Here is a 72,089-nt window from a genome sequence, read left to right as displayed (position 1 = left end):
TACAGAGCTTATAAAATGTTAAATGATACAATAAAACATCTGTGCTTGTTCATTGTAGGATAAGTAAACCAAGATTAAAGCAGCTGCATAAAATCTTGACAGTTTAAAGGCATAATGAAAAGTTTTTCAGTCTAAACAAAAGACATAATGAGCATATGTGGAAAATAGAGGTGGTGGTACAAATAAAGGAAAACCTTTTTGAATTAATTCATGGATTTCCTATCTTTCAAAATCAGGTGTTCAATCTATATATGGCATTGTTTTAGTAATCCTTGGTTATTCATTAGATAAATTAGTGTGGTTTTTTTTTTCAAATTTCTTTTTGAAAGATTTTTAAATTATTGTTTGTGGTGTTTAATATTCCATAGTAGTTAAAGCAGTAACATGAAAAAGAATTTAACTCTTTCAATGACCTGGGCTTATATGTTTGAGGAAAAATCATATCTACTGTGGCACAGATCATATTTTGTATCTAATTTTCCAATCATTTCAACTTCCAATCATTCCAACTTCTATAAACCTCATGCTATGTAAAATACCGCCTATTTCAAAATAGCTATTTCGAAAAAAGGTGTGTGTAGACACTCCACTGCTGCTATTGCGAAATAACCTCTGACCAGGGCCATTCTGAGGGTATGTCTACACTACCCCGCTAGTTCGAACTAGCGGGGTAGTGTAGACATACCCTGAGTTATTCCACCTGGGGCTCTCAATTGAGATAGCACATCTATATTAGGGAAGCCTGCCTTGGACTAATTTTGAGGCTTCCCTGCAGTGTAGACACACTATTTCGAAATAAACTATTTTGGAATAACTGATCTGGATTAGCTTATTCTGAAATAACTGTGCAGTGTAGAGGTAGCCTAGGAGAGTAGTAAAAAGGAAATATATTAACCCCAGATTCCTATTCCGAGGGTAAACTAACAAGAGCTAATTCAGAATCAGCAATCAAGCCAATTAAAGCACCTGGAGCCAGGTAGGTTTCCAAAGTCAAGTTAGTCAGACTAATGAAAACACCTGGAGCCAATTAAGAGCCAGCAGAGACTAGTTAAAAGGGGCTCCTGTTCTGTTAGCTCAATAGGTGCAAGGAGCTGGGAAGGAAAGAGCTGTGGAGGATCTAGGAGGAGTAAATGCAAAAAGGTACGCAGCAGAAGAGCCTGTGGTAAGGAATGTGCTGAGGAAAGCTATGTGTTAGTGGCCCAGGGGATCATTGCTGTCATGCAGCTGTTGCTGGAGATATTTGCAGGAAGCTGCTTTTCCAGGATCCCTGAGCTGGAACCAGGTATAGAGGGTGAGCCTAGGTTTCCTCCACCACCCACTCATCATTTCAGCATTGGGAAAGTACTGACTTTGGGGGAAGGGTTTGTCCATCCTTATGCCACTTGGGCTATGTTTAGACTGCAAGCCTCTTTCGAAAGAGAGCGTCTAGACTGCACGCGGAATTTCGAAAAAGCAAGCCGCTTTTTCGAAAGAAAACACCCAGTGAGTCTGGATGCTCTCTTTCTAAAAAGCCTGTTTGCTTTCAAGAACGCCTTCTTTCGAAAGAGCACTTTTGAAAGAAGGCGTTCTTCCTCGTGGAATTAGGTTTACCACTGTCGAAAGAAAAGCCGCATTCTTTCGATTTAATTTCGAAAGAACGCGGCTGCAGTCTAGACGCAGGTGAAGTTTTTTCGAAAAAAGGCTACTTTTTTCGAAAAAACCCCTGAGTCTGGACACAGCCTTGGAGAGGCCACAGACTATGGAGTTTGGTTTCCCCTCTTTTCCCCATGCTACCCAATGGTGAGAGTAGCTCAACAAACAGAAAGCTCGTGCACTAGAGTAAATGCTTAAACTGAGGGCTGCTGTGAGCCTTTGAGGCAAATGTGGGACCCACCCAGGTTGAACAGGAACTTTGTCACACTATTAAATTTACATCTGTTTCTATGCAAGAGGACAAATTCTGCTCTCAGAAGCAAGCTGATGGCTTCTGATGATTTATTTGGGAGAGACAAGGTGGCTGACACAATATCCTTTACTGGGCCTACTTCTGTTGATGACAGATACACACTTACAAACTGCATACGGCTCTTCAAGTCTGCCAATATGGGAATCATACTCACACATCTGAGATCAGAATCTGATACTGGGAAAATTGTTTGACTGTGGATCCTAGGACAATACTGGAAAGATTTTCTCACTGGCTACGTCTAGACTGGCATGATTTTCCAGAAATGCTTTTAACGGAAAACTTTTCCGTTAAAAGCATTTTCATAACACAGCATCTAGATTGGCATGGACGCTTTTCCGCAAATGCACTTTTTGTGGAAAAGCGTCTGTGGCCAATCTAGACGTGCTTTTGTGCAAAAAAGCCCCGATCGCCATTTTCGTGATTGGGGCATTTTTGCAGAAAACAAATCTCAGCTGTCTACACTGGCCCTTTTGCGCAAAAGTTTTGCGCAAAAGGGACTTGCCTGAATGGGAGCAGCATAGTATTTTCGCAAAAAGCACTGATTTCTTACAGTAGGAAGTCAGTGCTTTTGTGGAAATTCAAGTGGCCAGTGTAGACAACTGGCAAGTTTTTCCGGAAAAGCGGCTGGTTTTTCCGGAAAAACTGGCCAGTCTAGACACAGCCACTGTGTCTTCTAAACAGAACCAATAGGTGAGGATCTCTGAACAAAAGGATTTGTCCTTAGTCCTGGTGGTAAATATGTTAGCAATTATTTCTCCAGCTAAACAGAGATGTGTTTTAAGATGATACCCATCTGAAAAAATCTCCAGGAACAGATGATAAATCTTTGCTTCCTAATGCTATTTTTATCAGGTGTTGCAGCATACATTATTAGTGTTCTATAGTGCTTACTATTTGGTTGTGGCCTTATCTTAAAAAGGACTGGCATCTCACTCTTTCTGTTTGGATGTATGGCTCTCTCATTGCACTTCATTCTAAAGGTTTGTGGTGACACCTTTGATTCTAAGTGGTATGTTCCTCTTGCTGTAATTGTATGCCTCAGATCACGTGCATGCTAAGCCATTCAAGTATGCTAGAATAGATAAAGAGAGTCTAGTACTGGGATGGGCAAATCTGGATCTGGCCCACGTAGGCCCTGCTGCTCCCCCATCCCTAGGCCAATTAGGGAGAGCGTGCAAAGCCTCCTCCTGTCCTGCCAGGAGCACATGGCACTTTGAAGCACCGCGCGCTGCTCGCAGAGCAGGGGGGGAGAACGGAGGAGGCTTTGTGCGCTCCCCAAGCCAATCAGGGCCTGGGGGTGGGGGAGCTTCGTGATGCTTCCTTCATTCTGCCCCGGCCCTGCAAAGAGCCCGCAGTACATCAAAGTGCCACGTGCTTCTCACAGGATGGGATGAGGCTTCCTGTGCTCCCCCAGGCCCTGATTGGCTTAGGGTGGGGGAGCATGCCAAGCCTCTCTAGGGCATGAGTGTCTATAATGGGAAGTGGTGGGAAAGGGGCTCCCCCACTGCCAGACCAATCATGATCTGGGGGTGGGTAGCTCCAACCCTTCCCATTTAGGCCCCTCTCCTTCTGGGGTGGCTTGGGGCTACTTCAAAAAATTTTGAAGTGGCCTCCGGGAAAAAATTATTGCCCACCTCTGGTCTAGTAGACCAAATTTGAGGTGGTCCAAATAGAGAAGCCTTCTGTATTCTAACTATGAAATTAGTGGTTGAGTTGAGGGTTTATTGCCATCACTGCTTCTGTACCTGAATATTTTGTTAGACCCCATTTTCTGTATTCTGACACATCTCAAGAAATTTCAGATCTATCCTCAAACCTCAACTTTCTGCAGTTAAATTTCATGGAGACTGGCTTAAATTACAGATTTATTTGTCTTCCTCTAGCAAGTCTGAAGTCGAGATTATGTGTAATCAGCTCCATGTATATTTTTAATAGTAACTCTGCTGGGACATTAAAAACACCAAACTAAAGTAATATCAATGCCAGAAGAGTAATTATGAATTCAATAAGTATTCTTTGCCTGAGGATCAACAGCTTGTACATTGATGGATCTGAATTATATGGCAGCAGATGTTGGAATTAAGGGGACAAATACAACCCTGAGATGTATGAAAAGACTGATATCTTGAATATATCATTTCTCTGTGTAACAGCATATGTATGATTGATTTGAAAATGGAAAAAACATAATGTACAATTTTATAATTTATATCATTAATTATAAAAAGTGCTCCTATGCTCCAGTGCAGTTAATATACACTTCATGGTATCATTATTATGCAGAAATATTCTGTATATTAATTTTGATATGAATCTTTGAATCCCCATATGTACAACTCTCCTTTTTACTATCCTTTCCATCAGAGCTGTGTGTCCACCTCCAATACGGTCCTTTTCTTCAAATTTCTAGGAGAAAGCATGTTGTTGTCTACCTCCTCTCACTTCACCTTCCTGACTTATTAGGAATGTTCACTGGGTCACCTTTTTCATAAATCTCTCATTTTCTGCAGTATGAGTAGTCACTGTGTTCGGGGAAACAGAATGGGGTTTGTTTTGGTCAAAGGGGAACCGAAGCTTTCCCAACCATTACCTTAACTCTTAAAGATCCTAGAAGACTTGCCTTAAATTGTAAAAAGGAGAAAAATTATAGGGAAGAACTTATATTGTGTCTAAAATACTTCATCTTGAATATCAACGTCAGAAATGGGTGTTGGCAGTCTCAAAGGCTAAGGAGGGAAGATGCAAATAAAGCCCAGGATATTTAAATCCTGGGCTTCATTTGCAACTTCAAATGCCTACATTAGCCTCCCTAGTTCGAACTAGGGGGCTAGTGTAGACATACCCTGGGAGACTTTACAGATGCCCATGAGATTGCTGGATAGCAGATATCTAACTCCCAAAATCTACCACTGGAAAGTGCTCTGATTCCTCAAGGAAGTTTCCTCAAGGAAGTTATCATATAATTGTGCTTAGATCCAAAATACAGAGATGCATACTTCCCATAAACTATCTGTTGGTACATTAACATTGCACATGCTGTACTTCATCTGAGGACACAAGATTTCAGTCTTAGCAATCCTGCATCTTTCACAATCTAATTGACACTTATGTTAAAAGAAATTTTTTAAAAACTTCTGAATTTAAGAAACTTAAATGCTGCTTAGTAATGGACACCTACAACTGAAAGAAATGGTGCTTTCCTATGCAGCTTTAATTTCTGTACAATGTTTCATATATACCAGTGGGAATAACCTGGTCCTCAAACTGCTTAGAGCAGACTCTTAGAAATAATAATTTTTTTCATTGAATTTGATCAGTAACTTTGGATAAAGTTCTCTCTCTTGTAATTTTGAAAGGGATGAGTCATACTTCGACTTTTTGAATGTAGCTGATTTTATAATGAGGGAGAGTAAACAGAAACTGTTATAATTACTTCCAATATTGGATAAAATCAAATGTAATTTTTCAAATATCCAGATCACTTTTAATATTGCATTTATTGTAACAAGAAACTGTCAGTGTGTCAGGGATACTATTCTGCTGCAAGCATTTTTGATCTGTTGCCTGGCTTAACTGAAACTCTTCGTTTTCCAGTATCATAAAATCTATGGAGAAAAAGTAAATGGCTTCTAGAAATAAGGAAGAGTTGGATTCCTGCAGGGTTTTTATTTCTCTTTGTTGGAAGAGAGGTAAGTAGATTCAAATCTAAGAGGATCTGTTACAGTGATCCAAGTTTAGTCACAATTGTCTATATCCCTGACTCTTACACCCTGAGGAGTGCACAGCTGACAAGATGTTTGCAGCCACTGCAACTGACATTTCTTCAGAGTCCAAGGGTGCCTATGAACACCACACATGTCCGTTCAGCTCTTCCCCTGAGAGAGGAGTCACAGCATGAGTTATCTCAATCTTTCCCGTCCAATCCTTTGAGTGCAGGTGAGGCTAGGGAAGCCCTGATCACATGCTAGCAGTGTACTGCAATTTCCTGGCAGAACAGATATTGCCGGTGCTATGGAGCTCAAAGTGAGAGTCTATTAGGCTGCTGTCAGCCAGGAAGTGAGGAAAGGGTCCATTGGGATAAGAAAAACAAAACAAATCCTCCTACCTGTCTCACCAGCATTGCATTCTTTGGGTCGGTTTAGAATAGGTCCAGAACCTTTGTCCCCACACATTCTTCCCTTCAGCTGTGGCAACACTACAGGAACAGGTGTCTCATACAGGGACAAAAGTCGTATTTGAAGCCTGTGTGCAGTTGGACAGCTGCTTGAAAGGCAAAGCCTCATTTACTGCCTTTGTTCCTTCCTTGGTCTCTTCACACACTGTCCCTGCATAGCAGGGACACATACTCTCCATGGCCACCTATGTGCTGTCTAAATTGTACACCCCAATGGATTTATAAATGTATCATTGCTTGGATTGAGGCATGACCATATAGGTAATAGAATCATGGTACCTGTCATCCTGACCAATGCAGCTTGAAAAAAAGATATTAGAAAAGAGAGGAGAGGCTTAAACGAGCACACAGAGGTTACGTCCACACAGAAACATTATTTTGAAATAACTAGCGCTATTTTGAAATAACTTAGTCCATGTCTACACAGCAAACAGTTATTTTGAGATAGTGTTTAAATACTGTCAAGCTGGAGGACTTCTTACTCCAACTCCTGTAACCCTCATTGTAGGAGGAATAAGGGAAGTTGGAGGAAGAGTGCTCTGTATCAAAATGAGTGCTGTGTAAATGCTCCCAATTTCAAAATAAGCTATGCAATTGTTGTAGCTCAATGTGCATAGCTTATTTCAAGTTAAGCCCTGCTGTTTAGATGCACCCAGAGAAATCCATCGTGTTTCTTTCCATGTTTGAACTTTGAAAGAGAAAGTAAAAGCAGACCACAACTCAGACCTTTATCAGGTCCAACCACATAATTGTTCTCCTGGAGCTGGTTGAGGAAATCTTTGCCTCATACTTAAGTCTTCTGTTTCCTGACATTCTAAGGTTGTCAATCACCTGGTCAGGTTTAGTATGGTTCCCATTGCTGGCTTACAAAAGTGATTCTTAGTCTCTGAATTGGGTAAAAGGGATGTTTTCGCTATGGCTGTTCTGAAATATAACAATTAATAATCCTACTTAAATCTGTTATAAACCATTATTTTAGCCAATTAGCAGCAGTCACTATGTCGTTTGAAAGCATCCATTATTCTCTCTATATTTATCGTTATTAATGAGTGATAAATCCTTATTTTTCATACATTTGCCTCTGCATTAAACAGAACTAGACTAAAATGTTTGCACTTTACTTTTCTTGGAATCTTTTGCAGTTTCACAGTCTAAGCAAAAATTGTCCTTTTTTTTTAAAAAAAAAAAAAAAAAAAAAAGCATGTAACATTACCACTCCTACAGTGATTGGAGGAGGCCATGTCATATTGAGCAAGAGATTGGTAAATCCAGGGAAATTTAATCCACAAATCAAACTTAGCAAATGGTAAAGATTAATAAGTATAGGTCTAATGAAACATGAACTTACAGTAAAAAACAAAATAGGAAGGAACAGTGGTGAAAAATGGGATGTAGACATCCTGTGTTGACCTCCATTCTTAAGTTTGGCTCTTACCGTGAGTGGTAAGAGTGGCTGGAATGTTATAACAGCTCAGGTCAGTCCCACTGTCAGCTCAATACAGCTTCCTCAGTAGCATTTCTTCCAACCCCAAATTCACATCTCGGGCGAATACAGTTCCCGAAATCCCTTGGGCACTAACTCCTAGCTTCCCATGTAAGAATTGCACGCAAACTTGAGACTGGTTTCTAATTCAGTACTTCCTCCCTTATATGAGAGGCTGTGCCATTACACCTCTGGAAGGCTGACATTTCCCCCCAGGTGCCCCAACAATCTGCCCTTAATAACAATACGAGAACTCCAAAAGCCTAAGTATCATTGTTTGTGTGAATAACACTCTTGATAAGTGACCACTTTATGCAATTTATATAAAAATGAGTGGACTTATTCAGCATTGCCTGGGTCCTTCAGGGCAGGGAGCTAATTTGGGGGGGGGGAGAGTGCAGGAGTCAGGGCAAAGCCTTGAGTTATGGGGGCCTGTGTAGGAGGCTGGAAGAAGTGAGACTAAGCATCAGGGGTGAGGAGAGGCTCAGGGCAGGGAATTGCATCACAGGCCTTTTCTCTATCCCTCCATCCTGGTGCCACAGGAGCATTTGCTCTCCCACACCGCACCCTCAGTCAGCAAGGACCTCCCCTCCCTCCCCCCCCCCCCCCGGGACTGTGACCAAGGATTGGGAGTGGGGAAAAAAGGTTTGGGGAAAGGGGACTACTTATTCAACATGCTTACAGGCAAGATGGTGGAGCCCCAGCTGTGCTGACCACTCCTCTGGTAGTATAGCTGTGTCCAATCACCACACTACAGGACAGCTCTCCCCTGTGGACTCACTGCCCCAGTGGTCATTCTCAGTATTACAACTATCCAAACTGTAGCCCCTCCCTTTTCATGTTATGGAAAACAGTCCCGTCCCTGGGGCCTCTGGTTGTCCTGACACAACCAAACCCTGACCTTGCTTTAAGTTAGGAGAAAAGGAAGCTGCATACTACATTTTGTAGCCCTAGTGCTACCCTTTAGGAGGTGTTCTTGAACAGACTCATACACAGACACACACAATCTAATATATAGAGAGATGAAAGGTAAAATCCTAAAGATGCAATATTCTAGATAAAAAATGTTAAAGGTGAAGGAAAATGAATTCCAGATTTGAAGTGAGTCCCTCCAAACATGTTTTTTAATGTATACCTTTTGATAATTAATGTAATACAAAAGGAACCGCATAGCATGCCCTGAAACATTTGAGATTTTAGTGTGACAATATAAGGAACTGCATCTTGCCCTTATTATTTTACATATCCAAATATGTTACAATGTGGAATGGCTATTTAACTGACACATGCTTCAGTAAGAGCACAGAAATCATTAGGAATTTGTTTATCCAGTAGAAGGGAATTCTAACTGGGCAAATTTTGGGAATAAAGATTTAATTTCAAGTAATAGTAAATCCCTAAACTAGGTTTGAAAAATTCCATGAGACAATATTTACATAATCATACTATGCCTGGGCTGCAAATTAATCTAGAATGTCAAATTCCTAAACTTTCCACTCAGAGTTTAGCAGAACTGAAATGGAAATAGACTAGGTGATTTGCACTGATTCCTATTACAGAAGTCTGTGAGGACAATACATTTTTCACTTTTAAAACGAGGCTTTTATTTCTGAGAAACAATTTTGTAGCTAGTAAAAATTATGCAGAAGCAGTTATTAATACTTCTTTTAATTGTTTATCAACCTGGATGCAGTGTGAGTGTTAGTGTATATATAATACTAGCACATGTACCCTACATTGCTTAGGTCCTAAAGGAGTGGCTCAGAGGTGTGAGGGGTGCAGAAGCCAGGGTTGAGAGTGAAGTGGGGAACTGGGCAGAGGAGTGTCGGAGTGGAGGAGGGTTCAGTGAGGAGGGCAGGAGGGCCAAAGATTCATACTAGGGCTGCTTGCTCTTCCCCTTTCTTTTCCTGTCAGGGAGTGGGAGCAAAGTGTCTGCCCCTGCTCTCCCCAGAAGAGTGAGGAATACAGCTTTCTGCACCTTCCCCTTGTGACAGCCCCAGCCCCCATGGACATGAATATACATAACTCAAAGGTGCTTTGAGCAAATTATTTCATGTAACCCTTCAATCATCATGTCATGATATGCTGGTTCTGTATATCTTATTCTGATGTGCGTATCATTCTTGTGTGTAAAAGTAGACACATGGAGTAGGGAATACTTTATGGTTTTTAAATGTATGAATGAAAGTCATCAAGGGAGGCCTCAGTGTCTGGGCAGTCATATGGAAATAGCCTTTTGCCCTTAAGGCTTAGCAGTGGTTGGTAGGGAGTCTGCCAGGGACTCCCCATACAATAAGGAAATTTTTTTTAAAAGTTAGGAAGGGAGGAGTTTTGGTCTTTTGGCTGGGCTGCACCTGAAGGAAAGGAGCCAAAGACACCAGGGTTGGGGCAACAGCTCTGGTTTGGAGGGGCAGCTGGAAAAGAGATTTAGGGGGAGTTTGAAAAGTTTGTACTGAGGTTTCAGTATAGAATTAGCCAAGCGGTTTTGTTTCTTTTGATTTGTTGCCTACTTTGCTCTGCCTATTCTCACTTATTACCACTTAAACCCTACTGCTTGTACTTAGAAAATAAAAAGTGATTTTACTATCAAATCCGGTGTAAATAATTACCTGGAGAAGCAATCAGTGAGCACATTTCCCCCTTTCATGGTTAAAGGCGGCTTACCTAATTCTTTGGGGTTTGATCCCATCTGGGGAGTGGTATCCCAGGAAGCTGGGCCCTAACCTGCGCTCTCCTTGGACCTGAAGAGGTTCAGTGTCTGTACTGCTTCAGGGGGGCAGGATCTCAGCATAGGGCTTTTGCTGGGGGAGACCAGGGAGCTGGTCCAGTAGGACCAGGTGGTGAGGAGCCCCAGAGAGCATGAAGGCGAATGGCAGTGGCCATGTCAGCACTCTGGGAGCCACCCCCGAGGGGTCGTCTGTGACTAAACCCTATCACACTCCTTGCTCCCTAACAAGTAAACAGCAGCAATGTCCCCGTTTTGAGCTTCAGCTGCCTCCCCTATAGGGTGCTGGGGGACGGGGAAGGCTCTGGGCTAAAGCAGCTCTGGATAGGGGAGGAGCAGTCCCCCAGCCAGCTCCTTTCACATGCCTAGTTATTCTGTCTCTTTGCCATATTGGAAGCAATCCCATTCCAGGCAAATCCCATTGTCTTGGCACAATCAAAGCCTTACCCCACTTTAAATTAGGACAAGGAGAATCCACACAGGCTAGGGGGCAGCCATGGGTGGTTAAAGTCCCACTCCCAACCCCGCTCTTCCACCCGAGACCCTGTGCCTGGACCCATGCCCCACCCATTGCCAGTCTGGCACTCTCCAGATGTGGAGAGCTGAGGCTGGGACACCAGGGTTAGGGTTTGGCTGCAGTGGGAGGTGGAGAGGGAGAGAAGGAACCCAGGCTGGCACAGAAGAGGAGGAAAGAGAGCACCTTGGCTGGGAGGTGGGGACTGGTTGGAAGGGGGGTTGGGACAGTAAGCACACTGGCTGGCGGGGGGGTGGGACAAGGGGCCTGGGCTGGCAGGAGGGAGGAGAGGAGAGAGGCCTGGGCTGGCACAGCAGGGGATTAATAAGACAGGGTATGTCTACACTACAGCGCTAATTCGAACTAACTTAGTTCAAATTAGTTAATTCGAACTGAGCTAATTCGAATTAGCGCATCCAGACTTAAAAACTAGTTCGAATTAGCATTTTGCTAATTCGAACTAGCATGTCCACACAGAGTGGACCCTGAACTGGGGTAAAGGATGGCCGGAAGCAGTGCCGGCAGGGCATAAGATGAGGATTTAGAGCATGGAGCTGCTGTCTCAGGCTAGCCAAGGGCTGTGCTTAAAGGGTCCCGACCCCCACCCTGGACAGGCAGTTCTCAGGGGGTTCTCTGCTTGCAAAGCAGTCCTGGCTTGGAGTGCCCTGAGTTCCCACACTCGTCACATCACAGCACTCGGACATCAGCCCAGCTGCACTTGCCACAGGCTGCCATCTGGGTAGAGGGGTCAATCGGGGGTCTGCAGGAGAGTTTCCACCCCGAGGAGCCCACAGAGCCACCCCAGTCCTCCCCATTGGGGGCTCGTCCCCATTCCTCCCTCACCTCCTTCCACTTACCCCTTCCTAGCCTCCCTTCCTGATGTACAAAATAAAGGACACATGTGTTCAAAAATAGAAACTCTCTTTATTGAACAAAACTCGGGGAGACTGGGAAAAGGAGGTGGGAGAGGGGAAGAGACAGGGTGGGACAAGGGAGGGCAACTACAATGATGAGGGGTTTGAAACAGGTCCCATATGAAGAGAGGCTAAAGAGACTGGGACTTTTCAGCTTAGAAAAGAGGAGATGGAGGGGGGATATGATAGAGGTCTATAAAAGCATGAGTGGTGTGGAGAGGGTGCATACAGAAAAGTTCTTCATTAGTTCCCATAATAGAAGAACTAGAGGACACCAAAGGAAAGCAATGGGTAGCAGGCTTCAAACGAATAACAGAAAGTTCTTCTTGACAAAGCAAATAGTCAACCTGTGGAACTCCTTGCTGCAGGAGGCTGTGAAGGCTAGAACTAGAACAGAGTTTACAGAGAAGTGAGATGAAAGTCATGGAGGTTGGGTCCCTGGAGTGGTATTAGCCAGGGGGTAGGAATGGTGTCCCTGGCCTCTGTTTGTGGAAGGCTGGAGATGGATGGCACGAGACAAATGGCTTGGTAATTGTCCTCCGTCCATCCCCTCCAGGGTACCTAGTGTTGGCCGCTGTCGGCAGACAGGTTACTGGGCTAGATGGACCTTTGGTCTGACCCAGTACGGTCATTCTAAGCTCAGGGTTCAGGGTTGGGGGTCTCAGTGGACCACCCGGATTTTGATGCAAACCTGCTCCTGGATGGCCAGGCTGGCAACTATCCTGCCCTAGACGGCCACTTTCCTGTGCCTAGTGCGGAAGTCGTGGATATTGGAGGCCTCCTCCCAAACCTGGATGAGGTCCACGATCTCCGCACTAGACCTGGCGGGCGCCTGCCTCTTGCGGCCCTGGGCAGTCTCCTGGGAGCCGCCAGCCTGGTTCCGGGAAGAGGCGGGAGGCTGGGTGGCAGCGTGTGGCTGGCTCGTGGCGTGCCAGATGCAGGGTCCACTGGCTGGGTGCTGGCAGGCTTGCACCTGGCACGGACACCGTAGCCAGACCGTGGCCCTTTAAGGGCTCCGGGGCTGGGAGGGGGGCAGAAGAGTTTCCCTGGTTGTGCCCAGAGTGGCCCCCAGGGAAAGCTGGGGAAGGCTAGCCTCCCACTAGTTTGAATAAAGTGGCTACACAGCCCTTAATTCAAACTACTTAATTCGAACTAGGCGTTAGTCCTTGTAGAATGAGGTTTACCTAATTTGAATTAAGCGCTCTGCTAGTTCGAATTAAGTTCGAACTAGCGGTTTGCAGGTGTAGCACGTATGAAAGTTAATTCGAACTAACAGGTGTTAGTTCGAATTAACTTTGTAGTGTAGACATACCCGAGATGATTAAGGGGACATATGATTGGGGTCTATAAAATCATGGTGTGGAAAAAGTGAATAAAGAAGAGATCTTTACTCCTTCCCATAACACAAAAAGTAAAGGTCACCAAATGAAATTAAAAGGTAGCAGGATTAAAGCAAACAAAGGGAAGTAGTTCTTCTCACAACACACAGTCAACCACAGCATCCTTTGACAAGGAGTTCTATAAAGTCCAAAAATATAACGGAGTTCAAAGAAGAACTAGATAAACTAATGAATGATTGGTCTATCAATGGCTATTAGCCAGGATAAGCGGGGATGGTATTTGTAGGCTGTCAGAAGCTGGGAACGGGCAATGGCAACAGGGGACTGATCACTTGATGATTACTGGTTCTTTTCATTCCCTCTGGGGTACCTGGCATTGGCCGCTGTCTAGGCTCTAGATAGACCTTTGGTCTGATCCATGCTGATCTGACCCAGTATGGCCATTCTTATGTTATTAAAAACTTTTTCTAGTAAGCTCAGCTAGATGCTGTCCTTGTAGGTTGCATCCTAGTTTCTTTTAATATCTTTTCTTCTTGGAGGTGGGAGGCGGGATCTTTCCAAATTGCTAGTAACTGTTTAATTGCGACAAATTTGTTTCCATATCTTTAGAGCTACAGCATGTTTATATTTTATAACTATTTCTATATGTTGAGCACCTTCTGAAACTTAAATGTATAACAGAAGTATTTTTTTTTAATGTGTGGTTTGACTAACTGGCATACTGTTTTATTGTGAATCCTGCAGTTTTTCTGACTGGGGCATACGAGTTGGCCACACATTCATCTCTTTGATAATAAAAGAAAACTAGGTTATTTGTATCTGTGCTAGAGTCAACTGTTCTGGAGTCAGTAATAGCATATTATAGAAGTTTTATATAACCTATTATATATGTATATATAACTTTACATTTTGCTGTCGTATCAGGTGTACTTTTTCAGGTGCTTGGTTATTTCCCATTAAACAATGCTATTAAAGATATTTTCAGGGTTATCTGTGCTTTCAGGACTGGAGAAACCCTGACACTGCCTCAGCACCTTCTCCATTAAAGGAAAATGCAAAGTGGAACAGAAACCCTGTTCTCTGACACACAATTGTGCAGTACAGGGAGTCGCTATACAGATGGCTCTGTAGCGTACAAAAGAGTGTTTACAGTTTACTGGGAACATAAATCCTAGCCACAACAAGCCTCACTTTGCCTTAAAGCCATCGTTTCATCTTCTCAGGCATCTCCTTTTCCTTCTGGTATTTTATTCATTTTTATAGATAATTCCAGACAATGTGGAAGCTTCCTGTTGTTGCTACCATCTCCACTGTCTTTGTGTCTCATCTTTCTTCTCTCCACTCATGCTTTTCTTATCACCTCTGCTGCTCTGAACAGCTCCCTGGCAGGGTGTGGGATGGAAGGGAAATTGTATATATTGGTCCACTAAGGTTTGTTCATGGGTGTTACTGTCCACATTTTAAAAGTCTTTGTTTTCAAATCCTGTGCTTTTTATTTGCTATATGGACTTCATTCAGCATTGTTTATATTTAATTACCTACATGAAAAAATGATTAACTTAACAAACATAACATTTCTGGAATTTGAAAATTATCCAGTCACTGAATTTTCTGTAGCTATAAACTGTCTTTATTTTTTTTAGTATAGCAACTGCTTGTGGTTACAGTGGGGAGCTTGTCTTTGGCTGTGATTCAAAGCCAACTGTTCTAATATAATGTCTTCTTGCATTTTATGAATAATTGTGTGACAGTGTTGAGTTCTGATAGGAAAGTCATCATTCTGGTCACTGTAGCCTCAATTAGTTCTCCCAGTAATGGACAATTGAATAATCAATAAATTTGAAGGAAAGGCTGGGGAGGTAGGAACTAATTCACTCTCAGATGACCAACCTGATAAAACAAATCAGAAAGAAAGTGTTACCTATGGGGAGAACAGGGTAAGCTGACCCTGAAATGAAGGGGGTACTGAGAGAGAGTCCATCTTCCCTCATAGGGCTCTAGTAAAGATGGGTTGAAAGCAGTAGAGGTTACAACTGATGTTGGGCTGTACTGGTTTTAGTAAATAGGTTTAGATTAAACTCTAGCCTACAGACAATAAGAAAAATGTTGAGAAAATGTTGAGGTATCAGAGCACAGGGACTGAGCATGGTTGTGTCACAGATGTTGCCTTCTAATGCCCTATTATCCTTCTGATTAAAATAATACCAGTCATGAGCATGCATCTCATGGTGCCAACTTCTCATGTTCAGCAACTAAAATATATTACAAGATGTTTTCAGAATGAATGGAATATATTTCTGATATACTACTTTTCCATGTAAGCAATATACAGAATTGGCAAAGTGATGTTGGGTGATCACAAACAAAAGAACTTACCCAGGCAATGGAAAGAGGATATCCTATAAGACAATTTTTGTATTGATGTTAAGGCTTTGTCATAATTTTGGGGTCACCTTTGTGGTCTCTTCAAGGCATGTCTCATTAGGTCTCAACCCTCCAGCTATCACCTCAGTGTAGGTAACATTCAGGAATTCTTTCCCTCCAGATCAGGATTTTGGGTCATTGTGCATATACAAGTAGGTCTGAACTTAGTTCAGCACCTACTGTTTTACTTGCTTTCTCAAGGGATATAACAGTGAATACAAGCTAGCCTTCGAAAAGGGAAATATATTTACATTTTACTAAGATCCTGTAGTAAAACTACAGTAAATATGTTCTATTTAGGATATATTGGTACCTTGCAATGGAATAATGAATGATGGTTCTGTCCCAGGTTCAGGGATTGAGTCATGACACAGTCACAGTTTGATTTATGCTTTCCCTTTGTTCCATGTCAGCTTTTTTTTTATTTCTCCTCTGTGCTGACCAGTGTTCCCTCTAAGCTGTGCTGCAGCACAACTTCACAGGTGATTAATCAGCCTCACCTAGTCAGTCCACTGAGCCTCTGACTGGGCTGGCCGGTTAATCACCTGTGAAGCTCTTCTGCCCTATAGTTTAGAGGGAATTTTGGTGCTAACCCAACTGTGGTAGGCCTAAATGACTAAACAGGAAGGATTCCCCATTGGTTAGAAAATTAGCCTACAGCTTGGAAGCACCTGGATTTAGTTCTCTGTATGATAGGGGGCACTTCCTTATGGAGGTGTTAGGAGGCTAAATTCATTAAACACTGTGAAGTGCTTTAATGTCCTACTCACAAGGGTCATGTAAGTACCTCAGTCAATGGACGCAGAGTCAAGCAAAACTGGTCCTTGTGGACGCAGAGTCAAGCAAAACTGACTGCCTTCTGTCAGCCCCCCTACATGGGTGTGAAGCATAGCAGCCCAGCATCAGCTGTTCTGGCTTCCACTTTCTGACCTGTGATATGGGTAGCCCATGCAAAGCAAAAAGGAAATTCTTTATGCCTCTTATTCCTTTGCATTAGAACATATTCAGGGATATTCTCCAGGGACTTACTTCAGCAAATGAATGCTGTTCCATATTTGTAGGCACACAGTGAATATTTTTCAAAATGGGACCTGTAGCGGAGTAGTCACCCCCTCCAAGATAAAAGGTTAAAATCAGTCCTGGGAGAGGAATGTGCTGGGAGCCAATTAGAGGGAGGCTAGCAACAGCCAATCAGAGCCATATAAGTCCTTATAAGAAAGGTCTTCTGGGGAGGAGGAATACACTTATACTCCAGCTTTGGAGGAAGAAGGACCTAGCTGCCTGCTAGTGAGGTACCACAGACAGAGCAGGGCTGGGTAACTCCAACCTAAGTAATCCAAAACTGAGGCCCAGTGACATGGGCCTGAAGATTACTAGGGCTGCAGGGAGGCAGCCAGAATAGATGAAGGCATAATGTTTACACTTCCTTGCCTATGATGAATAGCCATTTCAGACTGCAGTTGTCCCTGCCTCAGGGGTTAGATGACAACTGGCAGTGGGTCACAACTGGCAAGGTGGGTATAAGAGGCTCGGGGTTAACTGAGGGTGAGGGGATACCAGAGTTTGGGGGAACTGTGCAGGACAGAGGGAAGAGCTCTGCCATCTACGATGGATGTGGGTTCTGATACAAGGTCATTTGGAATACACAACAGGTAACAGTGGGTGAGACATCGGTGAGAAAAGGGCACTCTAGCACTGAGATGAGCTAATTCCTAAAGTGATCAGTGGGAGGCATCATGCCAATGGGTCCCGAACTGCTGCAGGACCATAAAGCTAAGCTATGAAGTTTGTACATATAAAGGCACTCTCTGGGCTGTGTTTTCTGTAATGCTACAATGTATGCTATTTGTGGTGTTCATATAGTGTTAGGCTTTCTATATCATCTGTGAGATGAAAATAGCAAATGAGAGAGGGAAAGATTTTTGTGACTCAATTCAGCAACAAAAAATTGTGACTGCTGCACAATTTAAGATTAGAGGGATTGGCTCTTCTACTTCAATAACTCAGACATGAGTTTTCTCTAAGTGTTTGGCAAGATGATAAAGAATTCTTAACTAATTATAAAAGTGACATCTGGTTACTGGACTCATGTGAGGATTCTCTCCTCCCAGTAGCTGAGACTTGAGCTGGCATCATTGTGGACGGTAGCCAGAAGCAATTCCTGATAAGCTAAAAGAAACATCCTCTCTGAGCAAGTCAGTTGACATGAGAAGCATGCCTTAGCAAGAAATTCTTTGTTGCCTGTCTGATGTTTTGAAGTCTCTCTTCTATCATTTCAGACAGCTACTGGAGTACAAAGTCACATTCTATGTTTTGTAATTTTTTTTCTTATCAGGACCTGGTCAATAAGTAATCCTTATCCAATTTACTGATACATTTTACACTTTTTCCTGACTTGTTTCTCTGTTTTATCTTTTTAAAAGACAGTGCTTGGGGGAGCCCCAATCAAGGGAAAGCTCATATTGCTATGCCATTATTTAGTTATTCCTTTGTTCATGATCTCTTAAAATAACAGATCAGATGACAGGCAAATTCTCCAAGTGCAGCACTTGTGGATAATCACCCATTCTACATTGGTAGTGTATGCCTCCATAATACTTTCTGACACAGCAAGTTACATTATTTGAAAGCTGGACACTTCTTCCCTCTCTGCTTTTAATATCCCCCCCCCCTTTTTTTTTAGTTCTGGATTTAAAAACTCAATCATGCCAGCATTAAAATTGCTTCTTAGATGGCAAGTTGGGACATGAAGCAACTAATTCCCTCCTCCTTGGAGATTGGTTTGCTTTTCCACTCACTGAAAATCATGACTTCCACCATTTGTTAAAGGAAGCCAAGCTACCAGACTTACACCCACATCTTGTGATCGGTAAATGTAGGAAAAGATACTTTTCTGTTTTAGTTTAGCACATTTTTAAACAAATCATGAAATGAGACTAGCATAGAATTATACAATGGGGCTGTGTCTAGACTGGTCAGTTTTTCCGGAAAATCAGCCACTTTTCCAGGAAAAACTTGCCAGCTGTCTACACTGGCCGCTTGAATTTCCGCAAAAGCACTGACGATCTCATGTAAGATTGTCAGTGTTCTTGCGGAAATACTATGCTGCTCCTGTTCGGGCAAAAGTCCTTTTGCGCAAAAGGGCCAGTGTAGACAGCCCAGATTTGTTTTCCGCAAAAAAGCCCCGATTGCAAAAATGGCGATCGGGGCTTTTTTGCGGAAAAGCGCGTCTAGATTGGCACAGAGCTTTTCCGCAAAAAGTGCTTTTGTGGAAAAGCGTCCATGCCAATCTAGACACTGTGTTCCGAAAATGCTTTTAACAGAGAACTTTTCCGTTAAAAGCATTTCTGGAAAATCATGCCAGTCTAGATGTAGCCTGGCAGTAATGTTATATATTTTTCTTAATTCCCTAAACATGTTAGCTGCTCAACTGGCAACTTCGAATGGGTTGAAAAATGCCTGTTGAAGTTATAATAAAATTTAACACACACTGATTATTGGAATTCTGTTCTAAACTGAGTTCAGCAGAAGTTTTGTGGCTATTGGCTCAACATAGGATATGCTTACACAGCCCCTGACACCATGATTTCTAGTTTGTCTGTATGTCTGTCTGTCTAGACAGACAGACAGACAGACAGACACACACACACACACACACACACACACACACACACACACACACACACATCACAAACTTGGGTGACTAACAAATGTCAGGTGAACTTCAATGTTGCTCAAGGAAAATAATGCTTTCTGGAAAACATCTCAGCAATATATGGGGGTCTAAATTAGTTATCACTCAAGGAAGAGATCTTGGAGTCTGTCATAGCTCCTTCCCCACTCTGGCATGATAAATGCAGAAGTGGGGGCCAGCAAAAGTACCCCAAAACCTTATCTACCAGGCTTTGGTAAAAAAACTTTCCCCCTAAAATCCTAACCTAGATTTTGGGAATAAAATCCTTCGCTGCCACCACCCAAGTAATAAAGAAATCAGAGAGAAGTCACTTGGGAAATCTCACCCCTGAAGTAAAAACCAGGACACACAATTAACCAATACCAGATTAATAAAAAAGAAAAGAGAGCTTTTATTATTACCACAATCTTCCTGTTGCAAGCATAATGACTAGATTGAAAAGTAACAACATATACACTCATTGAAAGACTCCATAGCCTAGAACTTAGTTACAAAGAAAAGCCAAAACATTGTTTAAAAGTGTACAGACGACAGATCCCATACCCAACCCATAAAATAATCAAACCTAACAGATTTATCTAAACTTTATCCTACTTCAGAAAGTGGAGAATGGTTTATTGGAGGGAGAGAGACATGACTGTCTCCCTCAGAAGCTGGAGGGAACTCTCTGAGGGTATGTCTACACTACAAAGTTAATTCGAACGTACGGCTGTTAGTTCGAATTAACTTTGATAGGAGCTACACTATCGATCCGCTAGTTCGAACTTAATTTGAACTAGCAGAGCACTTAATTCGAACTAGGTAAACCTCATTCCACGAGGACTAACGCCTAGTTCGAATTAACTAGTTCGAATTAAGGGCTGTGTAGCCCCTTAATTCAAAGTAGTGGGAGGCTAGCCCTCCCCAGCTTGCCCTGGTGGCCACTCTGGACAAAACCAGGGAAACTCTTCTGCCCCCCTCCCAGCCCTGGAGCCCTTAAAGGGCCACGGGCTGGCTACAGTGTTTGTGCCAGATGCAAGCCTGCTAGCACCCAGCCAGAAGACCCTGCACCTGCCACAACATGAGCCAGCCACCTGATGCCACCCAGCCCTCCCCCTCTTCCCGGGACCAGGCTGGCGGCTCCCAGGAACCTGCCCGGGGCCGCAAGAGGCGGGCGCCCGCTTGGTCAGGTGCGGAGATCGTGGACCTCATCCAGGTTTGGGGGGAAGCCTCCAATGTCCACGATCTCTGCACTAGCCACAGGAACGTGGCTGTGTACAGCCACATGGCTGCCAGGCTGCCCGCCAGAGGCCACCAGTGGAGCCGGGAGCAGGTCCGCTGTAAAATCAAGGATCTGCGGCAGTCCTACTCCCAGGCCTGCCAGCCAGGGGCCGACCCGGAGGCCTGCCCCCACTTTCAGGCCCTGGACCGCATCCTGGGGGCTCATGCCATCCATGCCTCCTGGGTGGTCATCGACCCCGGGGCAGAGGGACTCCTCCCTGACACGGAGGAGGAGCCAGAGGACGCCAAGAGCCAGGAGCCTGCCAGGAGCCTGCTCAGGACCCAGGACCCCCAAGGAACCCCACAGACCACATCACCTGTGTCGTCCAAGGCCGGGGAGAGTTCCACATGTGAGCACCATCATGCTCCCCTTATGTGTACGGGGAGGGTGGGAGGGAGAGGGAGCCCAGGGACCATTCGCCTGGGCCTTCCCCGCCATGGAGCAGCAGCTGGGTGTCATTAAGGGGCCCTGGCATTGCAGAAGGGGGCTGGGTTTCACCCACCTTGTCCCCAGGGAGAACTGACCGCTGCTCTTGTTTCACCACAGCCGCAGCACCTGGGACTGCAGGGTGCACCACCCCGCCTGCAACAGCCACCCGCGCCCGGGCCAGCAGGCGTGCCAGGAACCAGGAGGACTACCAGCGGCGGCACCTCCAGTTCATGGAGCAGCTGCTCCGCAACCAGGAGCACTGGGTCCGGGAGGACCTTCGGCTGCGCCAGCGGAGTTTGGAGGCGCTGGAGGAGCAGGGCCGTGCCCTCAGAGGCCACCTCCAGACCCTGGTGGACCGGTTCCTGCCTCCTCCTGCTCCGGCTCGTGCAGCTGCCGCAGCTCTCGCTCCTCCTCCCACCCTTGCTGCCCCTGCTGCCCCTGCTCCCTCTCCCGCTTCTTCCGCACCCCCCCCATCCCTCCTGCCCCATCCTCCACACTCATTATCCCCCGACGCCCCCACACCCGCAGTGCTGCGAGATGGGAGAGCCATCCCGACCCCCAAGCCTGAGCTTTCCCTTCCCTTCCTCCCCTTCCACCCCCATTCCTCCCTCTCCCCACCCCAGTTATGTAAAATAAAAAGAGATTTTTTTTGCTAAAACAGGTGTCTTTATTTGACATTAAGAAGTGGGGTTAGGGAGGGGGAGGGTGGAAGAAGGCCCCAGTGGGGCATGCAGGCAGAGTTCAGTCCTCCTCCTCCACATGGAAGCTCTCCCGCAGGGCTTCCCGGACGGCGGCGGTGCAGGGCTGAACGTAGTGGCCAGCCATGTGGTCAGCCTCAGCCATCCAGGCTGGCAGGAAAACCTCCCCCTTTCGCTCGCACAAATTGTGCAGCACACAACATGCTGCCACCACGGGAGGGATGTTGTGCTCGGCGAGGTCGAGACGGGTGAGGAGGCATCTAAATCGGGCTTTCAGTCACCCAAAGGCCCCCTCAATGATGATGCGGGCCCTGGTCAGCCTTGCATTGAAGGCCTGGCGGGAGGGGTTGAGGTGCCCCATGTAGGGCTTCATGAGCCAGGGCTGTAGGGGATAGGCCACATCCCCCAGCAGGCACACGGACATGTCCACGTCCCCGACCCTGATGTGGCGGTCGGGGAAGAAAGTCCCGGCCTGCAGCCTCTGGCACATGGAGGAGTTCCGGTACACCCATGTGTTGTGTGCCTTGCCGGACCAGCCCACATTAATGTCCGTGAACTGTCCCCGGTGGTCACACACGGCCTGCAGGAGGACGGAGAAGTACACCTTGTGGTTCATGTCCTGGGAGGCCTGGTGTTCCGGGGCACAGATGGGGATGTGTGTCCCGTCGATGGCCCCCCCGCAGTTGGGGAAGCCGAGGGCGCCGAAGTCCCGGGTGACGGCGTCCGGGTCGGCGAGGTGGACCACCCTGCGGAGCAGCACCCGGTTGATGGCCTTGACCACCTGCAGAGAGACACAGCAAAGAGCGAATCACTGGGGCCCTGGTGACCAGGAGTGTTCGTGTCCTGGCAGTGCCCCACGCCCCACTCCCGGTAGCAACCCCCCCCGGGCGGCATGTAGTACGGCCAGGAGAGACCAGCCCCTCCGGTGCGGAGCACTTTCGCCTCCTTTCCCCCCATTCTCCCATTTTCCCTGGGGCGGCCCATCCCCTCCTTGAAGCCCCCTCGCCCCCGGCCCACTGGCCGGCGAGTGCCGTACCCGCATGAGCACTGCTCCGACGGTGGATCTCCCCATGCCGAACTGGTTCCCAATGGATCAGTAGCTGTCCGGCGTGGAGAGCTTCCAGAGGGCGATGGCCACACGCTTCTGGAGGGGGATGGCAGGCCTCATGCGAGTGTCCCTTCTGCGCAGAGCAGGGGCGAGCCATTCGCAGAGCTCCAGGAAGGTGTCCCTCTTCATCCTGAAGTTCTGGGTCCACTGTCTGTCTCCCCAGCGCTCCAGGACGATGCGGTCCCACCAGTCGCTGCTGGTGTCCATACGCCTGATGCGGCAGGGCACGCTGGCACCCGGGCACCTCCGCAGCTGCTCCATGGCCCCCAGGGTGGCCATGAGGAGAGGGAGGGGGCTGACGTGCACCAGGTGGTGCCAGGCAGCCTCCAGCCATTGCTGGCAGGCTTGCAGCAACAAGTCCAAAAAGTGCAGGGTGAGCTCTGGCTTCATGTTGCCACCTGCGGCGGCGTCCCCGAAGGGAACCACCGACACAGACAGGCACAGAGAAAAACACTTTGCTGTCCCTCGGCGAGGTGGGCAAGCAAGCAGAAAAGCTGAGAACTGGCTGTCCAGGGGGTCCCTTTAAGCACGAGCCTCAGATAGCCTCAGACAGCAGCCACACAAAGCAACTACTGACCTGATGCCCTGCCAGAACCGGTTTCAGCCGCCCTTAAATTCGCCCCTGCATCCAATCAGTGTGGACGCGCTAGTTCAATTAGCAAAATGCTAATTCTAACTAGTTTTTAAGTCGAGATGGGCTAATTCGAATTAGCTTAGTTCGAATTAACTAATTTGAACTAAGTTAGTTCGAATTAGCGCTGTAGTGTAGACATACCCTGAGACAAAAGAGGGTAGTGATCAACGGCTCGATGTCAGGATGGCAGTTTCTTTCTAGCGGAGTGCCCTAAGGTTCGGTTCTAGGACCAGTTTTGTTCAATATCTTTATTAATGACCTGGATGAGGGGATGGATTGCACCCTCAGCAAGTTTGCAGATGACACTAAGCTAGGGGGAGAGGTAGATACGGTTGAGTGCAGAGATAGAATCCAGAGTGACTTAGACAAATTGGAGGATTGAGCCACAAAAAATCTGATGAGGTTCAACAAGGACAAGTACAGAGTCCTGCACTTGGGACGGAAGAATCCCAAGCATTGTTATGGGCTGGGGACCAACCAGCTAAGTACTAGTTCTGCAGGAAAGGACCTGGGGGTTACAGTGGATGAGAAGCTGGATATGGGTCAACAGTGTGCCCTTGTAGCCAAGAAGGCTAATGGTATATTACGTTGCATTAAGAGGAGCATTGCCAGCAGATCCAGAGATGTCATTATTCCCCTTTATTCAGCTCTAGTGAGGTCCCATCTGGAGTATTGTGTCCAGTCCTGGGCCGCCCACTTCAAAAAGGATGTGAACGCATTGGAGAGGGTCCAGCAGAAGGCAGCAAAAATGATTAGGGGGCTGGAGCATATGACCTATGAGAGATGCTGAGGGAGTTGGGTCTGTTTAGTCTGCAGAAGTGAAGAGTGAGGGGGGATTTGATAGCAGCTTTCAGCTTCCTGAACGGATGTTCCAAAGAGGATGGAGAAAGGCTGTTCACAGTGGTGACAGATGGCAGAACAAGGAGCAATGGTCTCAAGTTGCGGTGGGAGAGGTCGAGGTTGGATATTAGGAAAAACTATTTCACTAGGAGAATTGTGAAGCACTGGAATGGGTTACCTAGGGAAGTAGTGGAGTCTCCATCCCTAGAAGTGTTTAAGTCTCAGCTTGACAAAGCCCTGAGTTGATTTAGTTGGGATTGGTCCTGCCTAGGGCAGGGGGCTGGACTTGATCACCTTCTGAGGTCTTTTCCAGCTCTATGATTCTACCTGCCTTCTGACATTTAGTATTTTCCATCACTCAGTACCAAGCAGAACAGAATAATTCTGGAAACTTATTAAGACCTGGCATCCCTTATTGTATTGCATGTTGATCTAGCAATGTGTGCCAGCTCATTGTTGAAGAGTTGCTCTCAATATCTGTATCTCTTCCTCACCTCCCCGCCCCATATGCCTTTCCCTAAGAAACCTCTCCTCATTTGGTGTGTTTGGTTATAGAAACCTGATGCTAATTGAAGTAGAATTAATCATCTTTCTCTCCATCCATCTTAAAAAATATTATTTTAAAGCTGCTGGTGTAAAGTGATAATTGTGTAGCCAACTCAACCAGTTTCAGTAATGATCTTTCTGATGCTTACATGTTATGGAAGCAGTTATGGAAAAATAAAGTTTTCAACAAAGCTATGTATTTATAGAAAATATTCATGGATATTTTTCAGACCAAGTGGGAATTATTTAATGAATGCACAACACGTGCACAGAATTGGATTTAACATTTCCAGTTACTAGCAGGACCTTCTTGTTCTCCCTATTATGGGTCAACCAAAATTCTTATCGGGTCTGCTAAAGAAACCTATTTGAACACCAGAAAAATGGGGAAGATGCAAATACTAGTCACCTAATCATTCAGCCTTCTCAATCAACAAAAGCAGAGCATTATAAATGTGAAGTTAAAGTGTTCCAAATGTCAGATTTACATTAGCTGCACTAATCAAAGAAGATCATGTTAAGTAGTAGTACAGAGAAATATTCTGAAGCTTAAACAATTTTTGTTGCCTGAATGGAATCTTCTTTTTTTAAAAGTAAAACCAGAGGAGCAATGCCATTGTTGTGCCTGGGAGTATGACCTACATTCTGTAATCCTAGATGTGTACATATAGGCTATGTCTATACTACACGTTTTTGCAGCAGAAAATATGCTAATGAGGGACTCATTAGCATGAGTCATGATGTCATTAGCATATTTTCTGCCGATTCTTTTTGTGCAATGGGTTTTTGTGTAAAAAGAAGTAGTGTAGCTGCTTCTATTTTGCACAAAAAATCCCGTTTGCACAAGATCCTTATAAGGGTTTTTTTGCACAAAATGGAAGTAGATATACTACTTCTTTTTGTGCAAAAATCCCTTGCACAAAAAGAATCAGCAGAAAATATGCTATGACATCAAGACTCATGCCAGTGAGTCTCATTAGCATATTTTCTGCCACAAAAACATATAGTTAGACAAAGCCTTACTTTTAGCTGTATGAAATCACACGTTACTTGCTTGCTCACAGTTTATTAAATGATCCAGATGTCTTTGAATTAGGGTGTGTCTAGACTATACCTCTCTGCCGACAGAGATGTAGATTAAGCACATCGAAATTGCTAATGAAGTGGAGATTTAAATATCCTGCACTTCATTAGCATAAAAATGGCCGCCGCTTTTTTCGGCACGGAGCTTTGTCAGAGAAAAGTGGCAGTCTAGAGGCTGATCTTTTGAAAAACAAAGCCTTTTTTGAAAGATCCTGTAAACCTCGTTTTATAAGGGATCTTTCAAAAAAGGCTTTATTTTTCAAAAGATCAGCTTCTAAAGCCTTTTTTGGAAGATCCCTTGTGTGAATGAGATTAATCAACCAAGGTAGAAGTGTCTCATTCGTAGCAGTTAATGTGCACATGTGGATATCAAGAGAGGAAATTGCCTTTGTAGTGCATTAATAAGTTAAGATCTTTGAGGGAAGATTGAAATAATTGGGCTTGTTTAATTTGGAAAGGAGAAGACTGAGAAGGGGCATGATAGCAGTTTTCAAGTATTTAAAAGGGTGTCACAAAGAGAAAGGGGAAAACTTGTTCTCCTTGGCCTCTGGTAACAGGACAAGAAGCAATGGGCTTAGACTGCAGCAAGGGAAGTTTAGGTTGGACATTAGGAAAAACTTCCTTCCTAACAGGGTGGTGAAACACTGGAATAAATTGCTTAGGGAGGTTGTGGAATCTCCATCTCTGGAGATATTCAAGAGCAGGTCATATAGCAGGGATGGTCTAGATGGTACTTAGTCCTGCTGGGAGGGCAGGGGACTGGACTCTATGACCTCTCAAGGTCCTTTCCAGTTCTAGTGTTCTATGATTCTATTATATCGGAACATAAAACCTTCTAAAATATAGATGACTGTGATGCGATGTTTGCCACACTAGCTTTACAGGGTTAACAAAGATGTGAAAGAGCAATTAAACTACCTGGCACCACTTGTAAGAGGGAAGGTCAGAGTTAATTAAGAATTAAACTTAACCAGAGGTAGGGGCTGGATAGGAAAGATACTCGGGAAATAGCAGTAGGGACAGAGATTGTATAAATCTGCTTTGCTTATTTTTGGATCCCTACAGTAGAATTTGGTAAAGTGGATGGGGTCCAGGTTCCACTGACAGCCACTATTATATTGGCACAGATCCTTGATCTTGGGCCAAAAATAGTTCAGAGAGAACCCCCTGGACTTTGTAACCCAGTGGACTAAAATGGAGGGCCTAGCCAGAGGGACACACCACCAGAAGAAAGAGTATAGCAAGGTGAGCAGTGAGCAAAAGAGAGTACACAATGCCAAAGAAGCTGCTTTCCCAGACCTTGATAGGAGGAAGTGCACTAATGGAGAGTAGGAATCCTGTTACAGTGATATGTCATTACAGAAATGCATAGAAATCACCCTATGCACCACAAATAATTCGATATTCCCCTTAGTCTAGCTATGTTCTTTCCAATCTTTCAGTGTAAGTCTCTATGAAAGCTGAGCTGTGTTGGATCAATGAACAGGTAGCTTTTACCATCAAGGACACCATCACAAAAATATGTTTAAAATTGTGAGATTAATCTCTTGAAAATCTCATCTAATTTAAAATGCTACCATAATACAGACTGTGGCTTCTCATGTGCCCAGAAGCAAAAGAAATGGAAGCATCACAAAACCAATTGAAAATTAGCATAGGTGTTATATATACTCTCTGAATGAATTGCCATTTTATGAGCAGGCAACCGCATTTTGTATTAAGAGATATTTTCAAGGGAACATCAGATCTAGCCCCACAGTCCTGTACTCCAACTTCAAAGTGACCGCATGGACAATGTGCTGCTTGTTACTTGACTTCCATGCCAAATGCCTTTGGTATAGGGGTAACATTTAGTAAGAACTCAGGAAGCAAGTTGGTTGGACAGAGGGCAAAGCATTGTCACTTAACTTTATGAGCACTAAGTCTGAGATTTAATCTGCTCAAGCTTCTGGAAACCTCTCATTCACCCTGGGATTGCTCAAAGGCTTCACCCAGCTAATAGCACAGCCACTCCTGCAAGTTATTTCCAGTACTCGCTATAAACCTGTCATTCCCAGAGGAATTGTACAATGTTGATATCCAATATGCTCCAAAGATCTGGAAGAAACTCATTGCTAGTGAAATTTACAGATGTCACAAAAATGGTGGACCAGTAAATAATAGTAGGAAACAATAGATCTGTTATACAGATTGATCTGAATGACTTGAGAAGGTTGGTTTGCTTAAACTTCCATTTCAGTACAACCATATACAAGATCCTGCATGTACTAGGTCACACTTACAAAATGGGGGAGTTGTATTATGGCAAGCAGTGACTATGAAATGCACTTTGAAGTCAGGCTAAATAACTAATTGAGATCCCAGTACAATGTTGTAAGTATTGTGATAATGTGATCCTCGATGTATCAGCTGGCAAATAGCAAATTGGGAGGTGCCATAACTTTTCAGCATTGGTGAGACCATTACTGAAAAACTGTGTTCAGTTGTGGTGTCAGTTCTTGAAAAGTAATATGAAAAAGTTAGAAAACTGATTCAGGTTGAAAAGAATATGCTTTGCAAGAAGGGATTTTAGAAGCTCAGTCTATTTTGTTTATTCAAGAGATGGTTAAGAGGTGACTCAATCAAAGGCTCCAGATTACTCTTGTAGGTTCTTCTGGATTTAAAATCTATAAATCTGTGTTGGCTCTGACTGTCAGACTCACAGAACCTGTGTGTTGCCATAATGTATCAGCAATGCTAGCTGCCACTGACATTTGCACACATAGTAAATAAGTGTGTGTGTGAGAGAGAAAGAGGTACTTGTATTAATATGCAAATTAGAAAGAAATAGATTAGTGAGTGAATATTTTAAGCTGTATATGTATTTAACTGAATAATAAGAAACACATAACATAATATGGATGGTCCTGCAAGTTAAATAAAACTGTTGAAGCCAGTTACATTCAGTAAAAGTCAAACTTGAATGTAAAGAAATACACCTTTCATGCTTTAGTGCAGGGGTCTCTAAACTACGGCCCGCGGGCCGGATGCGGCCCGCGAGGCCCTCTCATCCGGCCCGTGGAGACCTTTTTGTCTACGGAAAAAAAATTACGGAAATTTACGTGTATCCTGCCAAGATCAGCCGCCGCTTACGTGGACGTTATGTTTTTACCGAATTTTTTCCTAATGTCAAAACTTTTGCATCAAGGTACCTTTCAATCTTTGGAACAACATACCTGTGTGAACAAACATTTTCAAGAATGAAATACGTGAAGAACAATTTGAGAACAAACTTGTCTGATGATAATCTCAGGTCACTGTTGATGTTAGGGACAACAAATCTAAAGCCAGAAATGTCTGCTATTTTGGCATCCAGGAAACAATTTCACCATTCACACTAATACAGGTGTTCATGTGTAGTGTATCAATGTGTTATTAAATAATAACTGAATAAAATAATATTAAATAAATAATTAAAAACAACATCCATGTTTTGATTGTTTTTTATTTGGACCTCAAGTGTGTAGTCGGCCCCCGAACTGCTGTTTGATAGTTAATGCGGCCCTCGGGCTGAAAAGTTTGGAGACCCCTGCTTTAGTGCATGCTGTCCGGAGCACATTTCATTAGCAGTCAGGTCATGCTGGGCATGAAAAATCAGTACATACAAAGTAATGGAGATGCTCTGTAACCTTGAATACAAATACTTTTTTACTATGAGAGTTGTCAGTATACTTAGGACATTTAATAACACATAGCCCCATGTATACAATAAGAGAATGTTTGTTTGAAAGAAACTTCAACATTTATTTTAATTAAACATCCTAAAGCTTGATGGGACCAAATTTCAGTGGAAATTACAACATCTTTGAAGAATACTGTATCATTAATCTGTTATGACCCACCAGCATATTCATTTGTTCAAGAGACCAGATGTTGGTGGGGTAATTTTCATGAAATTAAGAAATTAATGTTGTATCCATATGCATTCTTCAATTTGATGCAGAGGGGAATTAGTAATAAACCCTAAAGTATAGCACTTACTAAAACGATGACATTCACATAGTCTTAACCCATTCCACAAATGGAACTGTTAACTGTGGAATTATTCCACAAATGGAACTATGAAGAGTCATAATATTTGTTTTGTGTTGTTTTTTTATTCCCTGGATGCTTTCTAAATTAACCTTTTTATTTGTTAAATTAAGACAAATGTTCCTGTATCTATATTAAGAAAAAAGTATAAGCAAAACATTATGCTATGGATGAAATGGGGTGGGAGGAAGAATCAATGCTGAACAGCTAGTGAATTAATGAAATAGTAACTTGAAATAAATGAATTTGCTGGGTTTCATTGTTCTGAGAAAGTGTAAAGATAATACAGAACTTCAATAGTTGTGAATATTTTGCTTTTAAAGTGTGGATACTTTTGTCAAATGAGTTGCATTTCATTTTCATTGTCAAATAATTTCATTGCATTATTATTTCAAATTTTACTCCACAAAGGCAAATAGGAGGGGGAAAATCAAAATTATTTGTGGTGTGCATGAAAAGAAAGGGATGCCACATTAGCATCTTGCATTTATATAGTATCTTTTGTTCCTTACAAAATAAAACTGAATTGATTTTTATTTTTTTTGCACATCAGAAGTGGAACACGCTAACCATTTAACAAATCACAGCAATACTAAACCATAATTTAGGACAGGAAATGACAAATTCTGTATAGTACTGAAATTGCCAGGGTAATATAAGAATGCAAAATTGTAATTATCCAAATTGGAATTTATCCGGTACATCAAGATTAACAAGCTAATTCTTGAAAAGGAATCTTTAACTACCCATCATCAGTATTTTGGTTTGTATTAATCTGAAAGAGCATTCATCACAGCACACAGCTTCTTAACATTTTGCTGATACTTTGCTGAGAATTGACTCACCTGAGAGAGTTACCCATCCTGAGTTTCCAAAATGTACATGTGGGTTCTTGCTAGAAGGACTCCCATCTGGGTGCTGACCATTAATCATTACCATCTTTGAAAATCTGGAGAGATAATTGATACAAACATAATGCCTCTGACATTGCCAATGTATGTATCTGGATTACTAGAATCAGATGTAATCCTATATCCCAGGATCTCTTCATAGGAAAGAGTGTAAAGAGAAGGATTAATTGCCAAGTTTCATGAGTGAAGAATTTTGTAATACTATGGAGAGTGGAAGAGGAAGGTGATTACTGGTATCTGGCTGGTCTTTCTTACTTTTATCGAGTTAAGTCAAAGACCACCTATTAAGCAAGATCTTCAGTTTTTAGGCTCTTCTTACACTCTTGAACTCTGCACAAGAATTAGTAGCAGAGTATCTCCATTGGTGTGAATAGTTTGTCTGTAACCCATTAACATTGATTTGTAATATAGGGGGGTTATTTTTTTTAATTCCTTTTCTTTTTTGTGTGAGATTCTCAGCACACAATTGACCACACACTTAGCATGAATAATGGTGTAGCTCTTAGAATTATTTTTTGTGCACACAACTGCTGACGAGTCTTCTAAAGTCCTGCTCTGAGGCGTTGAGGGACTATCTCAGATTGAGAGAGATGTGGAAAATGTGTTATTTGCTTAATGATTTTATTAGTGTTTTTTGTTTCATGATTATTTCCCTCTTTTTGTCTGTTGTTCATTTCCACTCAGTAACATTACCCCGATTTGCACTAGGATCCCATCTGGTTCCTTGATTGCTTTGTAAGCTGTTATCCCTGTTGAAACTGTCAATGCAGGTAGTGAGACACTCAGGGTATGTCTCACTGCAGCGTTTTCCTGGGGAAATGGCCATTTTCCCGGAAAAACTATACTTACATCCTCACTGCTATTGCATTCTTTTGACAGAGTCGAGAAAATGGAGGGCTTTTTCCTAGAGTGGTAAACTTCTTTCTATGAGGAAGAAGCCTTTTTCTGAAAAAGCTTTTTCAGAAAAAGGCATGTGTGAATGCAGAAAGAAGAGGCCTGCAAGAAATAACACAGGTGCACTGGTAGCCACTCTGAGCAGACTAATCACAAATTAAATGCGAGATAGCGTCCAATCAATGTGGATGCTATCTTTTGAAAAAGCATATCACTTTTTCCTTGTGCTTTTTCTCTTCCAGAGAAGCTTATTCCATAAGAAGCTTGCAGTCTAGACATAGCCTCAATGTGCTTTCCATACATCTCCAAGAGGGTGCACAAAAACACCACTTACAGATACTACATCAAACTTTTGTAACTGGAGTACACACAATGCCATGAAAACACTGCAGCAAAAGAACCTAGGATGCTCAGACCCCAGTTTGCAGACCCTAGTCAACTACAGGTTAAATTATTGTAACGTGATTGAGAGGAAAGAAATTCTTTTCTAACTCTCTCACATTATCAACTTGCACCTTAAACCTGGTGGTTTAACTAAATGCTAATGTAGCTGTCACTAGGTGAATTTGAGCCTGAGACTCTTGGAGTTTACTGTAAGAGACTCTACAGCTTAAGCTATAAAGCCAGCTGATTTTCATCTTATGCTGTAGAGCTCCCTTGTTCTTGTCTCTTGCTATAAGTGCCACAGCATGGGACAGTGAACTGCACTAGGGCTATGTCAATACTCCACCCCTCTTCCACAAAAGCATATGCAAATGAAGCACACATTAGCATATTTCTGTGCTTCATTTGCATAATTAATTAGGGGGCATTTTTGCGCAAGAGGCTTTTGCACAAAAAGGAACTGTGCAGACAAATCCTTTTTGCGCAAAAAACCCCTCTTGTGCAGGAACCATTCTTCCTCATTTTTTCAGGAAGAACAGCTCTATGAAATAAGGGATAAGGGATCTTTCAGAAAAGGCTTTATTTTCTGCAAGACCAGGGTCTAGACTGGCGCTTTTTTCCAACAAAGCTCCATGCGGAAAAAAAGCGGCAGCCATTTTTATGCTAATGAAGAGGGGGAGATTTACATCCCTGCTTCATTAGCAATTGCGATATGTCTAATTTACATCCCTTTTACGAAAAAAGGATGTCGTCTAGACGTAGCCACTGAGAATCTGGATCATTGTTTGGGAATGGGGACAGCTGAGGGAGCATCTTGTTGAGGCCCTGCTGCTGGCTAAATGACATCCCATCTCCAAAGATAAGAGGTTTTGAGTCCTGTTTTGAGTAAGTGATCATGTAAAGGACAGTCTGAGTTCCAGGAAAAGGTCTGAGTGGGTCTCCTAAAGAGGGAGAGCTGACCAGGACTCCTATATGAATCCAGAGTGGGATAAAAAAGGACTAGGTAGTTCGAATTAGAGATCCTAATTCGAACTACCATTATTATTCGTGGAGTAACAGTAGTTCGAATTAGGATCTCTAATTCAAACTACCTATTCCATGCCTCGTGTAGCCGAGGGCACGGAGTTTGGACTGAGGGGGATTTAAAAATGGCGGCGCCCGGGAACATACAAATGAAGCCCGGGATGTTTAAATCCTGGGCTTCATTTGCAACTCCAGTTGCCCTCATTTGCCTACCTAGCTCGAACTAACGAGCTAGTGTAGACATGCCCTAGAAGAATCGGGGGAGGGGAAGAGATTGGATAGCAACTTTAACTACCTGAAGGGAGGTCCCAAAGAGAATGGAGAGAAGTTGTTCTCTCAGATGGCAGAACAAGGAGTAATGGATTCAAGTAACAGTGGGGGAGGTCTAGGTTGGATATTAGGAAAAACTATTTCCCTAGGAGGGTGGGGAAGCACTGGGATGGGTTACCTAGGGAGGTTGTGGAATCCCCATCCCTAGAGGATTTTAAGTCCTGGCTTGAAGGCTGGGAGAATTTAATTTGGGTTGGTCCTGCCTTGGGCAGGGGGTTAGACTTGATGACCTTCTGAGACTGATGACCCCCGATGAGTCTAGGATTGTAAGGCTGGCATCCCACATGGGGCATTTTAGAACAAATAGGTACCGGTGTAGTAATTGTTCTAGATCTCCTTTTCCATAATGAGGAGTGCACTCATCTTCAGCAGACATAGAACCATGCTGAGGTTGCTTCCCCGTGTCTCTCCTAAAAAGGACCAAGTTGCTTCTACCACCAGTAGGGCTTCTGAAATTGCAAGGTTTGGAGGTGAGTTTCATAGAGTGATTTGTAATCTAGGACCCGTTCTGCATACCAAAAGTGTGATATCAGAATTTGAAATATAGCTCTTAAATACAGGTGTTTGTACACAGTGTTTAGCCTTTAGTAATGGATGAGTTGAAACATTCAAAAATCCCATCTACCTTCCTTCACACCCTTTCCTCAGCTTGCCTATCCCCTGGAAAGCATCAGCTTTGCTAATGGTCATTTTATGACTAAGGTACTGAATTTAACTCTGCTGGAAGATTTTTTAAATTGCTTTTTAAAGGCATTTTCTTTTACAAATGTAACCCCCTTTTTCCTCCCTGGGTTACTGGGGAGCAGGTCACACTCACAGGTGTGCCTGGGCGCTGGATGTTTTAACCTAAAAGAGATCCTGAGCACCCCAGTGGTGATGGTGTTTAGTTGGGGAAAGCCCTATCCACCCCCTTGCTGCAGTCCCTTGCTTGTAATGAATGTAAAATGGCAGTGCCTCCACCTGGCTGGCCTTGTACACACTCACTGGTGTGCCTTGAGAGCATCCAGGAACGTACTCATTCCAACATAAATCTGGATCTAATTCCAGAACAACTACAAATCATATACATGTAATAGAACACTTTAAAATAAACAATCTTTACTTAACTTAAACAGGGATTAACAGAATTAGAAGTGAATAGCATTAACAAAACATAACAATAATTGAAGTTTATATAGCTCATTATTGTACTAACAGTGACCCCACCCCAGAGTGTGCACACTCCTAGACTCACAGTCCCAGACGCTTGCATTGGCGCGCTGATGTTGCAGCTGTAGTGGAGATTTGGTCCAGGCTAAATAGCAGCTCTTTTCCAACAAGGCCCAAAACTTACTGCCTCATGCTGTGCCTATTGGAAGCAGCCTGCTAAAACCCAGTTCTAACAGGCATCTAGTCCGGTCTGTAGCTGCATCCAACAGCCCCTCCACTGAGTCAATATCCTTAGCAGCAGCCTGGCTCCCCCTTTGGTTCCAAAATTCCAAGGTAGAGTTCCAGACTGCTAGGCCTCCTTTCTTCATGCACATGGAGAGAGAGCAGTCCTCTCTCACACTAGAGTCCTTCCTTCCTGTTTTTTCCCCAAGGGCTCATGGGAATTGTAGTCTGGATTGTAGCACACAGGGTCTTTTCAAAATAAAACAGAGGCCCCTTTAGTAAGGGGACTACACAAAAATATAGTTGGCATTAAAGTTGGAAACATTTTTCAACAGTCCACATCCTTCAGTCAAACACAATGGATATTCAAAACAATGAGGTGTGTTTATAATTTCTAAGGGTCCTAGAAATCAGTTTACCATGGAAAAACATAGAATTTGCATTTTCACAAACTCTTTGGTTTTTACTTTTTGTCAATAAATATAAAACATATTAGTTATTAACTATATTTTACTGAAAATAGCAGTGTCACTTATTCACTACATGCAACATCCCTCCTGTGGTTGATTTTTAAATGTTCTTTAAATTTATCTTCTTCAATTAACTGCTTCTGGTGTAAAGAGGTTACTTAGTGGTATATAAGGATCATATTTTTCAAATTTCACTTGAGCCTCCACATGGGTATGTCTACACTACAAAGTTAATTCGAACTAACAGACGAATTAACTTTGATAGACGCTATACTAGCAAACCGCTAGTTCGAACTTAATTCGAACTAGCAGAGCGCTTAATTCGAACTAGGTAAACCTCATTCCATGAGGACTAACGCCTAGTTTGAATTAAGTAGTTCGAATTAAGGGCTGTGTAGCCACTTAATTCAAACTAGTGGGAGGCTAGCCCTTCCCAGCTTCCCCTGGTGGCCACTCTGGGCACCACCAGGGAAACTCTTCTGCCCCGCTCCCGGCCCCGGAGCCCTTAAAGGGGCACGGTCTGGCTACGGTGCCCGTGCCAGATGCAAGCCTGCCAGCACCCAGCCAGCAGACCCTGCACCTGGCATGGCTCGAGCCAGCCACCCGCTGCCACCCAGCCCTCCGCCTCTTCCCGGGACCAGGCTGGAGGTTATGAAAGGTTACCAAAAAAACTTTAAAAAAATGTGTCCTTAAACCAAGTGACTGAGTTTGAGGACAAATTTCATGCTGATAATGGTCTCTTCAGTATTTTATACAAAAAGTCTATGGATTACCTTCAAAAGCAGATAACTGTCTAACAGGATATAGTATGATCTAGGAGAGGGAGCAGAAGAACAGGAAGGAAGACTAATGGTGAGGAAAAGAATATAGGAACTACAAAGGAGGAGACTAGAGGTTTACTGGGAAAAAAACTAGCTCAGGAAGAACTAATTTAGGAAAAAGGAGGGAGGGAGAGAGAGGGAGAGAGACCTTCTAGAAGTGAGAGATTGTGTGTGAGAAACAAAATGCAGGACAATGTAGCACTTTAAAGACTAACAAGATGGTTTATTAGATGATGAGCTTTCGTGGGCCAGACCCACTTCCTCAGATCAAATAGTGGAAGAAAATAGTCACAACCATAAATAGTCATGGTTGTGACTATTTTCTTCCACTATTTGATCTGAGGAAGTGGGTCTGGCCCACGAAAGCTCATCATCTAATAAACCATCTTGTTAGTCTTTAAAGTGCTACATTGTCCTGCATTTTGCTTCAGCTACCCCAGACTAACACGGCTACATTTCTATCACTATTCTAAATGTGTGAGAAAGGAGCAGAAAAGCTAGTTATCACTTTAACAGAACAAACTCTGAGGTTTATCAGAATACATGATAATTATAGCTAACATGCTTTTGCAGACATGTTTTATCAAAGGCTTTTTGTAGGATGTATGGAATGGTGCTTACATTTGCCTGAGCTATCATGAGAACAGACAGGGAAACACAAATGGGCAAAGCATACAAAAGGAGCAGTAATCAGGACTATGGTCAGTGTGGGAGACATTTGTTGGGGTTGGGTACAGACGGAAAGGAGAGTAGGGGAACTGCAGATGTAAGAAGTGTTTTTAAGATAGAAGTTGGAATTTGTTTCAGGAGAAAAGGGGAGGAAATACAGAAATTTAGTGTGGTGACATGAGAAACATCGGGAAAGGAAGATTAACATGCCACAGTGCTATAAATGAATCAAGAGTAAGGAATATCCCCACAGAGCTATGTTATGAGAAGAAGCTAAAAATGATGGACAAACAACTTCAGAACACATTCAAAAAGGTAAATAAGAAGGTGGTGTAATCCCATTTTGTCAGCATTTGTTCTTTTGAATTAAATAGTAGAAGTCTGAAATCCATTCATTAAAATGGTTACAGTGATCGCTCCAGTGATATGTTTTTATTTCATAGATAAACTTGCAAGTGTCCAGATTTTTCCAAAACCTATGAAATCAGTAAAGATAAAGCCAGATTTAATACAAGACTAGCCATCTATTAAATTATGTTTGGCCAATATTATATGAAGTCAATAGGAGCCTTGCTATGGATTTCAACATGTATTGGATCATGCCTATATATGTATTGTGTTTGTGTGTACACACTTGTAGATCCTTAAACACTTACAAAATCTGGAGGGAGGGTTTTTTTTTTTTTTCACTGAATTGCTGAGACCAAGATACTCTCTCTGGATCAAGGAGTTTATACTATGTGAACAAAGGCTTCATGAAAAGACACTAACAGTGAAGTACATTCTACATAAGGAAGAAAAATCCTTTGTGAAAATGCAATTTTCTCTATTGTTTTAAGGTGTTGAAATTTAAGATGTAATAAAATACAAATACCAATTTGGGTGCATTAGTAGCTCCTGGTAACCTTGAGAATATATTATTCATCATTTTTCTTCTCCATCATCTCTACAAAAGCTGAGCAAGGTAGTGGAAGACTAGCAGCAAATGCCTGCTGAACCAATATACAGATCTGACCTCTTTGTTCCCCTTCTCAGTAACAATAAATTACTATTAAAATTGCTGCTGTAGGTACCATTATGCACTGTAGCTCAGAAAAAAAAGAAAGAAATTCACCCCGTGCCACCTTTTGACATTATAAAGCAGCCTATTTTAGCTTAGAGCGAATCAAGTGTAAGTTGTATTTCCCAGAGGACAGTTCTGTTTGCATTTTGAAAACCTTGCATAAAGATTACCAAATTAACACAAATTTTAACATAAATCAGCATCTGTTTTAAAGAAATTCAGATCCCCCTTAAGCAGAATAGAGTATGGGAATTCCAAATACTGAGATGGCAAGAAGAGGGGCTTGTACATGGAGTTTTATTCATAATTACTTTTCAACTTCACTTGAAAAATTTGCCTTGTTTTCTACATGCAGAATTTCCCCTTTGGTCTCTTAATTCCCTCTAGGCAGCAGTGCTGGGTGTAAATCCACAGAAAGTCTAAAACATCTGTAGCAGCACCTATCACTCCAGTCATCCCAAGGCAGTTATAGAAGTGGATCACTGAGCCCCATTGCAATTTCCATTCTTTAATGTTACTGTATTTTCCCTAAGGTCTTCGGAAGCAGCAATTAAGAATGAAGCAAAATGGGGATCTGATTAAAAAATAATGGGGTAAAATTCCTGCCCCATTGAAATGAGGTGGAGTTTTGCCATTGGCATCACTGGGACCACAATTTCACACCACATATTTATGTGATTATACTGGAGACTGTTCCATGTTTGTGAATGGCTCCAACATACTGGTGTCCCCTAGGGCCTCCCTTCTGAGAACTGCAGGAAGGGATCCTGTTGTCACCATCTAGATTAGGACACTGAGGGTATGTTTAGACGCATCCCTCCATCCGCAGACGGATGCAGATTAGGCTGCTCTACATTGCAAATGAGGCAGAGATTTAAATATCCCGTGCCTACTTTGCATAAAATAGCTGCCGTGTTTTGCTGACTCAGCACTTTGTCGGCAAAAAGTGGCAGTCTAGAGGGGGATCCTTTAAAAGAAAGCCTTTTTCGACAGATCCTGTAAATCTTCTTGCAGGAGGGATAAGGGATCTGTCAAAAAAGGCTTTCTTTCTTGACAGAGCCCCCTCAGATTGCCGCTTTTTGCTGACAAAGTGCCGAGTCGGCAAAACATGGTGGCCATTTTCATGCAAATTAGGTGTGAGATATTTAAATCTCTGCCTCATTTGCAATGTCGAGCTGCCTAATCTGCATCCCTCTGCCAACAGAGGGATGCAGTCTAGACAAACCCTGAGGGTATGTCTCCATTGCAATAGAAAACCATGGCACTGGATCCATTGATCCAGGCTTGTGGGGATCGGGCTGCAGTGTTAAAAATATTCAGTGTAGACCTTCAGGCTGAGTCTGGAACTCAGGCACTCAGACCTGCCTTTTTGCAGGGTCTCAGAGTCTAGGCTTCAGCCCAAGCCCAAATATATAACTTTAGCTCTGAAGCCAGTCACCTGCAGCCATGCCACAGGTCCTTCATTGCACAATGGACATACCCTAAAGATCCCTCGGGTCTGTAACTTGCAATAACCTAACCAGCTGTCATATACCAGGCTTTTTGTAAGTTCGGTATGCATACATTACCCCCCTAGTTCGAACTAGGGGGGTAGTGTAGACATACCCTTTGTGTGGCTGCTGCCTGTAGCTATCATGCTGACTGGGCATGCTCAGTGCTGGAGCAGTATAAAAGGGAGTAGCTCAGCCCAATCTGGGCTGGACTCCAGGGGGAAAGGACCTCCTGCAGGAGCTCCAGAGACACTGCAGCCAGAGGCCCAGCCAATGGGATACAAAGACCAGGGAGACTGCCCTGAATTGCCAGAGCCAGAAAAGCCCCTGGGAGGGGCTGTTGCAGGGGAGCCAGAGGACCAAAAGATCCTGTGAAATGCCCCTGTGCTAACCATACGAAGTGACTTAGGGAAGGTGGGGGACTGGTATCTCCCACCTGGGTGAACTTGGTGTGTTGTGGTTGGATTTTGCACTGAGAGAGTAATGGAGCACTCTGCCACTCCCAGGGCCCAGTGGAGTGGGGTGGGCCTGGACCCCCCTAGTGGGATTGTTGTGCCAAACCCCCTTAGACTCTATCCAGTAGGCAACCCTGCCCCAAACTAAGAGCTATCCCCTACTGACTCTGTCTATTAGCACTTAGTTCAGGGCAGTGTAGCCTAACAACCAGAGTTGACCTCTGTTGACTCTGGGCATTGGGCTGTGCTGCCCTGAGTTAAGGGCTACCCTATTGACTCTAGCCATTAGGCTGTACTACCCTATACAGAGGCTTGTTTTTATGGACTGGAAGAGATTGCTAACTCGGCAGCTGACTAAGCAGAGGCCACAGCCCTGGATTCCCACAACCTAGGGACAGGGTGTGCATATGCTGCAACAGTGATATCTTGACTAGGAATGATATATCTTGACTTTAGTGTGGCTTTTGAACAGGAAATGCTAAAAAGTAGGATAGGGAAGTGTTATCAACATGAAATTATTATAAGATAGATGCACAACTGGTTGAAACATTTTATTTAAAGATAAGTTATCAATGGTGCAATGATAAAATGGGAATCTATGTCCAGAGGGATCTTACAGGGGTTAGTCTTGGGTCAATAACTAGTCATTATTATTAACGTCTTTAGATGATGAAGTAGAGAGAATCTTACAAAATATGTGGATGACACCAAATTGACAGGGGTTGCTAGCAAGATTAGAAGTCAAAATGACCTTTACAAACTAGAAACATGGTCTGAAATCAGATGAAATTCAGTAAAGACAAGTATGCAGTACTTCATTTAGGAAGAATAACTCAAACTGTCGAATAACTGACTCGGCAGTAGTACTCTGGAAAGGGATCTGTAGCGTATAGTGGAGCACCAATTGAATATGAGTCAACAATATGATAAATTTGTGATGCAATAATATGATGCAGCTCTGGAATGTATTAACTGGAGTCTTGTATGTAAGATCCTGAGCTAATTGTCCTGCTCTTCTCAACACCTGTGAAGCCTCAGCTGATGTATTGTGTCTCGGAGATGATGCGTAACTCTTGATAGGAGGCGGTACCATTTAAATATTTGGGGGCCATATGACCAAACCCCACATCTCCACTGGGCTGAGGAGCCTCCATAGAAACCGGAGTGCAGGGCAGCAGTGGACAAGCACCTTGGAGAGTATTTAGCTGGGCTCTGGAGTCAGGGATCAGTTCTAGGGGGCATCAGAGGCTGGTGCTGGATTCTGCTCAAAGAGAGGTAAGAGTGTGTCAGGAATGCAGCAAAGAATTGTGCCATCTACCTTGCCTAAGGAGTGCCTGGCCAGGCAGACGTGGCCATGGGAGGAGATGGTAAAGATTGATGAAAATCATGTATTCAATTATTACAATAAGGTTGATGAAAACCAGGTATTTGGTTTTTCTCTACCAATGGGTATGTCTACATTACACATTATTTTGAAATATCTTATTTTGAAATAGTTAATTCAAAATAAGTTATTTTGAAATATCGTGTCTACACACAAAATGCATTTCGAAATAGCGTTTTGCTATTTCGAAACAGTGCGTCCACACTGAGTGGATGCTGAATTGCATTTAAGGCCAGCTGGAACCAGGTCTGGCAGGGCATCAGGCCAGGAGTTACTTTGTGTGGTTGCTGCCTCAGGCTATCTGAGACCTGTACTTAAAGGGACCCCTCCCTTGACAGCCGGTTCTCAGCTTTCCCTTCTTGCTTACCTACCTTGATGAGGGACAGCAAGGCATTTTGTCTCTGCGTGCTCTGATTGCCCTAACTCGGGACAACACAGCACTCGGCAACATGCAGCCAGAGCTGCCCCTGGGCACTCTGGTGCTTCTTGTGGACGTGTTCCTGCGAGCCTGGCTGCACTTTCTGCAGGCTGCCATCCAGGAAGTCCATTGGGGGGCTGTCAGTATCCAGGAGGCCCTGTGGGAGAGCTTCCACCCTGAGGAGCACTAAGAGCCTCCCTGGTCTGCCCCACTGGGTGCTTGTGCCTCATTCCTACCTCACATCCTTCCACTTATCCCTCTCTAACCCCCCTTCCTGATGTCAAATAAAATACACATATTTTCATGAACACAAACTCTCTTTACTTAACAAAACTGACGGGGGGATGAAATTCTGGTGAGTCTGGGGAAAGGAGGAGGGAGACGAGAGATGAGAGAAGGGGAGAGGGAAACCTGGGCAGAGGGAGCTGGAAGGTGGAAAAAGGGGGAGGGGAATCTCAGGGCCCAGGTTTGGGGGTCTCGCTGAACCACCTTGATTGTCACGCAGACCTGCTTCTTGGTTTGCATGTGGCCTTTGGTGACCAGGCTGGCAGCTATCCTGCCATAGACGGCCGTGTTCCTCTGTCTAGTGTGGAGATCATGGATGTTGGGGGCATCCCCCCCAAAACCTGAATAAGGTCTATGATCTCCACCCTGGACCAGGAAGGCGCCCGCCTTCTCCAGGCCCTGGCAGGCTCTTGGGAGCTGGCAGCCTGCTCCTGGGGAGCGGTGTAGGGCTGGCTGCCGGTGGCTTGCTAGCTCATGTTTTGGGGCCACTGGGTCAGGGGCAGTGACTGCTGGCTCTGGGCTGGCAGGCTTGAAGCTGGCACAGGCACTGTGGCCAGAGTCTACCCCTTAAGGGCTCCGGGGATGCGAGGAGGGAGAGAAGTGTTCTTGGTTGAGGGTGAAGTGGCCACCAGGGCACCATGGGAAGGCTGGAGGCCCCTATTTCAAATAAGTGTCTACACAGCACTTATTTTGAAATAGCTATTTCGGATTTGGCATTATTCCTCGTAGAATGAGGTTTACCAAATTTGAAATAGTAGTTTGGCTGTGTAGACGCTAGGAATGTTATTTTGAAATAAGGGCTGTTATTTTGAAATAACTTTGCTGTGTAAACATACCCATAGATAGCAGTGCAGACAGTGAGGCACTGATTAAACAAGTGAAGCCACTCCTAAACTTTTGGCAGGGGCCTCGCCGGACCAACTTGATTGTCATGCAGACCTGCTCCTTGGTTTGCATGTGGCCTTTGGTGACCAGGCTGGCAGCTATCCTGCCATAGACAGCCAGCGTTCCTCTGTCTAGTGTGGAGATCATGGATGTTGGGGGCATCCCCCCCCAAAAAAACCTGAATAAGGTCCATGATCTCCACCCTGGACCAGGCTCCTGGGAGCTGGCAGACTGCTCCTGGGGAGCGGTGGAGGGCTGGCTGCCAGTGACTTGCTGGCTCATGTTTTGGGGCCACTGGCTGGCAGGCTTGGAGCTGGCACAGGAACTGTGTGGCTCTCACCAGATTTCACTCTGCTGGCTGAAGATGACAGTTTTCAAACTCTATGTGTGCCTCATTAGGGGGTTTGAAAACGTCTGTGCTAAATAGAAGGCAGAAATCTGGCTCTGTGCATCATCTACTTCCAGTTCTGAGCACCACACTTTAGGGAAGATATGGACAAATTGGAGAGATGCCAGAGGAGGCCAACAAAAAATATTAAAAGGTTTAGAAAACCTGAGGTAACAGCAAAGGTTAAAACAACTAAGTATGTTTACCCTTAAGAAAAAGTGAATGCTTGATAAATCTTAAAATATGTTAATGGCTGTTATAAAGAGGAAAGGTGATCAGTTATTCTCCGTATCCACAAGAAGTAATGGGTTCAATGTACAGTAAAGGCACTTTAGGCTGATATTAGGAAAAATGATTTACAGCTATAAGGATGGTTAATTACTGGAATAGGCTTACATGGAAGGTTGCCAAATCCCCATCATTAGAAATATTTAAGAACAGGTTGGACAACACCTGCCCATGATGCTTTAGGCTTACTTGGACTTGACTCTGTGCAGGGGGCTGGATTTGAAGGTCTCTCAAGATTCCTTCCAGCCCCACAATTCTGTGATTCTGTCTGCATTGATTTGTTCAATTTGTAAGTGTTCTGAACAAGAAAGCATCTTTCTGAAAATCATAATTTAAGACAAGTATGTATAATATGCAGCTGCAGCACAGAACATACAGAAATAGGCATAGTCCTTTTAACCAGACTGTATCATGGAACACGTGGTCTTTGCTAGTCCTTTTGAAAAGGAACTGAGGGCGGAGAGCAACTGCTGTACAGCATTTGGGAGGCTGTTGTGAGCAGTTGGTGTTACATGAAAGGAGCAAATAATTAAACTGATTTTGGAAAAAGTCTCCTTTTTAACCAGTCCAATTGACTGCTTCAATTAATTGCATTGACATGTCCTGTCAGTCAGGAATTAAAGTTTATTGGAGTTGAGCACCTAACTCATTTATGGCTTTGGAATTCTCCCCCTAATTTTTTAAGTACTGGATTGTATCCATTTGGCTTGAGGACCACAAGTCAGGCCCAATTAAAGGAAATTAAAGAAAACCCCAAACAGAAACTTTCTATAGGCTTGTAAAACTCTGAATAGCTTTTATTGTTGTGATGTCCTTTGGAACATCAGGATTCCTGTCCTGCTGTTGAGATGCACTGCATTATTGTATTGTTCCTAAATGAATTTACTTCAGTACAACACCTCATTTGAATGTCAAACCTGCATTGGTAGGACAATTAAAATGGTAAGCACATGGAATTGGCTCCTTCCCACAAAGGAAAAAATAGAGTTGGACCAGCTGGAGGAAGGCAGGAAGATAAAGGTAGTAGTGAAGAATCTAGTGGAAGCAAAGGAGGGTTTCCTTTTTACCCCACTTTTAAATGAAAGCTTGTGTTCTGGAGAAAATCACCAAAATAAAAGCTTGAATTGCATGTTGTTTGTTTGTTGTAAATGAATGGCCTAATCTAAATCCCAGTAAAACCAGTGGCAGCCTTTCCATTGATTTGATGGGCTTTAGATCACACCCTATATGCAGAATATATGTGCTCTTAAACATATCTGCCCCAGTTCTTATGGATTATTGGTATAGTTTCAACAAAAGCAATGCATTTATTCAGTTATTTGAGGAATTTTCTTAATTGATAAAAAACAAAGAATAATATGGGCAGAAGCCAGGGCAATGAAGAATTCTTTTATTTCTCAAAATAATACATATATGCATAAATGAGGACTTGAAATAAATTCTCTCTGATTCAATGTAAAGCAAAAAATGGTGTTACTGGCAAACACTCCAGAGTTTTACAAAACAATAAGAGAGAAAAAAATAATATTTGAAGACGAGACATTCTGAATGTACTTTGTATTAAAGGAGGATATTGATATAATACACACATGGTGCAATGAGGACAATCAATAGGACAGTCATACTAGAGTACAAAACATATTGGAAGGGACAGAACAGGTTGTTCTGGTGAGGAAGTGGCACTATACATGAAAGAAAATGTAGAATCAAATGAAGTGAAAATCTTAAATGAATCAAAATGTTCCATAGAATCTCTATGGATAGTAATTCCATACACAAATAATGAGAATATAGTAGTAGGGATATATTATCGATTACCTGACCAGAACTGTGATAGTGGCTATGAAATGCTAAGGGAGATTAGAGAGGCTATCAAAATAAAAAACTCAATAATAGAGAGGAATTTCAACTATCCTCATATTGACTGAGTACTTGTCACCTCAGGACAGGTTCAGAGATAAAATTTCTTGACACCTTAAATGACTGCTTCTTGGAGCAGCTGGTTCTGGAACCCATGAGGGGAGAGGCAATTCTTGATTTAGTCCTAAGTGGAGCACAGGATTTGGTACAAGAGGTAAAAATAATTAGACTGCTTGGAAATAGTGACCATAATGTAATAAAGTTTAACATTCCTGTGGTAGGAAAAACACCTCAGCAGCTCAACACTGTGGCATTTCACTTCAGAAAGGGGAACTACACAAAAATGAGATTAAACAGAAATTAAAAGGTAAAGTAAAATCCCTGCAAGATGCATGGAAACTTTTCAAAGACATCATAATAGAGGCCCAACTTAAATGTATACCCCAAATTAAAAAACACAGTAGGAAAACCAAAAAAGTGCCACCATATGTTACCCAGGAACTCAGTAACAAGAATAAAATTAAACTAGGATCTGATTGGAGTTTGTTCCTGACACCAGAAGAACAGGTTCCCCGACACTGTATCTATCACCAGTGGATAATTGCCCAATAAAAACACAACTCAGGTATAAATTTAACAAATCTATTAAAGGAATTTGAAACAGTACATAGCATATAACCATACAACAAACCTCAGTACACCAATTATAAATCCAACCCCACACCCTCAGAATGGAAGAAAAGAAGATAGGAAAGTTCCCCTAACAAACAGGTAAGTTAAAATCCTTTACAGTCTCCTGCCGTGATGTTAAACAGAAGGTATGAAGAAGAGATGACCTAGGACGTACTACCCAGTAGCCGCAAGCAGCCACGGGGGAGGAACTCTAAGTAGCTCAATCCCACGGCAGTAGATATTTCACAACGGATGTTCCTTGGATGTTAATGTGGGAGAGGGTTGATGGCACTGTCCAGAACAGAACCTGGTCTTCACCACAGGTCTGCAGTTGGAGTGGCTCCTCAGGTGGTGGAGGAAGTCAGTGAACCCCAAAGTAGTGTATCCCCAATACCACACCTAGACTTTCACCATAAGTGGTATGGAGAAAACACTCTTGGTGGCTCAAAGGCTCTGCAGCATCTCTGTCTCTGGTTCGATATCCTCAATCCTCAATCCCCTGGGCTTCTCCACAGCATGTGAGGAAACAAGCAGCAACACTGATGACAATCTTGATGAGTCACTAGACAGGCAGGGACTGTGCTGCACTCTGAGTGGGTGGTACTTTTATGTCTTTTGTGTCGGGAGAATGAATGATTGACAGCAATGTATGTTGTGTACAGTCTGAGGTAAAATGTGACTCTGGCGTGAAAAAACAGTTAAAGCCAGTTTTTGTTTACCTCCACAGTAGTCCCAATGACAAAATGGAGTTTATAATTCCAAGATGGAGTCTCTTGTGATTTAAAAATGGAATACAACTTGCACATGTGATAAGTTCTTAATAAAAAATTAATTGCTGCCAACACATGATTTAACCATGTAAAAGAAGCAGTGAGATAAAAAGGCATCATTTAAAAGGTGGAAGATAATCCTAGAGAGGAAAATAGAAAGGAGGATAAATTCTGTCAAATTAAGTATAAAAATACAATAAAAAAGCAAAAAAGGATTTTGAAGGAATAGCAAGCCAAAAACTCAAAGTAATAGCAAAGTATTTTTTAGCTGCATCAGACCTGAGATGCTAATAGAGCACTCAAAGACAATAAAATCATTGCAGAGAAACTAAATGTATTCTTTGCTTCAGTCTTCACAGCTGAGGATGTTAGGAGATTCCCAAACCTGAGCCATTCTATTTAGGTGACAATTTGAGGAATTGTCCCAGATTGAGGTGTCATTAGAGGAGGTTTTGGAACAAATTGATAAACTTAACAGTAACAAGTCACCAGGACCAGATGGCATTCACCCAAGAGTTCTGAAAGTACTCAAATGGGAGATTGTGGAACTAACAAACTGTGGTTTGTAACCTATTCTTTAAACCAGCTTCTGTACTTAAGCACCTAATGACTAGAAGAAATCTAATGTGACACAAATATTTAAAAAGGGCTCTAGAGGTGATCCTGGCAATTACAGACCAATAAATCTAATGTCATTACTGGGCAAATTAGTTGAAACTATTTGCAAAGAATAAAATTGTCAGACACATAAATTGACATATTTTGGGGAGGGGGGGGGAGTCAACATGGAGTCCATAAAGGGAAATCATGGCTTACTTATCTACTAGAGTTCTTTGAGGGGATCATCAAGCTTGTGGATGATGGGGATTCAGTGGATATAGTGTACTTAGATTTCAGAAAGCCTTTGACAAGTTCCTTCACTAAAGGCTCTTACTTTAAGTTGTCATGGGATAAGAGGGAAGGTCCTTTTGTGGGTTGATAACTGGTTAAAAGACAGGACACAAAGGGTAGGAATAAATGGTCAGTTTTCAGAGTGGAGAGAGGTAACTAGTGGTGTCCTCCAAGGTCTGACTTGGGAACAATCCTATTCAACTTATTTATAAATGATCTAGAGAAAAGGCTAAACAGTGAGGTGGCAAAATTTTCAGATGATGCCAAACTGCTCAAGATAGTTAAGACCAAAGAAGACAGTGAAGAGCTTCAAAAAGATTTCACAAAATTATGTGATTGGGCAACATAATTTGTTCCTCTTGGTTTCTGAGGACAGGACAAGGAGTAATGGACTTAAAGTGCAGCAAGGGAGGTTTAGATTGGACATTAGGAAAAAATTCCTAACTGTCAGGGTGGTCAAATATTGGAATAAATTGCCAAGAGAGGTGGTGGAATCTCCCTCTCTGGAGATATTTAAGAACAGGTTAGATAGAAATCTGTCAGGGATGGTGTAGACAGAGCTTGGTCTTGCCCTGAGGCCGGGGGGCTGGACTTGATGACCTCTCGAGGTCCCTTCCAGTCCTATGATTCTATGATTCTATAACAAACTTGCAAATGAATGTTAATGTTGATAAATGTAAAGTAATGCACATTGGAAAAAATAATCCCAACTATACATACAATATGATGGGACTAATTTAGGTATAACTACTCAAGAGAGAAATCTTGGAGTCATGGATAGTTCTCTGAAAATATCCACTCAGTGTGCAGTGGCAGTCAAAAAGCAAACAAAATATTTGGAATCATTAAGAAGGGGATAGAGAATAGGACAGAGAATATATTATTGCCTTTTTTTAAAAAAACTATGGTATACCCACATCTTGAATACTGCGTACAGATGTGGTCACCTCATCTAAAAAAGATATATTGGCATTGAGAAAGTTTCAGAAAAGAGCAACAAAAATAATTAGGTATTTGGAACAGGTCCCATATGAAGAGAGATTAAAAAGACTTGGACTTTTCAACTTAGAAAAGAGGAGACTAAAGGGGGATATGATAGAGGTCTATAAAATCATGACTGGTGTGGAAAAAGTAAATAAGGAAAATTATGTACTTGTTCCCATATTATAAGAAGTAGGGGCTACCAAATTAAATTAATAGGTAGCAGAGTTTAAAACAAACAAAGGAAGTTTTTCTTCATAGAATGCATGGTCAGCTGGTGGAATAACTTGCCAGAGGATGTTGTGAAGACCAGGAATAAAACGGAGTTAAAAAAAAACTAGGTAAATTCATGAAGATTAGATTCATCAATGGCTATTAGCCAGGATGGGTAGGAATGGTGTCCCTAGCCTCTGTTTGTCAGAGGCTGGAAATGGATGACAGGAAAGGATCTCATGATGATTACCTGTTTCTGTTCACTCCCTCTTGGGGTATCCGGCATTGACCACTGTTGGAATACAGGATACTGGGCTAGATGGACCTTTGATCTGACCCAATATGGCCATTCTTATGTTCACTTCCCTGGACTTTTCTCAATGCCAATATATCTTTCCTGAAATGCGGTGCTCAGAATTGCACACAGTACATCAGGTGGGGCCTCCATCAGCATGGAGTAGTTCAAAAGAAATAATTCTTCTGTCTTGCTTACAACATTCCTGCTAATGTATAAGTTGCAATAATGTTACATTGTTGACTTAGATTTAGTTTGTGGTCCACTATGATCTCCAGATCCATTTCTGCAGTACTCCTTCCTACACAGAAATTTCTTGTTTATTTTAAGAAAACTGATTGTTCCTTCTTAAGGAGAGTACTTTGCATTTGTCCTTCTTGGTTTTCATCCTATATACTTCTAACATTTCTCCAGTTTGTCCAGATCATTTTTGTATTTTAATCCTATCTTCCACTTGCAACCCCTCCCATCCTGGTATCATCCACAAACATTGCAAGTATAGTCTCTATGTCACTATCTAAATCATTGGTAAAGATATTGAACAGAACCTGTCTCAGAACTGATCCCCGAGGGATCCCACTCGGTATGCCCATCACGCTTTACTGTGAACTACTATCTGGAAACAGTTTTCCAACCACTTTTGTACCCCCCTTTTAGTAACTCTATATAGGATGTATTTCCCTAGTTTATATATATGAGGGTCATGTGAGACATTATCAAAAGACTTAGGCTAGGTCTACACTGCCCCTGTTTTGTGCAAAAAGTATGCAAATGAGGCAAAGAATGGACTATCGCCACACCTCATTTGCATAATTAATTAGGCTCCATTTTAGCACATTTTTATTCAGGAAGAACAGCTGTTGTGCAAAAAAAAACCCTCTTGCGCAAAAAGGAGCTATGTTGATGGCTCCTTTTTGCGCAAAAGACTCTTGTGTAAAAACGGAGCCTTATTAATTATGCAAATGAGGGGTGGCGATATTCCACGCTTCACCTCATTTGTATATATTTTTCACAAAATGGGGGCAGTGTAGACATAGACTTACTGAAATCAAGATATGCTATATCTTTTCTCCATCCATAATGTATTACCCTTTCAAAGAAGCTATTCAATTGGTTTGTTCTTAACAAATGTATGCTGTTACTTATCTTATCTTACGTTATCTTCCAGGTGTTTGCAAATTAATTGCTTAATTATTTTCTGAATTATATTTCTGGATACTGAAGTTAAGTTGATAGGTCTATAATTCCCTGGGTTCTTCTTATTTCCCTTTTTATACACGGGCACTGTATTTGCTCTTTTCCAGTCCTCTGGAATCTTTCCTTCTATGATTTTTGAAGATAATCACTAAATACTCAGATCTCCTTACTCAGCTCTGATGCTGTATTTAATCAGGCTCTGGTGACTTGTCTAACAATTTAACTTGTCTAAGTAATTCGTAACTTGTTCTTTCCCTCTTTTACCTCTGATCCTACTTCATTTTTACACATCCAATTGCTAACCTTATGGTGAAAGCCAAAACCAACAAATTCATTTACCACATCTGCCATTTCACTGTTTTCTGTTGTATCCTGCTTCCCCCTCATTGAGTAATGGGCCTACCCTGTCCTTTACTTGCTTCTAATATATCTATAGGATGTTTTCTTGTGACCTTTCATGTCTCTAGCTAGTTTAATCTCATTTTGTGCCCTGTCGGTTCTAACTTTGTCCTTATATACTTGTGCTATTTGTTTATATTCATGAAAGTATTGTTCCTTTAGCATTGTCTGTACTACCACTGGATAATTAAACATTTTTTAAAAATGGAAAAATTAAGGGGAATTAGCAGCTAATAAACCCTAGTATCTTAGGGTATGTCTACACTGCCACCCTAGTTCGAACTAAGGTGGGTAATGTAGGCATTCGAAGTTGCAAATGAAGCCCGGGATTTAAATATCCTGGGCTTCATTTGCATGTTCCCGAGCACCGCCATTTTTAAATGCCCTGTAGTTTGAACTACCTGCCCGTGGCTACACGCGGCACGGACTAGGTAGTTCGAATTAAAGCTCCTAATTCGAACTACTGTTATTCCTCCTGCAAGGAGGTTTAATGGTAATTCGAATTAGGAGCTTTAATTCGGACTACCTAGTAAACTGTGCAGGACTTTCACCTTCATAAGCATGACCTACTTGCCAATGGATCCCTTTCTACAGGAATGTGCTTCCTTGACAGCCCTAGCTTCATTTGGGTTAGGATACCATTCCTCATGCTCTCATTACTGCATTAATTATGTTTGTTGTGTGGACAAGGGGTTAACGTTCGACTTTTTTGAGCAGCGAGTGGTTTCTGCGATTTTAAGTCACTTGGGCAAGTCTACAGTACAGTGCTACATCAGTGCAGCTGCACATATAGTGAAGACTTGCTAGGCCAATAGGATAGCACTCTCCCATCATCATAAATTACTTCACTTTAGTGAGAAGCAGAAGCTATGTTGTCAGGAGAGCATCCCTAATGACACAGTGCTGGTGTGGACAACACAAACCTTGTTTCATTGGGGAAAGGGTGTGCGGCTCATGCCTATAAGCAATGGACTTACGCAGTAGCCTGCCCTCAATCAAGATAAACATGCTGTATCAATGACAGTGTTAGAGCTTTTATATTTATGCTCGGTGATTCAAATGTACAACACCGCAGTTGTATTTTTAAAAAGTACTTATGACGAGCTTCCTCTATGTCAAGGTTTCTCAAGCTGAAACTGGTCATCAAAACACAAGCCAGATCATATTTTTCATTTAAAATATTTATTATGAAATAAAATGTTCTAGATTGCATAGACAAGAAATACTTTACTCTATAGGCTGCGTCTAGACTGGCATGATTTCGCACAAATACTTTTAACGGAAAAGTTTTTCCGTTAAAAGTATTTGCGCAAGAGAGCATCTACACTGGCACGATGCTTTTGTGCAAAAAGACATCTTTTGCACAATAGCATCCATGCAAGTGTAGACGCTCTCTTGTGCAAGAAAGCTCCAATGGCCATTTTAGCCATCGGGCTTTCTTGTGCAAGAAATTAACTTGCCTGTCTACACTGGCCCTCTTGCGCAAGAATACTTGCGCAAGAGGGCTTATCCCTGAGTGGGAGCGTCAAAGTATTTGCGCAAGAACCACTGATTTTGTACAGTACAAAGTCAGTGTTCTTGCACAAATACTCGTGGCCAGTGTAGACAGGTGGCAAGATTTTGTGCAAAAGCACCTGCTTTTGCGCAATATCTTGCCAGTCTAGACGCACCCTATGTATTTATTCTTTCCTTCTCTTTCTGATGCCTAATGGATTCTGTGGCTTTTTACATTTATTCATCTTTTGCTTTTAATATGAGGGCTCTATGTGAAAGGAAGGAAATGTTGATTTCTGGGGATAGCTTACATGTGTCTGACAGCAGTTTTCTTTTCTTGTGTTGTTTCTGAGGGAATGTCTGATTTATAATTAATCGGATATATAAAACTGGTCTCAACCTATGTGATCTTTATACACTACTGCTGTCCTTTCTCTGATCCTCTGAGCAGACAGGGAAGAGATGGGAGGAAATCATTAACTTTTTAAGATCAACATCTGAGAAAGATTAGAAGTTTATCATTTTCTCTTTTGGTTATGAATATGGTCAGGAACAATATTATTTTCTATAACACCAGCAACTTCTAATGTATGTGGACTTACTGGCATTCATAAGTTATGTGCAAATCTAGATGAGTGAGTTGGCAAATTAGAAAGCATTTTATTTCCATGGTTGGAGGCAACCTTTTGCATGGAATAACAGCTGTGTTTACAAACAAGAATTAAGCTTGTACTGCATGTAAATGAAGTAAATATTTTCCACTGTTGCCTGATCCTGGCTACATCTAGACTGCTGGCTTCTTTTGGAAGCTTTGCTGGAAGAAATGTCTTCTGAAAGGGGGTGTCTACAATGCCAAAGTGCATCAAAAAAGCAATCTGCTTTTTCGAAAGATAGCATTCACAGTGATCGGCATGGGGAAGTCCACCATCAGGGCCCGCCTCATGGAGGTAAGGCATTCTTGGGCTGCAGTCCCTGCCGTGGGGACGGGGGGAGTCTTGGAAAAGGGGGACCCTCGGAAAGCCCCATCCCTGGAGGATTGTGCCATCCTGTCATCACACAACCCTGCTGCTCGGAGGGCAGTCTCATAGGGGGTGGCTCCTGGGTTGTTTGGGGAGGAAAAGGAGGAGAGCAGGCACCTCCCGAAGGCTCAGGCATTCCCTCTCATTCTCTGTTTTGTGTTTTTGACTTCTTCTTCAGGTTGTGAGAGCCATCAACTCCATCCTGCTGCACAGAGTCATACGCCTGGGAGACCTGGACCCGATCATGGCCGGATTTGCTGCCTTGGGGCTCCCGAACTGCAGGGGAGCCATAGATAGGACCAATATTCCGATCTGTGCACCACAACATGGAGCACATGTCAACCGCAAGGACTATTTTTTAATGGTGCTGCAGGCCCTGGTCGACCACGATGGACATTTTACTGACATTTTTATTGGGTGATTGGGCAGGGTGCATGACATCTGTGTCTTTTGAAACTTGAGCCTTTATGGGAAGCTGGAGATGGGAACATTCTTTCCCCACTGTGACTTTGCGGTTGGGGATGTGCAGATGCGGCCTATCCCCTCATGCCATGGCTGATGAAGCCATATGCTGGCCACCTGGACCCCAGCAGGGACCAATTTAACTCCCATCTCTGCCGGGTAAGGATGCAGATAGAGTGCACCTTTGGCCACCTCAAGGTGTGTTTCAGGTGCCTACTGTCCTGCCTTGATGTGGGAGAGCACAACATCCCTGAAGTGGTCGCAGAGTGTTGTGGAGAGGAGGCAGAGGCTGGCCTCAAGAGGAGATCCTTTGAGCAGTCATGGAGAGCTGCCATCCACCATCCACCAGGCCCATCATTTGGGGGTGCGCATCTGGGAGGCCCTGAGGGAGAGTTTCTCTCAAGGACCCCAGTACCTCTCCCCAGAGCCTCCCCACTAGGGGCCTCTGGCTTGCTCCAGTATCCCTTCCCCACAACAACCTCTCTTTTCCCCCCTTCCCTGAACTCTGACTAAAGACATCTGTTTGGATTTTAACAGCACGAACTTTGTATTTATCTTTCATTTAAAAAAGCTAGGGAGGGGCCTCATAACCTGGAAGAGGAGGGGAGCTCATAACCTGGAGGGGGGCTCAGGGCTGGGAGTGGTGTTGGGGGCAGATGGATGGATGTTCGGGTTAGGTGGGTCCTGGGACCACAGAGGGATAGTCAGGAGGGGGGCGTGGAGCGGGGGCAGGGATGGCAGGGAGTGTAGAGGGGGAGGGAATGGGCATCACATGGGGAGGGGGCATGGGCATTTCTTGGGGAGCAGAGAGAGGGGGAATGGGCATAGCAGAAACGGCAGAAGGGTGGGAGGCAGGAGCAGAGATAGCAGCCGGGTGTGCTATCATTTCCCTCATGATGGCACATGTTATCACCCTGCCACATGAGCTGGTCCCACAAGCGGGTCCCCCAGTCTGCGTCCTCCTGGACCTTCTGCGCCAGGGTCTTCTGCATGTTGTACAGGATGTCCACATGCTGCCTTATCAGCTCCTCCTGCACCTTTCGAGGAGGGAGAAGACCCTATTTGGACACAGACTGGCTAACCTAATGAGGAGGGCTTTAAACTAGGTTCAACAAGGTCAGGTAAGCAAAGCCCACAGGTAAGTGGAGAACATAGAGACCTAGGAGATGGTCAGAAATGGGAGGGAGCATGAGCTATCATGGCAGAGAGAATGGAGGGTAAGGACAAAACCGGGAGGCAAGGGCAAATCAGTATCTTAGATGCCTATGTACAAATGCGATAAGTATGGGTAATAAGCAGGAAGAACTGGAAGTGCTTATAAGTACAATTATGACATTGGTGGCATCACAGAAACTTGGTGGGATAATACACACAATTGGAATGTTTGTATGGAAGGGTACAGCTTGCTCAGGAAGGATAGACAGGGAAAAAAAGGAGAAGATGTTGCCTTATATATTAAAAATGAACACACTTGGAGTGAGGTGGAGATGGACATAGGAGATGGAAGTGTTGAGAGTATCTGGGTTAGGCTAAAAGGGGTTAAAAACAAGGGTGATGTCATGCTAGAAGTCTACTACAGGCCACCTACCCAGGTGATCTGGACAAACTGGAGAAATGGTCTGAGGTAAATAGGATGAAGTTTAATAAAGACAAATGTAAAGTGCTCCATTTAGGAAGGAACAATCAGTTTCACACATACAGAATAGGAAGCGACTGTCTAAGAAGGAGTAAGGCAGAAAGAGATCTAGGGGTTATAGTGGACCACAAGCTGAATATGAGTCAGCAGTGTCATGCTGTTGCAAAAAAAGCAAACATGATTCTGGGATGCATTTATAGGTGTGTTGTAAGCAAGACATGAAAAGTCATTCTTCCGCTCTACTCTGCATGATTCTGGGATGCTGTGACGGGCGGGGCAGGTTGCGAGACCGTGCTGCCCCACACTAGAGGCGGCTCCGAACCGGGAGCGGGCCAGCAGGAGTGGGGGGTCCGGGCGACGGCGAGTAGACAGCGGCCGGCCACGGGGCCGAGAGGGCCGTGCTAGGGACTGCCGGCAGCGCCGCTGCTGCGGACTGACGTGCAGACAGGTCGCAACCTGAGGACATCATCAGTGACGTCATGTAGACGCTCCAGTGGGGCGGGGCAGGAGGCGCGGAGGCAGCCAAAGTGAAAAGGGTGTGGAGCCCAAGCAGAGGGGGGGTGAGCTGGAGCAAGAGGGCATTCACCCCCAGGGAGAGAGGAACGGTAAGCCTGGCACCGCACTGGGCAATGTGAAAAGTTCGTCAGGGAAGAAGCGGCCAAGGGCAGGGCCGTGAACCCTGTGAGTGGAGGGTTGAGGGACTCCAGCCCCCTCTACTGAGTAGGGACAAGTGTCCCTGCCTTAGGGCCCTGGGCCAGGGCTTGGAGAGAGGGAGGGCCCGAGCCCCCTTCCCTGACCCAAGAGGTCACCTGCATCACAGCTTTAGATGCTCTCTCCTACCCTGACCCGGCACGGGGAAGAGTTGGGCCGAAAGTACCGCAACTAAAAATCACCGGGATATCATAGGCATGATTCGGCTCGCATGAGCCAGTATGGGATGGGTTAGGGGGAATCGGTAACAGATGCATTAACAGGTGTGTTGTGAGCAAGACACAAGAAGTCATTCTTCCGCTCTACTCTGAGCTGGTTAGGCCTCAATTGGCGTATTGCGTCCAGTTCTGGGCACTGCATTTCAAGAAAGATGTGGAGAAATTGGAGAGGGTCCAGGGAAGAGCAACAAGAATGATTAAAGGTCTAGAGAACATGAGCTATGAAGGAAGGCTGAAAAAACTGAGTTTGTTTAGTTTAGAAAAGAGAAGACTGAGGGGGGACATGATAGCCATTTTCAGGTATCTAAAAGGGAGTCATAAGGAGGAGAGATAAAACTTGTTCATCTTGGCCTCTGAGGATAGAACAAGAAGCAATGGGCATAAACTGCAGCAAGGGAGGTTTAGGTTGGACATTAGGAAAAAGTTCCTAACTGTCAGGGAAGTCAAACACTGGAATAAATTGCCCATGGAGGTTGTGGAATCCCCATCTCTGGAGATATTTAAGACTAGGTTAGATAAATGTCTATCAGGGATGGTCTAGACAGTATTTGGTCCTGCCATGGGGGTAGGAGACTGGACTCGATGACCTCTCGAGGTCCCTTCCAGTCCTAGTATTCTATGATTCTATGGAGTGTTTTCGGGTCCCCTGGGATTGGGTGGCTGGCTCTGGTGGTATGGCTCGCCCCTCAGTCATGTCTGATCCGCCTGTGGAGAATAAAAAGAGGGAGAGGCGGTCAGTCATCCATGCAGACACTGTCCCTGAGGCCATGCCCTCCTCTGTGAGTAGCAGCCAACAGTCCCTGGGCCAGAGAGTGGGGTGATGTCCCAGGAATAAGGCCATGTGTGGCCTGCATAACAGGCCCTGCCTCACAGCGGCCCCGAGGTGCCCTCCTGCCCCATGGACAAGCAGGCAAGGGAAACATCCAGCCATAGTGGGATCCCATGGGTGGCAGAGGAGCCAGAAGCAGCCTGGCCCTCCCTGAGGCCCAAACACACACCTGCACCTCTCAGCACTGCCCATGGGAGCGGGTGGTGCTTTGCCTGTGCAGGCATGCCCATGTGCTGTGGGCAGCCCTCCTCGGTGTATATGGGGCCGTGCCTACACGCTTGTGGCTAGCCTGGTTCCAGCCAGAGCAGGTGTTGGGAGGGTGTCCCCACAGCTGGGGCCAGATGTGTGTGTGACCTCTCCTGAGCCTGGGGGCAGGATTCCGGGCAGGCTCAGGGGCTGCCTGCTGAGACCACATGGTGCACACTAATGCTGCATGAAGTTCCACATGCACAGAATGCTGCATGATATCCAGCCCGAGCAGGCTGAGCAATGCTCTCACCCCTCCCCTTCTGTGCCTGCCTCACCTGCCCTGTGCATGTGACAAACTGAGAGCACTCACCTGAAGATCTCTCCCTGGTCTCAGACGATGCCTGAGACGCGTCCAGGCTTGTGTACTGGCTCCAGGTTCAGTTTCACGATGGTCACCATATCGTCTGCCTCCTTCTCCTGCCCTGCTTTCCCTGGTCCTCCTTCTTCTCCTCTGAGACCTCAGGCTGGGTGACAACGGGCATTTGCAGCGTGGACAGAACTGAATGTTTTTTCAGGAAATCAGCCCTTTTTCTGAAAAAACTCTTCAGGGTAGACATACCCCCTATGATATGTAGCTGTAAATATTTCCCCTTCTCATTGCTTTCCCATGGGTCCTCACACTCTGAATCCACTTTTACTAGGAAATGAAGACACATTTTGTTCCCAGATAGCAGCTATTTATTGCAGTAAATCATATAAAAGGAAACGCTGAAAACCTTAATGAGATGTAATAGAATTTAGTGCAAAAATCAATATATATATATTTAAAAATTGGTTGCTAGCCTTAATCACATGTGCAGTGACTTATTTTATGTAAACAGAGCCATGCAACATTCACAGAGACTGAGGTGTGTTAAAAGTGTACCTCCTCTAGACAATTCTTTTGGTGACACTCTTAATTGACACAAAAGAAGAGGGAAGAGATTAGGTTTTTTTCTTTTAATATACACACATCCCAAACATTAAAGTGCTGGTTATCTGGTAAAGGGGAATGTGATAAATTTATTATGTACCTGTGGCCATCTTACCTGCACATGGCCCACTAATCTATCTGCTTGTGACTTTATCTTTTATTGCAAGTTACGATAAATTACCACCCTCCATTGGTCTGCCCATTCTTCATAGTAAGCAGTTTTTGCCTGACTGTCCTTTTAATATTCAAAAGTATATTTTAAAATATAATAAAAGTTGTTTTAATTACAAGCAACTGAGAAAAAGCTACTTCAAAGGTTGCTTGTGTTTTTATGTATCCAAAATATTTCCTCTGTGAAACACTGTTTTGATCATCTAAAAACTGATTTATCTGAATATGTGAACCTCGTGTAAGAGTTCTGAGATGGAGCAGTGTTAGAAATACCTGGGGTAAGCAGGCCAAGCCGGTGTGCTTTTAAACTGCCACCCATGATGACTAGTGGCTAAGCATTTTTAATTTTACCACAGTAGTTCATATCTTTGAAGTATCTAGACTGGTTTAATATAATATGTTCTGCTTACTCACTTTTTGGGCAGTAACAGTCCCAAGGAACTTAATCTATTAGCTGTCCAGTGCAATTATCTTAATCACTCCTGGGTGCAATTTAAGTGGTTGACCTTGAGTTTGCAGTGTCAATCCTTTCATAACTGGTACGAATGACTATCTTTCCTTACACTGGTTGCTACTTTGGCTGGAGCAAGCTAAAGTCCTTTAATCTACCAAGCTATAAATTTAGATATTTGCAGGTTATCTCAAGTGAAGGGCCTACACTTCAGCATTTTTCCGGAAAAATGTCCGTTTTTCTGTAAAAGCTATACTTACGTCCACATTGCTATTACGTTCTTTCAACAGAAAGTCAAAAGGATGGAGGAATTTTTCTGTCAGAGGTAAACCTCTTTCTTTGAGGAAAAAGCCTTTTTCCAAAAGAGCTCTTTTGGAAAAAAGCATGTGTGGACACAGAAGAGGGAGTTCTTTCGAAAGAAGAGCTCTCCAGAAAATAACACAGGCGTCCTGCTGGCCACTCTGTTCATACTAATCACAACTGAAATGCAAGATAGCGTCCAGTCAATCTGGCCGCTATTTTTAAAAAAGGCACATCGTTTTTTCATTGCACTTTTGCTGTGTGGACATTCTATTTTGAAATAAGCTTTTCCAGAAGATCTCTTCCGGAAAAGCTTCTTCTGAAAGAAGCTTGCCATCTAGACATAGCCTTTGAAGCCGGAACATGCTTCCATATGATTGAGCAGTAAGAGAGCACAAGACTTTTCCAATGGTTAAATTGAGACAGTGTTTCGGTGTATGCGCAGATTGTTTGTTTGAGGAGGGAGACATCTCTCTCCTGTTTGCTGCTTGGAATTAATGCCGCATTTCATTTATATTGATTTTCATACTGCCACTGTTCCCTGAAACACATTAGGACACATTTTATAAAGCAATAAATGTCTGAAGGAAGGGGATGACCACAAACCTGTACCACTTAATGTCAAAAATGCAGATGTCCATGAACTGAAACCTTCAAAAATGTTATGATTCATTACAAAACCAACCATCAGGAAGCAAATTTAATCATTATAATTGTGAGTGACACTAAAGTCAATGCCCCACTTACGGGCAAATCTACACTTTCATCTCTCACAGTAGATGAAAAGGGAAATATATCAATAGGCAAATACAAATGTTGTAAGCTACAGTGTTTGCTTTGTGAAAAATTAACCTTTATGCTGTTTGGACTGATTTATTGAAAGCTGAAAGGTGATTTTGCTCAAGAGCCATGCCCACGGATCATTTAATAGAAAACTCTGGCATATTAAGTGTACCTGACAATTTGAGTATGTCCAAATGGATGAATATAGTCACCCATTCATAGAAGTTATTGTACAATCTATTTTAAACCGTAAAATAACCCACCTAACTAGAAAACAGGTCTCATGACTTCTGTAATAATAAGTGACAGATAAATGTAACCTCTCTTGGAATCTAATGTAAGAAAGTACATTCTTTTCTCTCTTAATAAGACTTAAGAACAATTCCAACCAAACAGAGTTCAAGATGATAGAGTTCACATTCTTCATTATGGAAATACTGAAAGCTTCATATCAAAGAGTATGTCTACACAGCAAAGTTATTTTGAAATAACTTTTCTAGCATCTACACAGCCGAACCGCTATTTCGAAATTATTTCAAAATAGCAGATGGCTTATTTCGAAATCTGTAAACCTCATTCTATGAGAAATAGCACCTATTCTGAAATAGCTATTTCAGAATAAGTGTTGTGTAGACAGGAAATAGGGGCTAATTTGAAATAGGGGGGCTCCAGTCTTTCCCAGGGTGCCCAGCTTTGGCACACACCAGGAAAACTCTTCTTCTCCCAACCCCCCCTCTCCCGCCCCCAGTGTCCTTAAAGGAGCAGAGTCTTTTTAGAGCCTGTGTGGCTACCAGTAGGTCTGCCAGCCCCTGTGTCACAGCAGCTGCCCCTGACTCAAGTGACCAAAACGAGCCAGGAAGCTGGTACCAGCCAGCCCTCCACCACTTCCCGGGAGCAGTCCACCAGCTCTCAGGAGCCTGCTGGGGCCAGAAGAGACGGGCACCTTCCTGGCACCTTCCTGGCACCTTCCTGAACTCCTGGTGGAGTTCATGGACCTTATTGAGGTTTGGGGGGATGCCCTCAACCTATAGAATCTATATCCGTATCGCTGCCAGCCTGGCCAACAGAAGCCATAGCTGCACCCAGAAACAGGTACAGATGAAAGTAAAGGAGCTGTGGCAGGCCTATGCAAGGGCCAGAGAGGGCAGCTCCCACCCCAGAACAGAGTCAGACAGCTGCCCCTACTCTGATGCCCCGGACCACATTCTGGGAGGAGAGACAGTCCTTCCCCCCCAGGTGGTCATCAACTCGGGGGGGAGACGGCTGATGTCGTCCTAACTGGGGGCCCAATGATAGCACACAGGAGGAGAAGGAGGGCCAGGAGCTGGACGAAGCCAGCATCACCACCCAACTTGGTGGCATCCAAGGCCAGGGAAGCAACATCATGTGAGTGCCATCATGTTCCCGTTATGCAGGCGGTTTGGGGGCGGGGACTAGGCACTGCACACTAGGTCCTTGCTGTCCACAGATTACGCAGCTACCTGTGCATGTGTGAGCACATGCCATGCCACGCACGAGCCTTGGCCTGTTGGCCACAGTGCTGTGTGGAAAGACATGACATGCTCCTGACACCGGGGTAGGACACAGTGGGCCGCCCTCCCTACCCAAGCTCTCTCTCCAAGGAGGCAGGGGACACGCATACACACACTGAGCATACAACACAGGGGCACGGGTGCAGTCTTGGTGCAGCTCCTAGTTCCAGGGACAGCAGGGCCCACTGGACATACCAAACTTGGCCTGTGTTCAAGCACATTGGCTCTGATGAAGCCGAGAGCTGTCACCGCCTTGCACAGGAGGGCTGGGCTTCAGGCACTGTGTCCCCAGGGATGACTGTCAATGTCTCTTATCATTTCAACCAGAAAGGACATTGTCTCAATGACTTGATTACCTGCATCCTGCTTCAAAGGACTTTTAAGAATACACTTGAAAGAGAGTCCTCTGAACTGTCATTCATGCTCAGAAGATATTTTGGCCTTGGAAAGGGTTCATAAAAGGGCATCTAAAATGATTAGGGGGTTGGAACAGGTCCCATATGAGGAGAGGTTAAAGAGACCGGGACTTTTCAGTTTAGAAAAGAGGAGACTGAGGGGGGGATATGATAGAGGAATATAAAATCATGAGTGGTGTGGAGAGGGCCGATAAAGAAAAGTTATTTATTAGTTTCCTAAATAAAAGAACTAGAGGACACCAAATGAAATTAATGGGGAGCAGGTTTAAAACTAATAAAAAAAAGTTCTTCACACAGCATGTAGTCAACCTGTGGAACTCCTTGCCAGAGGAGGCTGTGAAGGCTAGGACTATAAAGGTGTGTCTAGACTACAGGGTTTTGTCGACAAAAGTGGACTTTTGTTGACAAAACTATACCTGCGTCCACGCTGCCTTTGAGTTATGTCGACATAACGTTGACAAAACTTAGCAGTTTTGTCAACGTATGTAAACCTCATTCTATGAGGAATAATGCCTTTTATCGACAGAGTTCTGTTGATAGAAGGCATTGTTACATCTATACTGTCCTTTGCGTCCACACTGTGATGTTGACAAAGCAGCTTGCTTTGTCGACAGAACTGGATGTAGTCTAGACGCTCTTTGTTGACAGAAGCTTTGTCGACAGTATCTGTCAACAAAACTTCTGTCGACAAAACCCTGTAGTCTAGACATACCCTAATAGAGTTTAAAGAGGAGCTAGATAATTTCATGGAGGTTAGATCCATAAAAGGCTATTAGCCAGGGGATAAAATGGTGTCCCTTGGCCTCTGTCTGTCAGAGGCTGGAGCGGGATGGCAGGAGACAAATCACTTGATCATTGTCTTCGGTCCACCCTCTCTGGGGCACCTGGTGTTGGCCACTGTCGGTAGACAGGATACTGGGCTAGATGGACTTTTGGTCTAACCCAGTACGGCCGTTCTTATGTTCTTATGTTCTAATTTGACACTTTATACTTAAGTTTGAACAAAGACTAATTACCTTACCCATTTGTAGCCAGACATGAACCCCTTCTTGTTCCCCTCCCCCAGAGAGCAAGAGAAAGGCAGTCAGCCTTTGATGCCCTGGGAACGCAGGTGTGCTGCCTGTCCCTGACTCTACCATAAACAGAAACCAGACAGTAAATGGGCTAGCTGACGACCCGGGCCCTCCCGTTGCCCTGATGTCTAGTACCAGTAATTGACACTCCTGCACTGTCCCAGGAGAGGAATCTTCGCCCATCACATACCTGCATTTTCCCAAGTGTGAATTATGCTTTGCACCCTTCGTGGGAAACTTGGCATTCAAAGCCATTTTTCCTAATTGGCCACTTGAGACCAGGAAGAAGCCTACGTGACTCAAGGAGTATAAAGAGGGGTTTAGTAGCCCACCCCATTTAAGCTCCAATCATCTACACCTGCTGGCAGGTATTGATTGTCTCCTGAGGTCTGTGGGACACCCAACCTCGCCCTACTTCTTCCCAAGGGATTGAGAGAAAGACGCTGGCCACGCCAAGTCTGGAACACAGGGGTGAGAATATATACCTGCTAGGTGTCTATTCTGCATGCATTTAATAAGAGCTCAGAGAACCAAAAGGGTTTCATGGTACCTGTAAGTGACTTATTAATGTAATTTCTGTCCTGTCCTTTGTAGTGGCTGTGTTATCTGTAACACAGTAGTAGCATTTAACAGCTAAGTTTACCCTGTAACAATAAAATAGTAACTGTTTAAACTTTAACCTGACTCCTTCAGTTGCTGTAACAAAACCAAGCACAATTTAAAAGAACTTCAGCCGGTCATAAGGGACAGGTATAGGAAGAGCTTGGGCGTTTTGGATCGTGTCACTTCCAGGTGACAGATCCGTTGGGGCATCTCTCAGTCTTCCCTAGACTGCCCGCTGCAAAGGGATCCTGTATCTTAGCAGCTGAAATCTGAGATGTAATAAGCTCTCCCTGTAAACTTCTTGGGGCGCCTGTCAACCTTCTCCAGGTTGCCCGCTGCGAAGGCAGTTGAAGTCTTGGGTGCATAACACACACTCACACCACACACTGTCCTGACCGTCAGCTGACACCATTACAAAGATAGCTTCCCCAATTATTACCTCTAATGTCATTAGCTCACAGGCATTTAACCCCCCCCCCCCCCCCCGCCCATCTCCCTTCTGTTCTGAAATTTGATTTGTCCTTTTCATATGTGTTCATTTTTTAAAATTGTATCCTTTGGTATATATGGTTGTGACAATTTTCTTCCACTATTTGATCTGAGGAAATGGGTCTGGCCCACAAAAGCTCATCACCTAATAAACCATCTTGTTAGTCTTTATAGTGCTACATAGTCCTGTTTTTTGTTTCAGCTACACCAGACTAACACGGCTACATTTCTATCACTGTTTTGTACTTGGTCCTGCTGTGAGGGCAAGGGACTGGACTCAATGACCTCTCAAGGTCCCTTTCAGTTCTATGAGATGGTATATCTCCATATACTAATCTATATTATTAATATTTTTCCTGAGGTATCAGTGTAGTGACCCTTTTGTTTGGCTTCAGACACAGTGTTTCATTTTTTCTATATCTCCTCAGTTCAATTCAGCTTTTTGGAAGTTTGGGACAGGTTTTGTTTGTTTTTGGACGGAGATGCAGTGCTCACATTTGGCCAGTTTCATGCCTAGATCACTTTTTGCTGGGTCAGGCAAAACTACTCAGTTTGAAATCTCCTCAGAACAGAACACTCACGGGAGAGCGGTGTGGTTGAGCAGGGCATTCCATGCAGTGATTGAGACCCAACTGTGGATTGATTACACTTTTTATAAATGGACTTGCAATCTGGACACTTGTTGTTTGACTTGGTGTGCTCACAATCTTTTGAGTCGACGTGATGGTAGTGATCCATGTTTAATGTTCACTTAAGACACATTTAGCTTTATTTTATTCATATCTCTTTGTGCATCTATTGAAATTTTATAACACTTTTTAGTAGTTTTTAATGTGATTTTATGTGAACAAAAGGATTTTGTGTATGTACCCTCTTTGATTTTGGTGCATTTCTTTTTTTAGCGTTGGGGAGACAGAGAATGTTTTTTCTGGTGTCCCTGCCCCTTAAATTCACCTATTACATCTATATTCTGAAAATGGTCATCTTGAGTCAGCTCTGCAGCTATTTGTCTCAAGATCATTAATTTTATCTCCAAACACAAGGTAGATTTGAAATCCATCTCAGCAGAACAGAAATTCAATTTCAAAAAAAGGTCCATGTATCTAAACTCCAAGGAAAAGCAAAAGTAAAACTGCACTAAAGACCACCTTGAGGAGAATGCTGCCTGTCGTGGGCACTTTAAAGATCAAGTTTCCAGTATAGTTTCAGTTCATTTTTAATGAAAAATAGTGTGTGACAATGCTCTATCTCTGATCCATTGGATGGTCATTCAAGATTGCTCATTGTGAGCAACTGTTGTAAGCAACTGTTTTGGAAGGCAAAAATCTGTTTTTGCCTATATAGAAGCAATACAATGGATATCAAAAGGAAAAAGGTTTTGTCATCAAAGGGATCTTTTAGTTCCATTTAGCAAGGGCAGTCAAATTAAGTTGAGAACAACTTCAAAGCACACATTTTGAAGTGTGAAGCAAGTACAAAGATGGGATCAGCTGACTGAATTTTTTTTAAAGAGGAAGACAATGGGAATCCTACATCATCTTTCTTTTTAGTATTCAGTATTTTGTTTGACTCACAAGTGAAATTGTGCATCAGTTTGTCTTGTGGTTACATATTCTGAATTTATATATAGTCCTTTAGATTCATGTACATTTATGAAACAAAACCAATAATCTAATATGACAAAAGGGGGTGGCAAAAGTATCTCCATAAAAGGACCTCTTGGGTGCATCTACACTGCATCCATAGTTCAAAATAAGCTATGCAAATTGTGTAGCTCCTTTCAAGTCAATTTCAAAATAGTTTATTTAAAAATTAGGTGCTGTCTACACAGCACTGATTTCAAAATAAATCACTATTCCAAAACTTCCCTTACTCCTCATGGAATGAAGTTTACAGGGACATTGGAATAGCGAGCTTGTTATATTTCATAATAACAGGTGCATTCAAAAGACATGCAATAATTATTTTGGGGTATCCTGAAATAGCACTGCAGTTTAGATATAGCCCTTCAGACCTAAACCAGTCTCTGTATTCTGTTCCCAAACATGGGAAAGCAGACAAGTTTTTCCTAAAGGTCACCATGTCTGAGATGTCACATAACTAAGGGAAAAATAAATTGAACACAAGGGCCACTCACTGTGATTGCCCTTCTTTCTGTTTCAATCAGAGAGCTGTTAAATTGATCATGCTGATTTAATATTGTGTGAGGAGAATGGTGGACTCTACCCAGCAAACTTATTTCGGAATAATGGCCGTTATTCTGAAATAACTATGCGAGCATCTACACAGCATGAAATAATTTTGAAATAACGGGAGGCTTATTCTTACTTTTGTAAACCTCATTCTGGCTGCGTCTAGACTGCTTTCCTCTACTGAAAGAGGAAATGCAAATGAGGAAAAAGGAAATGCAAATGAAGCACTAATTAGTATGTTTGTGCACTTCATTTGCATATCCTCTGCCGATCCTTTTTTTGGAAGAGGGTTTTTTTAAAAAAATCAGTCTAGACCCGGTTATTTTGAAAAAAACCCACCCATTTTCGAAAGAACCCTTCTTCCTCAAAAAATGAGGTTTACAGTGTTCTTTCGAAAAAGGTTATTTTTTTTTCAAAAGAACCACATCTAGACTGCTTTTTTTTCAAAAAAAAAAAAAACCTCTTCCAAAGAAAGGATCAGAAGAGGATATGCAAATGAAATGTGCATACATGCAATCAGTGCTTCATTTGCAATTCCTTTTACCTCATTTGCATTTCCTAGACGCAGCCTCTATGAAGAATAATGTTCTACTTCTGCTATTTCGAAAGAGCCCCTCGCCAGGGCCTGTCTAACTTATTCCACCCCAGTGCCTCCTGGGGCTCTACATCGAGATAGCACATCTACAGTAGGGAAGCCTGCCTTGGACTAATTTTGAGGCTTCCCTGCAGTGTGGATGTGCTATTTCGAAACAAGCTATTTTGGAATAACTATTCTAGAATAGCTTATTCTGAAATAACTGCGAAGTGTAGACACAGCCTTTAGTAGCCAGGACTAAACTATTCAGGACAGAGGTGGGCCATAAGGGTAATCTGCTTGTGGGCTATTAGGTGTTTTGCTGATGTTGACAGTCTGTAAGCACCACCCTCTGCAACTCTCAGGGCCTGCACTTCTCTGCTCCCAACTAATGGGAGCTCTGGAGGTGGTGTCTGCAGGTGGAGGGGCCTCAAGGACATGCTGACCACTGCTTCCCACTGCGCGCATTGGCTGAAAACAGAGAACAAAGAGAAGCTGAGCTGACTGTTTGTCCTTTAAGAAATGTCTGACAATCAAACCCTAATAATGACCCAGCACTTCCTCATTGGCTTTCACCATCAACGAGCAGTATGCATCAAATTCACAAGTTATATTACTTTCATGGCTCAGAATCTCAGTCACTGTCACTGTCTGGGACTCTCTCCCTTCTCCCCAAATTGACTCTCCTGCTATAAAGAATGACAAATGAATCCAGATCTAAGCAATCTGCTCCACAAAATGTGAAAAATTCTCAGTGATAAATATTTGTCACTTTTTCCAGGTGAAAATCAGCTGGATTAACTTCCCAACATTTTCTGGCAGGCTGCAGACTTTTCTGTATCTGCAACCTCTTTCTTCCTATCACTAATCACTAATGTGGCATATAGGATCATTCTTAAAGAATTTAAGAAGTCTCCTTATAAAAGTATAATTTAAAATAGAGATAAAAACACACACAAACACAATGAGAACAGGCTTAATTTTACTATCAGATGAATATATGAATTGAAATGAATTTCCATTTATTAAGGAAGTCGAATTTGATTCCAAATTATTGGCTGTTTGTTTTTGAAGAAATTAAATCTGTGCTCCTCAAATATGTAAACTTTTTTTAAATGGTGGCCATGGTTGAATATGTCCAGGAAAATTTAAGCCATTGCTTGATTGCTGATATCAATCTTAATTCCTCTTGTTTCATCCTATCTAGGAACAAAAACTCTATTTCAACTCATGATAGTCTGGATTTCAATTTTGTTTATTTCGTTCAGTGATAAATTTTAAATCTGTGCATTCCATAGGTAAAAATTCACTGATTTAATTCCTCAGGTGTTGCTTCTCTGTGACTTAACTGACTTAAGCTACAAATAATAAGCAGATGCTGAAAGTGAAAATGTTTGCAACAATCCATTGTTTTATAACCTAGATTTGTTTGTTTTAACATCTGCAAGGGCAAGAAAGTGTTTGTGTAATTTGGTGGAAAATTGTACTATCCATAATGTTTAAAATGTGGTTCCAAAATCAGGTAACATGTTTATGTCTGCTTTCTTTTTTTGTAGGAAAGATACCAATGTAGCTAGCTAATATGAAATGTCCATTTACATGGTGCCAAAAATCATTTAAAAAACAATGTCAGCCTCATACAGCTCCTTTCATTTTAGATAGCCTGAAAATTCTTTGTTGCCTACATAGGCTTACAAGTAAATATAAATTATATATTTTCATTTTGAAATATGATTGGTACATAATATACATTCTTAAATTGAATTCAGTAACTGCCAGGACAATCAATGAGTTTTTGGAAAAAGTAATATAAAGTAACACACTTCAGAGTGTATTTGAATTGCACTCTGTGGGAAAATTTAATTGGCATCCAGTTTATTCATAAGAGCATATGGGCATTTAGGTAAACCTTTGTTTTTTGTAAAACAAAATAAATCTGTTTTTAAAGGACAAAGAGAAAATGAGTATTTTATTGTAATTTTAGTGAAGACACGTATTTATATCTTTAAAATTGTGAGCATTTTATCCATGGTTTTCTTTTCAACTTTCAGGTTCAGATCACAGGGTGAATTTAGTACCACTTCAGAAATCAAATAATGGTACTGAGTGAATTTCAAGTTGTTCCAAATATTGCACCCCTCAAACAAAGTAGACTGTATCCTTGAGTTACATCTACTGTTTTTTCTAATTACTTACTAACCAAAGAAGAATTATGTAGGATAGGTATAAAGACAGCTGGCCAGCTAAAAAGGTAATAGTAATCCAGTGTTCTGCAAGTGTAGAGAAAGGAGGAGATCAAGAACTGACAAATGCAGATGTAATCATTGTTCTACTAACACTAATTTAAAACTATTTTATTACTATGCTCCAATAGATGGATCTAATGTCTTTGGATACCATGAATTATCATTGCATAGACCGAGAACAATATTGAAACATAGGTGCCAATTGAGGAAAGCCTTTACCCAACACCATCAACAAAGAGAAGAGGTTCAGAGGGGTAGCCGAGTTAGTCTGTAACAGGAAAAACTTAAAAAACAACAAATAGATATCCCGGCGAAATTCTTCAAGTGTCTCTTTCCCATGGTCCATATGATGAAGATGTCAACAATGTAGCATAAGCAGAGTAAAGGTGCTAGGGGGCGAGAGCTGAGGAAACATTGTTCAAGGTCAGCCATAAAGATGTTGGCGTATTTTGGTACCATGTGGGTGCCCATGGCTGTGCCGCTGACATGGAGATACAAGTTGTTTCTGAATCTGAAGTAGTTGTGGGTGAGGACAAAGTTGCAGAGCTCTGTAACCAGGTGTGCAGTGCTGTCATCGGGGATGGTGTTCCTGATAGCCTGTAATCCATGTTTATGTGGAATGTTGGTGTCAAGAGCTTCTATGTCGAAGGTGGCCAGGATGGTGTTTTCAGGAAGATTACTGATGTTCTGTAGTTTCCTCAGGAGAAACTATAAAGAGAAGAGGGCCATTCATCAACTAGTGTGGATAGTAGCTACTTTGACTGCATTGGAGCCATTTGTGTTTATGCTAGGTGAGGATCTCGTCCTCTGTACTAAGTGCTTCTAGGTTAAAAAAAGTGCAAGAGAATGGAAGGACAAAGAGCAGTGAAGAGGAACTTCAAGGTGCTAGATTTAGCAAGGTACTTACACAAGGAAAAAGCTAGAGTTCAATGGGCACTTGCTTACATATTTCACCAGATCAGAGCCAAAATGGAGAGTGAAATAAAGGAAGGCTGGCTATGCTTACGGAAGGCAAACATATGAAACTGAGAGTGGGGGTACTGGGAAGAGGATGCAAAAAAATTATTCCAATGGATGTTTTGATTATGATTTCCGGTCATTATGACTACAGGGAGCAGAGTGGTGAAGGAGCCTATACATAGCTGTTTCCCTCCAAAGCTCTCTCTGCACTGTGATTATCAGCCAATCTGTGACTCCAAGAAAATTGCATTAACAACAGAGCTCTGTAGCTACTAGACATCTTTAATCGGTTATTTATTTACTGTTGAATGACTTTACAGTAAAACATTAATCAATTAGAGTCTCTCTTGAAATAATTGTCATCTTTAACCTTCCTATTGGAAGGTTCATCTCAAGCATTAATTTCAATAACTTTATTGATTTTAATATCTTTACCACTTTTTCAGCATTCAGTCTGAATTCTAATACATAGAGTTTATTGACTAACAGATCATCTAGTTTAACAAACTGTGTCTAACAATGAGCTACATGATGTGGCTCCTCAAACAGAACAAAACATAATAGTTTGAATTTCACTTTTCTGTGAAATTTCACTTCTCCACCAAATAACTGTCCATCAAAAATTCAGTGTAAGAAGTCAAGGGAAAGAATCTTCTCCCTGAATACTTAAACTATAAGAATTTGGGTTAGGGATTCTGTTCTGTTTGAAAAACACTTAGCACAGTGGAAAGCTGATCCATGATTGGAACTTTTGCTAGTGTGATGCAAATAAAAATAATATATCAGTGACAAGTCAAAGATAGGAAGTAGGGATGACAAATTATGTTAAAGTAGCATGTACTTTGCAAAGAATCTATTGCAAGCTTTTCTAAGCCAAAACTACTGCAAAAGTCAACATTGCTATTTCTGTTTCTGTGCATACTCTCCATTTTGTCCCAGCACAGGGGCTGGGCAAAATGGCCTCTACAGGCTGGATCCAGCCTGCCAAGCAGTTGGATTCGGCCTGTGGAGGCCCTGCTGCTTCCCCACCCCCAGACCAAATTAGGCCCTGGGAGCGGGGGAGCACGTGAAGTCTTCTCCGCTCTACCCCCACTCTGCGAGCAGCGCACAGCATTTGAAAGCTCCACATGCTCCTGGCAGTGCGGGAGGAATCTTCGCATGTTCCCCATCCCCAGGCCTTAATTGGATACTTCTTGGTCATCCTACGGTTGTGTCTGACCCCCGGGGCCACTTCATGGACATCAATGTGGGCTGGGCTGGTAGAGCACACGACACGCGGGTGTATCTCAACTCTTTCATGTGCCAGAGGCTGCATGCTGGGACTTTCTTCCCCAACCACCACCTGGTCCAGTGCAGAGATCAGGGACCTCATTGAGGTTTGAGGGGATGCCTTCAATGTCCATGCTCTCTGCATTAAACAGAAGAACACGGCTGTCTACAGCTGGATGGCTGCCAGCCTGGCCACCAAAGGTCACATGTGAACCCAGGAGCAGGTTTGGATGAAAATTAAGGAGCTGCAGCAGGCGTATGCCAGGGCCCCAGGGGACAGCTCCCAAACATGGGCAGACCTGGACACCTGCCCCTACTTTGATGCTATTTCGAAATAAGCTCTGTGTAGACATGGAATAGGGGCTATTTTGAAATGGGGGGGCCTCCAGCTGGAGTGCAGTGGGGGGGACCTGCTATGAGATGAGAATCAGCTGTCCCAGATTGTGCTGTATTCCCGCCCCCCCCCCCCCGCCCCGCTGCACTTCCAATTTTTAAATGTATTAAGAGCTGCCTGGTCCCCGTTATCTCCCTCCTCCCCCGCTATCCCTGTCCCCCATGGAGACAATACTGGGAGGAACTGGCTTTTAAGCCAGATCCCTCCAGCACTGGCTCCTGCTCCCCCCACCTTGCTGCCTCTAATAGAGGCAGCAGGGGAGGAGAATAACTAGTTAATCGACTATCTGATAAAGTTTTGCTTATCAAATAGTCAACTATTCTACTAGTTGCTTCCATCCCTATTCTAGAATGTACATATCAGATCTACAAGATCCCTCTAACTTCTCTGCCTGAACCCCCACCACTTGGCA

The sequence above is a fragment of the Pelodiscus sinensis genome, chromosome 9, assembly GCF_052426305.1.
Source record: "Pelodiscus sinensis isolate ZL-2025 chromosome 9, ASM5242630v1, whole genome shotgun sequence".
NCBI classification, from domain to species: domain Eukaryota; kingdom Metazoa; phylum Chordata; order Testudines; family Trionychidae; genus Pelodiscus; species Pelodiscus sinensis.
This window is presented reverse-complemented; position numbering follows the sequence as displayed.